Here is a 71,709-nt window from a genome sequence, read left to right as displayed (position 1 = left end):
GTGTCTACGTCGATGATCTGGTGATAACTGGGGGCAGCAACATCGACATCCACCAGTTCAAGGCCGAGATGCGGGAAGTCTTCCGCATGAGCGATCTTGGTCTTCTCTCCTACTATCTTGGCATCGAGGTCCACCAGAGCGACAGCGGCATCACGCTCCGTCAAGCCGCCTACGCCGACAAGCTCCTGGAGCGCGGCGGGATGCAGAACTGCAACCCTGCCTTGGCGCCCATGGAGTCCCGCCTCAAGCTGAGCAAGGAGAGTATCACCCCAGTCGTCAACGCCACGGAGTATAGGCGGATCATTGGTGGACTCCGGTATCTGGTGCACACCCGGCCGGACCTCGCCTACGCGGTGGGGTACCTGAGCCGTTTCATGGAGTCGCCACATGAGGAGCATCTGGCTGCGGTAAAGCGAGTACTACGGTATCTCGCTGGAACGCGCGGCTATGGGCTGCACTATGGGAGAAAGAAGGGCGATGCACTGAAGCTGATCGGCTACAGCGACGCCGACATGGCCGGGGACATCGATTCCCGGAAGAGCACAAGCGGCGTCATCTTCTTCCTCGGAGACAGTCCGATCACTTGGCAATCAGCCAAGCAAAAGGTCGTTGCTCTGTCCTCATGTGAGGCGGAGTACATCGCGGCGGCCGTCGCCGCATGCCAGGGCGTCTGGCTTGCTCGTCTCCTCAGCGACCTCGTCGGGCTGGAGCTTGCAGTGCCGGAGATCATGGTGGACAACATGTCTGCCATCGCCCTCACCAAGAACCCGGTGTTCCATGACCGTTCGAAGCACATTGACGTGCGCTACCACTACATCAGGGAGTGCATCGAGCGGGGCAGGATCGTCATCGACTACATCGAGACAAAGATGCAGCTCGCGGACGTCCTCACCAAGGCGCTCGGGCGCGTCCGTTTTCAGGAGCTGCGCGTCAGGATCGGCGTCAAGGATCTTCCAGGTGATCTGATCAAGGCTTAGGGGGGAAAAATGTTGAAATTAACCCTCAATCGATCACCATCATGTACATAGCTTTAGTTAGTTGGCTCCTTTCCTAATTTTAGCTATCAGCTGCGCGTTCTGGTGCATGCTACGTGAGCCTGACGCACGCTGCGTTCGTGCGGGGCGCGTCCGAGTCCTAGGGACGTCGTGCGGTGGTGCGGAGGCTGCGGGATGGCGCGGCCAGTTAGCGACGTGCTCACCGCACGTTCCGGGAGATTAGCTCCCACGTTTGCTTCGTTGTTCCTTTAAATTCCTAGGCAATACAACAGAAAACGCTGCCGCATTTTGCAGCACCAAAACACCCGTGTCCACTGTGTTCTTGCGTGCGTTCTTTGGAGCTCACCGGCGATCGGAATTCCGGTGATCTCCGACAGGATGAGCTCCGCGGCGCGCCCTAGGGGCCCGGCCACCAGCTCCCGCGCGGCGGCGGCCGGGTGCGCCCACAGCACAACGTTGCCGGTGTACCCCTGCGGCACCCGCGGGCACCTCATCCGCGCCCGTCCGTTCACGGCCATGTGCAGCGTCGTCGTGGCCTCACCGCCGTCGAGCCCCCGCGCCCTGGTCACGCACCGCCAGAGGTGCGCCACCAGGCACTGCATGGTGGTGTACGGGCGGAGCGGGGTCGCCGACGCGGATGCGAGCGACTTGAGGCCGGAGATGAACTCCCGGCTGAAGCGCACCTTGTGCGTCACCACTACCTCGCCGTCGGCAGTGGGCGGCGGGCTCTTCTCCGCCTTGTCGTCGTCCTTGCCGTTTGGGACCTTGAACTCGATGCCGCGGTGGTCGAACTCGACCCGGGGCGGGTGGCGGGGAAGGAAGAAGGACTCCCGGTCGTGCACCGGGACGGGGTCGACGGCGGCGCTGCGGGTGCACTGGCCCCAGGCGAGCAGGCACTGTCACATGGCGAAGCCGTCGCCGACGGCGTGGTGCATGGTGTGACCGACGACGACGGAGCCGCACGCGAACCTCGTGACCTGGACCAGCATGAGCTCCTCCGCGCCCTCACCGCTGGGGTGCAGGCGCCGCGCCGCCGCCGGCTGCAGCAGCAGCGGCACGGCGGCCTCCAGCGCGATGCCGGCCGTCGCCTCGACGAACCGCGCGCCGGCGTCGTTCAGCAGGAGCGCGCGCCGGCCGGCCGTGGTCCGGCCGTCCGCGGCGTCCAGCAGCCTGCCGGCCCACTCGCGGTACTCGGCCAGGGCCCTCGCGAGCCCGGCCTCGAGGGCGGCGGGGGTCGGGGACGGCGGGTGGAAGGCGTGGAAGCTGGACATGTACTCGTCGTGGACCTCATCGAAGACGGTGAGGGGGACCACGACGCCCACGGCCGGAGTCCTGCCCTCGCCATAGGCGGGTTTGACGACCTTGGATGACCGCACGACGATCTCCATAGCACGAGGGCTGTTGGTGTCGCTGAGAACGCTAGAACTATACTTGTTCGTGTCCTAGCTACGACGCTCTCATGAGTCGCGAGCTGTGTTATATAACCGTCAGGAGATGCTAAAAGCATATTCTATTGCTGAACCTCCAACCATGCATGCATGGCTGACAGTGCCATTGCAGCCTGGTGGCATCGTGAGAGGGATTGAACGTGAGGCATGTACGAGAGAGAAAGGTAGCATGCAGCACGTGAATCACGCTACCTAGTATGCACTATGCAGTGCGAATGCATGTGACCCGTGTCAGGGCGCTACAAATCATCCAGGGGTAATTAAGAGATTTAAAATTTAGCCTAGATAATTTAAGACGTGAATCACGCTACCTAAGTATATGCACTATGCAGTGCGAATGCATGTGACCATGTCAGGGCGCTACAAATCATCCAGAGGTAATAAAGAGACTTAAATTTAGTTTAGATAATTTAAGAGCTGAATTTTAATTTTGTATAACTAGCTTTGTGCCCGTGCATTGCTACGGAAAAATCACCAACAAGCGGCTTCGGGATGGAATCATCGGAGGCGTGGGAGTGGGATTGTGGGAAGCAGCGCAGGCAGGAGAGGGCGGTCGAGATTGATCGGACATCGATCGAGTGGCTGAGAACCGAAGTTGGCAGACACATATAGACCAAGTCAAACGTTGCACCAAGTCAAACTACAGATGAATAACAACCCTAGAACAAGATGAACTACTCAACAAGGGCCTAAACCAAATCTAGCAAAAACATCAGACAAAGAAAGGTTGTGTGAAACATTTCACCAAACACCTTCCGGGCGAGATAATGCTGATGAAGAACAAGTTCGATTGGAGCTGGGATGTCCCACACACACACACGCTCGGTGGAGACCTGCAAAACAAATCAAAAGCCAAGCATTCACGAGCCCAAAAATCCCAAGGTCAAGATGTTAATTTGTTAGTGCTTGCTGTCCTTCCCTTCGTGTGCTGTTCTTGACTCTGCTCTTGTTGCAGCTGCTGGTGGCCGGCCGTGTGAGCCTCCAGGCCGGTGGATCAGGTGCCGCTAGCACCTTGCCTGCCGCTGCAGGACTTGAGCTGGACCTGCAGCACGCACGCCCAGGCCTGGGCGCCAGGAGCCAAGGCGCCAAGCCATCCACCTGCTGGGGAAGGCGTGCGTCGGAGAGCGAATCGGGAACGGCGAGGCGCTCCCCTCCCGGTTCGAGCAGGATGTTGGAGGACGGCGTCGCGAGGAGGAGCGCGAGTCGGCGGGGATGGCGACGACGCCACGAGGAGGAGGGCGACGCGGGGCAGCGTCGGAGAGCGAATCGGGAACGGCGAGGCGCTCCCCTCCCGGTTCGAGCAGGATGTTGTCCGGGACGGGGAGGCGGGGAACTTCCGGCTCGAGGATGTCGGCGAAAAAGCAGATGAAAGACACTATACATAGGCCTTGTTTGGTGATGCTAGATTTCTAGCACGCACAAATTTCGAAAAAAAATCTCGCATGTATGAAGTATTAAATGAAGTCAATTTGCAAAAAAAATTTTAGAAATGGGTGTAATTTTTCACGACGAATCTAATGACAGTAATTAATCGATAATTAGCTACAGTTATGTTACAGTAACCATCCTCTAATCGCGCGGTCAAAGGCCTCATTAGATTCTTCAGGGTCACTAGCGCGGGGTTCCGAAATTGGTTTTGTAAACTGACTTTGTTTGATACTATAATTAATGGTCAAAGTTTGTACTATTCATATGGTGCTAGAATTCTAGCAGGAACCAAAGAGGCCCATACCTATAGAATGAGAAATTTAGAATAAAGCTAGGTGACGTTACGGCATTTGAGAACCAATTGCTTCTTTTGCCCTAGCAGTGTTTTTCATTTTTTCTTAGAGAGAATGCTGTCCTTCTGAACTCGTCATGAATTGGGTTCGAACCAATATCTTACTGCGACTTCTCCATTTTTTCGATCATGACGGGTGACCCCTCACCACGGGATCCCGGCACCCCTCCAACGCCGAGCGCGAGGAGGAGCACGACGACGGAAGCAGGACGGCGGCGGGAGTCGCAGGGCGTCTGGGGGAGGGCGACGCGGACGCCGCGAGGTGGAGCGTGAGTCGGCGGGGATGGCGACGCGGGGATGGCGACGCCGCCGCGAGGAGGAGGGTGACGCGGGGAGGGCGCTGACGCCGATGCGGAGCAGCCCGCCCGAGCGGGGAACTGCCAATGCGCGACGGTTTTTTGGCGCGAGCGGTGGGGAGAACCACGGCGTTCTGTTTAGGTAGTAGTAGATTTCAAATATGAGATAAGTTGAATTGTAAAGATATCACTAGGACATAATCCGGTACCACTCCTGCATGCAATGCACACCATAAATGGTGCAGACTACTTCCTCCGTCCCATAATATAAGTATTTCTAGGTTTAGTCAAAGTCAAATTTGTTCAATTTTGACTATAAATAATAATTAATTTATAAAGATTTATAAGATAAAAATAATATTACTAGATTCGTTATGAAAACAATTATCATAATATATAAATATTTATATAAAGAAAAATAATATTACTAGATTCGTTATAAAATATTAATAATAATATATAATATTACTAGACAAGTTGGATTGTTCATTAGGACATAATCCCTGCATGCAATGCGCACCATGAATGGTGGGGAAATATATCTTTTGGAGGCAAATGAATGGAGAACCGTGGAGAACCCTCTCCACTGTAGAGCAATGCATCACGCTCCCGTGAGGGAATCTGTACGTGCCTTCAGCCTTATAACGAGTCAGGAATCACATGCCAACAGGAGGCTGTGCGCTGACTGCGTAGCGCCAATGGAAAGAAGCCACTGCACACTGGCACACGGCGGCCCCATAATCCGTCGAGGCCTCATCAAAGCATATTCTACCCATTGCTAAACCTTATATCCCCATCAAACCATGCCTTGCGACCGCGGCGGGTCGGGAACGCTAAGCTCGCACCACGGTGTGATGTGAACGTGTGATACGCGTTCCCCTAAAGATTACTGATCACATACGTGGTCCCGGCCGTGCCTGCCCCGACACGTACAGTGGGCATGTGGTCATTGGTCCTGGGCTCCCAGACGTCAGCCAGCCCGCCTGACACGTACACTCAACGATGGGTCGCTCCTCTGCCTTGGCCGGAAAACCATTACCAAGATCATTAATTATCCAGCATTCTCTTCACTGATCAGAATGGCTATTACGCAAATGATGTGCGTTCAGGTAGGGGAAATGGGAAGGGTTTTTTTTTTATTGACACCATTACAATTTTGGAACATTGGAAGAATACTATTACTATTTGCCTAATTGGAAGTGTACTATTAAAACTTCAAATTTGCCACTAGAACACCATGGAGTACGGATCCGATGGACTTGGGACCAGCCGCAGGCGTATACCCCCATCCGTATTTCCGTATGGCCAATTTTGCCCCCGGCTCAAGAGAAAAAGGGCGTCAGCCTCCTCTGTCTTCCACGCCCAACCGTTATCGTCTTCCTTCTCGCCTCACTCTTGGGTTAGGTGCCTCCTCCGCCGTCGACACGGACTCCGCCTCCGGCCGCCGTCGACGCCGCATCCGCCCGCCGTGGACGTCGGCTCCAGCTCCGCCTCGGCCATGGACGCCAACTCCTGCTGCAACGTGGACGCTGCGTCCAGGTCCGCCTCCGCCGTCGACGCCGCCTCCAGGTCCGCATCCACCATCGACGCCGCCTTCTCCTCGGTCATGGCAGGCACGGGTTCAAGCTGTTCACATCAGAGGAAGGCTCTCCCTCTCATCCAATGCCCCAAGTGCCAGGTGCCGGTTGCTAAGTACAGGAGCAAGAACGACAACATCTACTATAGAGGAAGGCTCTCCCTCTCATCGAATGCCAAGCTGTTCGCATCAGAGGAAGGGCCTGAATCAAATGGCTCCTGATGGAATCATCGACATCTATTAGAGAGCTCTGTCGGTTCTGGGCACATTCAAGTGGTCGAGCAGTCTCCTGCGCCTGGTATTCAAGGACAACAGCAGGTGGTTAGTGGGGAGTTGAGGATTGTAGCACTTGACTTGAAGATGCAACTTGGTGACATCAAATTGGAGATTTCCAACCTGAGGAATGAAATGAAAGAACTGATAGATGAGGTCAGGAAGGGTGATAGTCCAATTGTGGTGGGCAATGCAGCTGTTTTTGTTGTGTTTTTGGCAATGTTAGGTGCTCTCCTAGTGGCAATGTTCTGGAAGTAATGAGGAATGGTCATGTAATCTAGCTGTTTTAGCTTAGAGTTTGAACTTCATGCCATTTGGTTGTAATTGGAGCTTGATTTATGTGCAATATATGAGCAAGTTTCAGCATCTTGTTTGGAAATAATCTGAGATGTGTCAATTGTGGCAGCATGTATCTTATGAGCAATAACATGAGCAGTAATATGAGCATGTAATAGATTTCACCGAAATTGCACAGATTGTAACATTTGACAGCAATACATGAGCATTTCTGACATTACAAGTTCACCGAAATTGGACAGAAGTTCAGGTTGCACATAGTTCACCGAAATTGGTAACTACAAGCAGTACATGAGCATTTCTGACATTACAAGTTCATAATTAACTAAGCGTAACTAGTACCCAGATTACATTACAGCAAAAGAACCTAAATTGAACGTAGTTCACATTTCAAGTCTCTTCCCAAAAGCACCAAGACAACATAGAACATCACACTGTCAAGTAGACACTCCTTGGAATAAAAGTTTCCTGATGCTGGACACAACAGTGGGAGTTGGGTTTGCCTCTGCCCTCTTCTGTTTCCTCTTCGCAGGGGTCTTCTTCTTTTTGGGGGTGGCCTTCTTTTTCTTCTGTTTTTTCTGTTTCTTCACTTCTGAGGGGCCAGCATCATCATCTGTGGCCTTCTTTCTACAAGTATGGTTGCAACAATTACAACTAGTGCATATGAAAGGTTCTTATGTTTCAATGAAATGCATTAGTTGCCAAAAAAAATCTTACCTTTTGTTCCTGTTTAACCCTTTTTCACCATCTTCACCAACCTCAGCATCTTTGCAAGTTTTGGCAAAGTGGCCTAGTGCACCACATCTCTTGCATTTAACATTTTTCTTGGTGGCCCTTTTTTCTAGGCACCCTCTAATCCTTTGCACCTTTGGCCTGCCTGGTCCTCTACCCAATAATGGTGGGTACACTTTGTAACCCAAATTCACTTCAGGCCACTGGGACCTATCTGGTATTCCTTCAACTCTGGCTTCATAAGCTTTTTTGAATCTGGCCACTGAGTAGTACTCATGAACATAATCTTCAATTTTTATCCCCCTATTGGACAGTATCCATGCCAAGGCATATCTACATGGCTTCCCAGTAACTTGCCACTCCCTGCTTGAACTATTGTGATTCTACAGGTCTACTATTTGCCTTTTCTGGTTGTTCGATTGGTCCAAAAGTGTGACCTCAGCTATGTAATCATCACTCACTGACACTTTTATGACCTTGAGTTGGTTGATAATCAGATTCAACTCTTTCATGACATTAGGTAAAATTCCTTCTGGCCACTGCCTAGCCAATTTCTTTCTCAAGTACCTCTTCTCCATTATGAGCTCCCTCAGCTTGTCCACTAGTTCATGCATCAGCAAACCCTTGAACTTCTTTATTTGAGCATTGAAACTCTCTGACACATTATTAGTCAAGTAATCACACTTGCTGTTTTCAGAGAACCCACATCTGTGCCATATCCTATTGTGGTGTGTCTCAAGATACTCAACTGTGTCAGGTGCAAACTCATATATTTTCCTCATGTGCCACTAGAACATGCCATTTGTGTAGCTTCTAGCAGCTGGATACAGGTGATCACTGAACACATCACCTGAAAAGTGCTTCATAAAGTTCTGGTGCAGGTGTCTCATGCACTCCCTATTTTTAGCATGTGGGGATACAGCACCTACTGTCGTCTCTAAACCTTTACAAGCATCTGTACAAATAACCAGGTTTGGAACATCTCCAATGGCTCTGTGTAGCTGTTCCATGAACCAAACCCAGTTGTCCTCATTCTCTTTATCAAAAATAGCATATGCAATGTGATACAACCAATTGTGCCCATCTACACCAGTTGCAGATGCCAACTGTCCTCTGAACTTGCCATACAAATTGGATGCATCAACACCTATAAATGGTTTGCACCCCTCTAGGAATCCATCAATACAAGGTCTAAGAGTTATAGAAATTCTCCCGAACCTTTACTTCTTCTGAACCCTGTCACACTCTATCTGCACTATGCTACCAGGTGATGACTGCTCAATCTGAGCTTTCCAGTTGAAAAGAAGCTGAAAACTCTCCTCATACTTTCCATGGATCTGCTCTAGTGCTACCTTCATGCCTGACCATGCTTTGGGGTACTTGAGCTTGATACCATAATCCCCCTCTATTTTTTCCTTACAATCCTTTGGACCTTTAGTTGGATTTCTCTTCAGCCAATCCCCTAACCTATTTGCACACCAGCCTTGTGTTGCCATTTTCCCTTCTCTTAGTTTAGTAGTAGGACAATTGTGCTTTGCAGGCAATACTTTGATCTGTAAATAAGAAAAAACATTATCAGTAATTTATGGTATGACAGTGCAAAACAGGAATACAAAATACAAGGACAATTCACCTCTATTGCCTTGCCATGAGAGATTCTTGAAGCATGTATGCGCCAAGGACATCCATCAGCTTTACACTTGGCAATGAACCTAGTCTGGTCTGTGATGACTTTGGCAAACTCAAACCCTGTCAGAACTGCATAATGCCTAACTGCCTTCCTAAATGCAACAATATCAGGAAACATTTCTATCACTTCTATCTTGGGGTTTTTTGGATCATGGATAACCTGAACCTCCTCTGGATCTGCATCATTTACCTCTGCCTCAGGAGGAATTCCTCCTTCAGCAGCGGGAACCCCATCAAATTCATCAGCACCATGAAAAGAAGGATATTCAGCATTGTTAGATGGTTCTGGGGCTGGATTGTTAGCTGCCTGAGGAGATGGTACATGCATGAACTGAACCTCATCATCAACTCGAACATACTCCTCAGCATTGTCAAAGATATCAGGCTCCCTGTCAGGCTCAAGCTCAGGCTCTGGATCTATTGGTAAAAATTCTACCTCCCTAGAATTATGGTCAGTAGGATCGGCAGCATCATTACCAAGTCCAGCTGGCATGTCTTTGCTATTGGGTGGGATCTGATCAGGGTTATCATCAACAAAAGAAACAGGTGGGATCACACAAAGTGGCTCTAAAGCATCAAACTCATCAGCCTGTCTATGACAACTGTCAAAAACACCAACAATAAAGTCGCATTGCATCTGATCCTTATACATTTTGAAAATGTCATGCATCTGCAAATCATTCTCTAGCTTGAAATCTTCCCCCATCCTTTTGTCATAGAACCATACACTAGCAAACTGACTACTGGACCACTGGAACTCATTGCGCAGGCTATTCATCAGCAAAACAAAAGAAAAAGAAACTACTTCAACATCCCACTTAATCACGTGTCCCTTCGTGTATGCTTTTCTACCACTACTGTCTGTGGAACAGAATCCTTCAACTTTAAGAGCTAGTGAGAACAATGAAACCCTAGCAACAAGAGAAAAATCCCGAAATTGAATCAATCACTATCGATAGACTAAATCCAAAGCAAATCTACTGATACCGTTCTCACAATCATTCACTAAGCAACTAAAGGAGGAGGAAGATCCATACCCGCCGTCGTCGTCCACCATCTCCACCAGACAGAGCAATGGAAGGCGCGGCTGCGGATCACCCATTGCGGTCTACAGGGTCCATCCCAATGGGCTTTAGATTGGTTCTTCTCGCCGCCAGCGCCGAAGCTGGAATCGCCGCCATCAGCTAGGGTTTGGAGAGCACAGCGGCGAGGGAAAGGGGAAGGACGAAGGAGGAAGACGATAGCGGTCGGGCGCGGAAGACAAAGGAGGCCGACGCCCTTTTCCTCTTGAGCCGGGGGCAAAATGGGCCATACGGAAATACGGACGGGGGTATACGCCTGCGGCTGGGCCCGAGTCCATCGGATACGTACTCCATGGTGTTCCAATGACAAATTTGAAGTTTTAATGGTACGCTTCCAATTGGGCAAATAGTAATGGTATTCATCCAAAGTTCCAAAATTGTAATGGTGTCAATCCAAAAAACCCAGAAAGGCAGGAGGAAGATGACCAACTCCAGGCACAATAACACAGCTCTCGTCGTGTTTCACTGTATTGGCACAGATTGGTGAACACACGAAAGCGCTAGAACGCGTGTGATCGTCTCTTGCAGCCTCTCTGCGCCGACCAGTCTGACCGGTGTTTCAGAGAAACCGCATGAAACCTAAAACCTTAAGCTGGGGAGAGATCCTGTCGAAGCTCATGGATCTAGGGTTGTTCTAAATTCGGATGACCACTCAGAACGTCCTCGAACGCTATAGAGATGCAAGAAGAACAACCGATAGGGTTGGAAAAGTTAGGATTTGAGAGACAAAAGTTAAAGCACAAATGATTTGATACGATTGTGGTTAACCCTCAATTGGCCTTGGCCTTTATATATATAGTCCGAGAAAGACGTATCCCTTCACGAGTCAATTTACAAAAGGAAACTCATAATAGATCTAAATCTACTCAAATTACACAGGCCAGACCGGTCTGACCGTTCAGCTCGACCGATCAAACTGGTCAGCCTCGGTATTTGTTAATTTTAGCTATCAACATATGCCCCCTGCCTTTATGGTGAGCTTTACAAGCCAAAAAAGCAAGTACCAGAACCTAGCCTAAAAATCATACATTTATAAAGAATACATTGGCCTAAAAATAATGACAAGCATACATCGACCGTCTTCATCTTGAATCATCTTGCCACACGCTGGAGTAATATTTCCTCAATTCCCGAAGATAACCTTGATAATCTTGAATGAACCTTCCCAACTTGACGACTACTTGCCGAACTTATTACTTTTCATCCCAATAGGTAGAATTGTCTTTCAAACCTGCTCACCAACCTGAAAAAAAATTACCTCTTTCATTCTTGTTATAAGTTGTAGGCACCCGAAGCTTATCCTTCTCAATCTCCTTCAAAGCTCTCAATCACTTGTCGGTCACCTCATCAATGTTATCCATCATCAAATCATGGTAATCAACAGTAGAAAGGTCATTTTGCTTAGCCAAGCTATAAGTGTCTAGATTTACCTCAACAAGCAAAATGGCCTCTTGACCATACACAAGCTCAGAAGGAGTAACCACTACTACAATAATCTTTACCGAGTCGAGCAAATTTCATTCTCTATGGCAGGCAGCAAAAATGCCTCAGAGCCAAGGTCACAATAAATTGAGTATTTTTTCGAGACGGTTTGGTACACGCCTCAGTTAATCAAATAAAAAAAGAAAATCCATGGATGAGCCTGCCGAGCCTATCCACAGGCTCGCAAGGATCCGGGCTCTCCTCGCCCGCGCCGCCACGTCGGAGCAAGAAGAGGATGCGGCAACGTCGCCCTGGCATGGATCCGGGCTCCGCACCATTGGATCCTCGGCCGCCTCGACTGCGCCGGAGGGAGGGAGACGTGCCGCCTCGACCGCATCAGAGGGAGGGAGGGGCACCACCTCGGCTGCGCCAGAGGGAGGGGAGAAGCTCCACTGGGATGAGGAGGGAGAGAGTGGAGGGAGGGGGCAGCGCAGGATGGGGAGTGAGAGAGGATGAGAATGGAGCGCCACCGCCGCCTCGACCGTGCCCCACGCTGAGGAAAGGAACCGCCGTCGTGAGGGAGGGAGAGAGGCGCTGTCAGGAAGTAGGAGACGAAAGGGAGGGTCAGGTGGAGGGAGCAAACCTATGTATATATATATGTATATATATATATATATATATATATATATATATATATATGTATATATATATATATGAAACCCTGGTAATGGACCATCTGGGCTTCTTTGGGCATCAGTATTTTAGGAGGCGAGCATTATATTGCGACTGCCTCCGTAAATCAATTTAAAGAGGCAGACAACTTAAGACGACCGCCTCCGAAAATAGGCTATTTTGATAGGTGCTCATCTTATAGTGCCTGCCTCCGTAAATCGATTTTGCAAGGTGGTTTTATGTAACCGCCAAAGTTAATAAAAAGTGACTGTCTCGGTTAATGCCTCGGATTAATCGAGGTGATTGTAATTGCTGCCCACCTCCGAACTCATTTTTAAAGGTTGCGGTTAATGCTTTTTTTAGAAGCGAACTTTAGTAGCACCATGTCTAAATATACGATGGGTCCATAAAGCTTCAGATAAGACTTCATGCCACATCCTAGAATTTTCTTCTATCTTCTTTTTTTGATAAGCCTTATCAAGATCTTGTTAGTAGACTCGGCCTAACCATTGGTCTGAGCATTATATGGAGATGAATTGAGCAATTTAATCTAGTAAGATTCGGCAAATTCACGTACCTCATCCGATATAAATGAAGAACCTTGATCTGTCATCAAAGTTTGAGGAATACCGAATTTATCAATAATATGCTCAGTAATAAACTCAATCACATCTCTATGTGTTATATTTTTCAAAGGAACTGCTTCGGTCCACTTAGTAAAATAATAAATAGCAACCAACACGAAGCAATGTCCTTTTGAAGAAGGAGGACTAATTTGCCTAATAAAATCCAACCCTCATCCTTGGAACGACCATGGCTTAATAATAGAATGCATCAATGTAGTAGGTACCAATTGCAAATCACCAAGCCGCTGATATTCTTCACACCCCTTGTAATACTTGAAACAATCACTCATCAAGCTAGACCAATAAAAACCAGCCCTTCTAAGTAACCACTTCATCTTAGGAACCAATTGATGTGTACCGAAATTCCCTCATGATCTTCTCCCATAGGAACTCTAGCTTGATCCGAATCCAAACACTTAAGAAGCAAATCTTCGGCGGTCCGGCGCTCATTGTCAATCAAAATATATTTAAATACCAAACGCCGAATATTTCTTTCTGAATGACTACTAGGATCCTCGACTTCGGCTTTCATAATTTTATCAACTTTCATGGCCGAATCATCACCTTTAGCAGATACATCGGTCAGACCGGTCTGGGCGGTCAGACCGGTATCACCGATCGATTGGATCGGATCGTCCAGAACCTACAGCTCGGCATTCACGTGCATTGTCTTGTGAATGTGAAAATACTTCTTCACAACTGTATAACCAGACGCTTGCTGTGCCAAAGCATTAGCTCGCACATTCTCTTCCCGTGCTATATGTCATAACAAATTTATTAATGGAAGAAACAATCTCGAGACATTTATTAAGATATGCATTTAGAGATCTATTAAAACATTGGCATATCTTGGATACTTGCTGCACCACCAGAAGATTGACTTCAACATATTTTACACCCAAATATTGCAAATTTTGCAACCCAAACAATAGTGCCTCATACTCAATTTGATAATTAGTGCAATCTTCATCTATCCAGTTTGACATATCAAAAGTAGCACCACTCGGAGAAATAAGAACAACATCAATCCCTTGACCATCATCACAAACTAATCCATTGAAATACAATTTTCAAGGTGTACAAGTAATATAGCCGACTTCAAAATCACATTCATCATTAATCTGATGTTCAACAATAAAATCCGCTACAATATGGCCTTTCATAGATTTTAATGGTTCACAAGCTAAATCATATTCCACGAGTACATAATCCCACTTGCTGATTCTCCCACTCAAAATCGGCTTATGTAGTATATGCTTAATTACATCGGCTTGACAAACTACTCTGTATGTACTAGATAATAGGTAATGCCTCAACTTAGTACAAGCATATTATAGAGATAAGCATAACTTTTCAATAAAAGTATACCTCGCTTCTGCATTAATAAGTCATCGGCTTATATAAGTAATAATATGCTTCTTTCCTTCGGTTTCTTAAGACAAAACAACGCCAATAACTCTATTTTCAGCAGCCACATAAAGCCTAAAAGGAACCTTCTCCTAGGTGCCTTAAGCACTGGCGGTGAAGACAGATAATGCTTGATCTTCTCAAATGCTTCTTGCTATTTTGCCTCCCAAGTAAATTTGGCTTCATCTTTTAACCCAAGAATAGGAGTAAAAGCATCTATCTTTCTAGACAAGTTAGATATGAACCTTTTCAAGAAATTTACCTTGGCAAAAACTTCTATAAATCCTTCTTGCATGTAGGAGCTTCAACTTTCTTTGTGGCTTCAATTCGCTTTGGATCAATCTCTATACCGTTCTCATGAAAAATGAAATCCAAGAATTTTCCAACCGATATCCCAAAAGCATATTTGAGTGGATTCATCTTCGTACCATACCGACACATCCTTTTAAGAGCAAGTCTTAAATTAGCCAAGTGATGATCCAATCCGACCCATTTAATCACAATATCATCAATATAAACTTCCAAAATAATACCAAGCAAATTATGGAAGATCAATTTGGTAGCTCTTTTGAGAAGTTGCACCGGTATTTTTCAATCCAAAACTCATAACCACCCACTCGAGCAAACCAACAAACCCATACATCTAAATACCATTTTAGACGTATCTTCTTCGACCACAAATATTTGATTGTAACCCGTGTTACCATCAAGAAAGCTAATAACTCGATGTCTAGAAGCTTCATTGATCAACATATCAGCTAGCCATAAGATATCCATCTTTAAGAGTAGCTTTATTAAGATCTCTAAAGTACATACTCTAATCTTACCTGAATCTTTTTTTCAACAGGCACAATATTAGAGATCTAATTAGCATAACGACAAGACCGAATAAACTCAGCATTTAATAAATGATTAATCTCTTCCTTTGTTTGTCATACATAATAGAATTAAATCGCATAGCAGGTTATTTATAAGGTTTAAAACCAGCTTTAATTTCTAACCGATGCTCAACCAAATCACAACTCAAACCAGACATCTCATGATAATCCCACGCAAAATAATCAATATATTATTTTGATAAATCAATCAAATCAGCTTTATATTCAGCCAATAATTTTGCATTAACAAATGTCGGCCTAAGAATAGAAACATCACCAAGATTTGCCGTTTCTAAAGGATCAGCCGACTTAAACCCTTGGCCCAACTTATCTATATCATCAAAATCTTCAATGGCCTCACACATCATTCGTTCGCTCTCGATAATGCTCAATCCTCCATTGCAACCCATCTATGTTGGACCGATCTGACATACTGGTCTGACCAGTCGGACCTGCGCAGTTGGGCTGACTCATGATGATCACATTAAATGCAAGCCATTTTCTGTTGGCTTTAGTACAGCAGGAACAAAACCACCCGTGGTGCAACTGATCAACTCATAATCGGACAAATCCAAGCCCAATAAACATTTGATATTGTCATGCACACTAATTTGAATTGGCCATAGTAATAAAAGATGAAGTGTTGCTATGGACCACTTCTATTTCATCGCTGATCCACTGGATAAGAACTGGTGCAAGGTAGAAGGTACACACTGATTGGCATGAATCTAGTCACACCAAGGATTAAATTGAAGTTACCTTGCACGTCAGAGATGAAGAAAGGCTGTGGCAAGTGTCTTGATCCCTATGGTCAACTCCATGTAAGCAACCCCTTTGGCACTAATAGGATCACCTCCACCAACGCTGCTGACCATCATGTTCGTCTTGATCAGCTCCTCATCCATCCCACTAAGCTTCTTAAACAATGAGTAGGGCATTAAATTAATAATGGCCCCACCATCAACAAGCATGCAAGAAATTGGCTGTGTATTGATGTGCCCCCTCATATATAGAGCTTTCAAATGGTTATTTGATTCCTTGGGTTTTTGGAACATAGCATCATGTGGCCCAAAGTGTAAGTGCGCAGCGTCTTCTTTCCGAAACAATGTAGTAATCGTTAGAGAATTGCACAACATTGATCTCCATGTTGTTGTGCTCGGGAGATGCCTCATAATCCACTAACCCCTCACCATCTCATACTGGAGGAGCCAATGGTGCTTCTATTTCACAAGGAGCCAAAAATGGGCATTACCAATTCGGCTTTCTACTCTGCTGCATGCTCAACCAGTCTGAATGGTTGCTCCTAGCGGCCACGATCCTTTGCACCAGTCAGATCGGAAAGCTAGGGCAGTCTGACCGGTCTTGATTGATGGTCAGCTGGCATGACTCGCCATAATTTGCTCTGACAGATCATTGGCCTGTATTGGTTGAACCATTCATCCCTCATCGTCTCAGCCTCGTGCTCCTTCTGTTCTTGGCAACGCAAACGCTGCAACCTCATCTTCTCCATATGAGTCAACCCCGGTGGACACCACCTATGTTGAGAGTATTTGTCGGCGGAGCTGTTGCTGCCACTGTTCGTCTAAACAGTCGTTTAGCCCGTTTACACATCGTTTAAACACTATAGTGGTTAATTGGTTCTGTTTAATCGGTTGTTTTGACTGTTTAAATGACCATTTTTCCCATTTAAACACCCATTTTACCCGAATAATTGGCCAAAATGGCAGGTGACCCACTGTTTACCTTTTAGCATTTATGATAACAATGGCTGCTGCTGCTGGCCTCATGGTCATTTGCCACAATAGGTTTCTAGACAGAAGGATTGACCGACTTACAAAAAACCGTCGGTTCTCCCCCAGCATTCTTGATGAGCACATTAACATCGCCAAGCTAAATGACATCATTAGCCTCAATCTTCCCAGAATCAACCTGCATGGGCTGCACCTCTTCCATCTTCTCCTTGACTGGATATTCTTTCCTTGAAGAATGAAGACGGTCCCTTTGACCTGATTGGTGAGGCCCCAATCGGTCTTGTACCAGTTGTGTCAACCTGTCAAACAAAGGTGCTCTGCAATCTCCTCCTCTCTGATGAGGTGGTAGATGCGGCATCGGATAACACTGCATCCAAATCCATTTAGGCATCCATGTCGGGCATGAGGAATCCGATGCCGATGGTGACTATGGCATTGTAGCATACACTTTCTGAGGAGGAAATAATGTGGTAACATCACCCCTGCGGTAGCTGGATTCTCCTCTAGGAGATGAAGGCCTTGACACTGAGGTGACCTTGATCTCTTTTTTTAATGGCTGGTCCTTTTGAACGTCCTTTGTGTACTTGTTCAGCAACTGACCAATAGTGGGTTTCTGCTTTGCAAAATTCCTTAGTCTCTTTGATTTAATACCTTCCAATTACGCATTTTCAAGCGCTAGGGCTTGAATGTCCTAGGTTGGCCCTAGGGCCGACCGATTTGACTGGTCAGGGAGGTCGGTCTAACCGGTCGTGCCTGGACGGTAGGCCAACTCACCGTTTTGACGAACTTTCTTGCCTCCCCGAACGTAGAATCATTTTTACCAACTCCCTGCCATCAGGAGTTTTCTCCAACACCACTTTTCTTGCTAGAATCTTGTCATTGACATTCTTCGGCCTTTCTTTACCAATGATCATATTTTTTGCCTTTTGCTCCTTCAGTTGGTTCCGACCAAATGAGTACCTTGGTGTTGTCCAGATCAATGGTGTGCACAGGGATTGACGCCTTATCAATCTTCATTTCAGACGAAATCAATAGTCCTTCAGTTACGGCCGATTGGACCTACCGACAGAAAACATTACAATTATTAGTCGCATGAGATGAATTATGCCACTTACAATATGCATGTCGCTTTAGCTCCTCAAGTGGTGGTATAGTATGAGATAACCTGATGTTTCCATTTTTAAGCAACTCATCAAATATACGATCACATTTAGAAACATCAAAAGTAAACTGCACTTCATCTTGCCGATTCTTTTGAGTCGGCTTGGGTGACAGGTAAGTACATGGTTTGGCCATTGGTGGCCCAACTAACTCAGCAGCACATACCTCTTTTTCCTCATCATCCGATTTGTCAGATCATATTCAACAATATGTGTGTTGGACCAATGAGTTTGCTAATTTTCTTTGCCATTCTTGAATTTGTACTCCTGGCTTAAATCTCTAATTTGCAATTGATTAATTAAAAAATAATCATAACCTTCAAGCTTCTCTTTAAAATGCGAACACAAAACACCAAGAGCCAAATCTTTTTCAGACATCGACAAATTAAAGTATCAGTTTTTAATATATTTGAATCTTTTAAAATAATTAGAAATAGACTCATCTCTACCTTGCCATGTTAAATCTGTCAATTTTGCTTCATTATCCCCACTATAGAAGTGATCATGAAATTTTTGTTCTAATTCGTTCCAAAAATGGACCCAATTTGGAGGTAGTGAAGAAAACCAAGAAAAATCAGTTTCAGTCAAAGATAAAAAGAATAAGTGGATGCGCAAAGCATTGCTAGAACTAGCTGTCAGACCCGGGGCAGCGGGACTTCTCACAGGCATTGAATATTTTAGAGTAGGGAGTAGTACATGGATATTCCCTACCTCTAATGTATCTACCCGAATAGGAGTAGAACTAGTCGGTGTACTCGGGAACTAGCCGAACTCCTCGGACTAGGATCCTAGCAGAACTCGACTAGGATTTTCCATGTAACCCTGTTCCCCCAGAATATATAAGGGCGAACAGGGACCCCTCCAGAGGGGGACGAGACACATCGAATAACAACTAAGGGAATACAAACCACCACACAGGACGTAGGGTATTATGCTCTGGCGGCCTGAACCTGTCTAAATCCTTGTGTTCCTTGCACCATCGCGTTCTGATCTCAGCAAGTCCCTTCTTACAACCACTCTCCTCGGGATACTCCTCGGAGAACCCGACGGTAAAACACTGACAACTGGCACCCCACCGTGGGGCCTCTCGCCAACGATCGTCAGAAGAACTCGATGGCTCCTCTCGACGACAACTCGGTGCCTTCTGAAGGCACCTCCTTCTGCGTGGGCTCCTGGATCTTCGTCGCTGACGGATCAGGCGGTTTCAAAAGCCGCACAATCGACCAAAGTGCTCCAAAAATTCCAAAAGCTACAAGTCACCACGAAATCGACGACTTCATCAATCAACTCGAAGAAGTCGGACTTCCAGCCTCCAACAGCGAAACCCGAATTCAGCCCGAATTCGGAGCGATTAAAACCAAAACACTCTTCGAACTAGAAGAGGATTTGGATAGATTGCTAGAAGATACCAAGCATGAAACTTCCATGGATGGAAAGATTCTATCTTCCGGCTGTATCCACTTCGCTGAACCAAGTCTTCAGAAGAAAAAGTCAAATACTAGCCTCAAGGAAACTACTCGCAAAAAGAAGCCTTCGGAGGACATTTTTTCAAACATCGATAACATTGATGAAAAGATTGAACACTGCCTTCAGCTAGCAGAAGACACCTTCAATAGCAAGAGTTCCTACGATCACAAATATGAAGAATTCACCAACCCATGGGCACTCAGCTCCGCAGAGCTGGAACAGGATCAAGCATTCATCAGATACCTTGAAGAACTTGACGAACCAATCTCCGAAGATGAACTAGCTGAGTGGTCAAACAACATTGATTTGTTTATGCAAGGACTGTTAAATCCCAGTAAACTGGAAGCACTCTGGGAACAATCCAAAGTGAAAAAACTATGGGACGAATCGCTAGACAAATCATCAGCTCGATTAGACCGGTACTTGTCTGAAATTCATCCCGCAGAAGACTCTGTTCCAATCGAAGACTACATGAATCGGTGGTGCAACGTCATTCAAACTCCAAATTCGCCCACTCCACAAGAAAATCACCGCATGCCGCAGCTGTTTTCTCCGGAAGAACGCGTCAATTTGGATAATTACAACAAATTCATAAATGAACTCTCAGTCCGAATCGAAGGCGGATGGTCTCCAGCGGACACCATCCCATATGACGAGGATCTTTTGCGACACACTCTCGGATTATCTCCTCGAGTCAAGTCAAACAAAGAATTCTACCCGGACTCGGATCGAATCACGAAACAATCTGTTTTGGATAGGAAGATGGAATCCGACAAGGAGTCGACTTTTGCTGCCACTACAAAAAGAGAACAACATCCCTCAAATCGGAGGGAGAAGAGACAGTTTTCAGAATACGAAGAACTACTGTTCCAGTAAGGCCTTCCGCTCAAGGAAGACAACAACAAGTCGAAAATTCCCGATCACGATCGCAAAATTTTCATGGCCATACTTTCGGATCCCACAAATTGAAAGGTCAATCCTACAGCGCTAGAAGACCTCGATTACGATGATTTCCTTTCTGAAGCAGAGGCGAGCAAAACAGTAGCAGTTAGCTACAAAATCCCTCCACCGCCTCCAGGTATCACGGTCACCGTTCACCTGGACAACAAATTGAAGAAGATTCAATACCAAAAAAGAGATATCAATCTCAAGACAGAATACCATCAACAACTTGGCGACTCATTTTACTATTCCAACAGCGACTTACACAATGTCATCAACATTGGTCGCAATGCGAAAACGGTCATCATCAACAAAGGAGATCAGGAAGAAGTCGAAGCTTACAGCCCGACATCCAACTATCAACTACCTGAGAACTACGAGTACAACTCACGAAAACAACGCAGTGACAGAACAGTACCTCCTCCTCAACCAACAAAGCAGTCGAAGATCGATTCCACTCATCAAGAAACTTCATTCAAGATGTTTTCTACACCCCAAAGGGAAGCACTAGAGTTTCCAATGCATTATCCTTCGCAAAGCACTCGGAGCACCTCCACCCTCTACCGATAAGGACAACAAGGAAAAGAATCAACATGAGCAAAGCTTCTTTTGAAAATCAAAGAAGAAGGGCCAACCCCCAGTCTTATACCCAATAAAGGCTAGGATGGGTCAGCCCGAGCTCAGATTCTACCCCCGAACTACTCGAACTCAAAGAAGAAGAAGTACTCCATACAAAGTAGTCGGCTGGGTTCAACCACCTCAGGGCCAACCCCCGGTCTTATACCCAATAAAGGCTAGGATGGGTCCGCCCGAGCTTAGATTCTACCCCCGAACTACTCAAACTCAAAGAAGAAGAAGTACTCCATACAAAGTAGTCGTCTGGGTCCAACCACCTCAGGGCCAACCTCCGGTCTTACACCCAATAAAGGCTAGGATGGGTCCGCCCAAGGGAGGTTCCACCCCCGAACTATCAACAAAATCAATATCGGAGTATAACGGCTAGAATCGCCTTAGGGCCAACCCCCGGTCTTACACCCAATAAAGGCGAGGATGGGTCAGCCCGAGTTTTGATTCAGTATCCAAACTACTCGTATCGGCAGAGGACAAATACTCAAGTCGAATCCACTCAGGGCCAGCCCCCCCCCCAATAAAGGCTAGGTTGGGTCCGCCCGAGCAAGATTCAAATACAAAGAACAAATCGAGTGCTTCAGAATCTGATGGAGGAGTGTACAAAGAAAAATTCGTTGTCAAAGAACCTAGAGACAAGTTCGCTACCTTCTTTAGGAGTTGTTACTCCATCAACTACATCGACTACCAACCTTTCTTTGCTAAGTTAAAGTAAAAGGCACGGCGTATCGAGTAGTTGGGGCTAAGAGACACGAGCTCCGTGACCCTAGAGACAAGTTCTCTACCTTCTTCAGGAGCTATTACTCCATCAACTACATCGACTACCAACCTTTCTTTGTTAAGTTAAAGTAAAAGGAACGGCGTATCGAGTAGTTGGGGCTAAGAGACACAAGCTCCGCGGCCCTAGAGACAATTTCTCTACCTTCTTCAGGAGTTGTTACTCCATCAGCTACTTCGACTACCAACCTTTCTTTGTTAAGTTAAAGTAAAAGGCATGGCGTATCGACTAGCTGGGGCTAAGAGACATGAGCTCCGCGGCCCTAAGGGACAAGATCCCTATCTCCCAAGAGAATTTATTCATCCACGAGATGACCTACCTGTCGACTACTACGGTACTCGACTTATGAAGGGACAAGATCCCTATCTCCCAAGAGGATTTATTCATCCATGAGATGACCACCCGTCGACTACTACGGTACTCGACTTATGAAGGGACAATATTCTTATCTCCCAAGAGGATTTATTCATCCACGAGATGACCACCCGTCAACTACTACAGTACTCGACTTATGAAGGGACAAGATCCCTATCTCCCAAGAGGATTTATTCATCCACGAGATGGCCACCCGTTGACTACCATGGTACTCGACCTATAAAGAGACAAGATCTCTATTTCCCAAGAGGAGTTATTCATCCACGAAGATGAAGACCTGTCGACTACTACGATACTCGACTGATCATGATACAAGACCTCCAAGAAGGAATTATTCATCCACGAGATGACAAGCACTCGATTACTACGGTACTCGAACAAGACAAAAAGCAACAAACGACAAGCTTCGTAAAAAGGCAACTATTCGATCAGTCATCAACTCAAAGAAAAAAGTACTATACATCTGATTGTTAAAATGTACTGCAGTGGACACACATCCACACAAGATCCAAAAGAATATTACAACAAATGTTCAAGCCTCTCCTTCAGGCGCTGGCTCCAAACCACTGATAACCTTATCAGCGATGGGATTCATCTCCGTGACATATTCAGAGAATTTCTCCTCTGAACAGCCGTCGGCAACCCCATCGCCAATAAGAGCCAAGTTCGCAGAAGGAAGAAAGGATTTAACTAATCCTAAGGCATGGCCAAGTACTCCCTAGATGTGTCGGAGAAGAAGCTACTAAGTCGCTGGGGGCTTCACAAAGACGCTCCAACAGACTCTTGTCACCAGCATCTTCCTCCTCAACCATCCCGATGACTACCTGTGCTGGCGCCTCAAGATCAGCCAGCTGCTGAGCCTTCTGATCACGATCAGCCGCCAAGTCTTTGATCTGCTTCATATCCCTGACCATTTGCTTGTCAGCATCAGCTTTAATCTTGGTCAGCTTCTCCACAACATCTGTGTGACGATACATAATATTGGTCAAATTAGTCACCAATTCATCCTTTTTCAACAATAAACTCTTAAGCTCTGTCAAAGCAAACTGAACATGAGCACAAGAGACAAAAGCTTCATGAAAACTACAAAGGAAGAAAAAAATACCTTTCTTCTCCTTGGCAAGGGTCTTTGCCTTCTCCTGCAACTTGGAGGCCTTCTCTTGAACAGCAGAATTATCCTGCTCTAGAGTCTCCACCCGGGCCTCTAGAAGATTGATCTTCTCCAACCGCTCCTGAGAAGACTTCTCAAGAACAGCCATCTTCTGCAATTACTGCTCCTGGTCAGAAGACAACTGAAGACCCTCTCCAGTCTGCTGAAGGAACTCGGTCTGCTCAGCGACTTGTTTAGCCAGCTCCTGTCAAACAAGACACAGTCAAAACAAGTACTCGACAACACAAGAAAAAGGAGAGAGGTACTCAAGCACCTACAGCAAGCACGGAGTGACAGCCCAGGATCCCGCGGACCACAGCAGCCGACTCCTCGGTCGGCTTCCCCACCTCTTGTCGTGGCGTCTCCTGCGGAATCAAATCAACATTGGAAGCAGCCGTAGGACTCTTCGGCTGATCCTCGGTGTAACACCCGGTTTATAAAAGGACATAAACCGAGCAATCATATATGTGCCAGGATCAAGTCACACGTATATACAACAGAATGAACAGTATATCATAGCACATATCACGAATAAGACATAATAAAACGAATACGAATGTTATTTATTACAATAATGACAAAAATGTCTGATACAGCGGAAGCGAAGTACAAAATACGATAAAGCTCTCCGAAGCTGAAGCAGGGCGCCACAGGGACGTCGACTGGGAGACGAAGCACCTAGAAGTCCTCGTAGTCCTGGTAGCGCTGGACGAACTCCCTCGTGTCGGCAGGAACTGAGCAGCAGTAGCGTAGCCAAGAGGGAAAAGTAGAGAAGAGGCAAGAGTGAGTACACAACTTGTACTCAACAAGTATAGCACAAACTATGAGGCTCTAGGCTGGCTGACTCAACTGCATTAGCTTTTAAGTGTTAGCAAAATTTTATTAAAGCTATTTACTACGAGTTGATGAATTACCATTGACCCAGTTACATAGTAATTAATCAGAATTAATTATGGTACTACTGAGAACCAAACCAAGACCAAGCCACCAAGGTAACCCCGAGAAGCACCTCCCTCGTCGGAAGGAGATAACTTCACTAATCAAAAGGAGGATCTGGGCCGCTCATAACCGTGAGCACGGCTAGTATACCAGTTTTACACTCTGCAGAGGTTGCACATCTTTACCCACAAGTCGTGAGCTACGCCAGTTGTTCATCACACTTCCTTCGGTGAGATGGCCAGCGACTCACTACGAGGCCTTTAAAAAGAATCTCGTTGGTAAGGCGTAACCGCGAGAGTTAGGTCGGCGACGATGGGGCCCACCTCCAGGGGTACAAGCACGTAGCACAGACCAAGCCGGAGGAGCAGGGACCATTGAAGCTTACTACTCTTGCCCCGCAGGTAAGTTACTCCAAACCAAAAAGATCTAATTATTACGCCAAGTCTATCCCATTCTAGCCTTGTGGTAGCGCTGTTGTCCCAGGTTGTCGCTCTATGAACCGGTCCTTATGGAGAGTGGCCAACCAAGCACTAAGCACCGTGCTGGCCCCCTAAACCATGTTTCTAACAAAAGCCAAATTTTAACGAGACGTGAGCCACTCAAGCCACACAGAGTGCCACTCTCAGAATTAAATTCAAGTAAACCATTAATCAATTTAATTAAAAAGGACCAGAGTGTGTTATAGCGCAGCAACCTAGCACAACTAACCAAAATGCAACCCAAAGGTATATATAAAGGATATAAAGTGGCTAGGAAAGTCCTTAAAGGCATACAGTATTAAAATGCAGTATGAAATTGTATTTAAAGTGATAGGTTGTTCATGTTATACTTGCCTTCCTCGTACTGCTCTGGCTGCTGCCCAAACTGCTCGGAAGACGGATCTTGGCACTGGTACTGATGCTCCTCCGGTAGCTCAACATCTACTCACGAGCACGTGGCCAAAAACAAGTCTAGCACAAAACATACAAGCAAACAAAGGCAAACACTAAGAAACAGTACAACAATACAATAAAACAGCAAGAAAAACTAAGTCTAAACTATTCTACTCGTTACAACGATCGCGTGGATATAAAGAACGCTAAAAACAGAGCTAAAACGCGTATTCTAGGCCAAAAACAAGGTTCAGGGGCTTATTTGTAAGAAAACTGAAGTTCCAGGGGGTTTTCTGCAAAAACCGAGGGCCTAGACGTAAATAAACTAAATCTTCAGGGTCTAACTTACAAAAAGACCTAACCTGGATGGCGGGTTCTATTTTGAGAAAAGCCAGGGGGTATCTGTTAAAAAAAACTGGGCACAGCTGCAATTATTTTTGAACTGCCTAGGACCGCGGGTCGATTTCGGGAAAATGTAGGGTCTCTTTTGCAAAGAGGCTAGGCGAAGGGGTATGTTTAGATCTGATCCGCTGATTCTCGATCCGGCGGCTCAGATCTGAGGGCTTCGGGTTCTAATCATGGACGTCGATCTCGGATCGGGCGGCTGGGTGATTCGCGGGCGACGGCGACGGCGGCGGCGGAACGCGCCGGCGACTCTGTTTCGCGGCGGCGCGGGTCGCTGCTCGCCGGAGTTTGGTGTTTCTGGTGTTCTGGGCTTCAATCTCGAGTGAGGTTTGGCCGGTAAGGGAGTACGCACGACAGCGAACCCTTCTGGGCACTCGAGGGAGCGGGTCAGAGCCCGCGTGTGGCATGCCGCAGTGAAGGGCGGCCCTAGGTCGCCGGTGAGCCGTGCTAACGCGGTTCCAGCCCTATTTGGGTCAGGCTTTGCTACTGGGAGCAACAATGTAGCACGGGGGAACTACCTTGGTGTCTAACACGGCCTATGGCACTGTAGGGCGGCGGTTCAACCACGGCGTGGCGGCCCTGCCCAACAACGGCGAGGTAATCCTCACACGCGCAGAGGGAGGGAGGAAGGGAAACAAGCTCGGGAAGGTGCCTCAGTGGTATCAGAGCCGTATCGACTGTAGGACGAAGCCTAGATAGAACTGGTCGAGTTTTAGGACTTTTTCTCACCAATCCTTGCCTGCTGAAATTATTTTACTATTATACCCCTTGACTTCTTTGACTTTTTACCCTTCTTGCCTTGATTTCGCCCTCTGAAGAATAGTTCTCGTAGATTTGGCCTGAATCAGTCATCTGACCACCATGAGTAAGCTAGGTGACCCTTTTATAATAAAACGATAGCGCGTTCTGCGACGCATTGTGTTAGTCGAGTCTTTTGCTAAACTCGGCTAAATCGTGAAATTGTCTGCTTGTTATTATGCTACATGGTTGATTTGGATTTTTGAATGATTGCATAGCTTAGTAGTTTAATTTTGTGAAAAGAAAATCACTCTGATGTAAAGTTAACTAATTAATAAAATGAGTTAGATCGTTGGGGGGTAAAACAATCCACTCTAACCTCTCTACCTTATCATGCCTTGAGTTTCCCCGGTCTTGTTTGTTGAGAAGAAGGATAATACGAAGAAGGTATGATATCCATGGATTCACTGGAAAGGACGTCACCGACGGGGACGTCGGTTTCTGTAAGGGGGTAGGGATGTGACACCCCGGCCTACAGATAGTACTGGAGAATTTGAGAATCTCTCAGATAAGGCAGAAGAGTTATTCTATAGTTCTCTTTTGCGGGTTTATGTGACATCTATCTGGAGTTAGCAGCAGTGATGCCTGCGCAATGTTGTCTAAATGAGATAGAACCTTAAATAATGGAGTTTTCTCTCTTCCTTGACCTTACCAATATGTATTTTCCTTTTATCCCAGCTCAGATGTCGGCAGAACAAAAAGACCTTGGAGTCAGTGCAATGGATGATGGTGAGAAAGCTTGCCCGTGTTGTCAATTCTATGGCGTTCCTTGTCGTCAAGCGCGTGCGACTGAAGATGAAGCCACAACTAGGAGGAACCAGAGATTGTTCTCTAGTACAAAGAGAAAGAGATCTCATCAAGAGCAGCTAGCAGAAGATTCCCTTTTCCTTGACTGTCCATCGGTCGATGAGCTACAGATCATCCAGAGGAGAAATGATCCTGAGTGCTCTAGAGATACACAGGTCAAGAACCAAGCACTCTATGATTATGTTGATGGGTTGACTATCACTATGAATGTGATCCAGCCACGCGGTCGCAAGGAGTCCAAAGAGCAAGCAGCAGAAATAATGCAAGATGTGAAGATAAGTTCACAGGGAGGTCAACGAAATAGCGCCATTCACCGCCACCGCATGTGCTACAAATGCGGGCAGAAAGGTCATTATGCTAAAAGTTGTCCAGCACCTCAGGCTCCACGGCAGGCAGGACAGCAGGGGCGCCCAGCCCAACCCAGGGCGCCACGACAGGGGAAGGTGAACCACGTGACGGTCGAGTCAGCGGCCGAGGCTCCTAATGTGATTATTGGTACATTCATGGTCAACTCTTATCCAGCTACGGTGCTCTTCGATACCGGTGCTACTCATTCTTTCATTTCCAAGTCATTTGCCGAGCAGCATCGTATTCCAGTTTCGTGTCTGAGGTCAGCTATGGTAGTTACCTCACCTGGGGGCCAGATACACACATGCTCTATATGCTCCAGAGTTAGTATTGTCATAAGGGGGGCAGAATTCTGCACTGGTTTGATCGTCATTGATTCCTTGGGGGTAGATGTGATTTTGAGCATGGAGACCCTTACCAGATGGGGAGTCCGTATTGATTGTGCTCAGCGGACAATTCACTTGTCAGCATCTGATGACCAAGAGGTGACAGTAAGTGCTACGGAGTCTTCTGGTTTTCTTCATCAGATGGAGGCTAGACCCACGGATGGTATTCGCGTGGTGTCTGAATGCCCGGATGTCTTTTCGGAGGACTTGCCAGAAGAAGGAAGAGTAGTTGATGAAGACCTATCCTGATCTCTTTGCTAGCCAGCCCAGAATCTCGGGACGAGATTCCTGTAAGGGGGTAGGATTTGTAACACCCTAATTCAAATTTTCAGCTTTAATAATAAATTTAATTGGTTTATTCGATTTTCTAAGGATTTTTGTGTTTAGACTCGCATTTAATCTAGTTTTTGGGTCACAAGTAATTAAAATTTATTTTAGCACTAACTTGTTTGTGCATTCATGCTGATGCATGGTTTTTAATTGAGTGATTGTGGTTTGAATTCAAATTCGCATTTGAATTCCAACATGTGTGTTTGTTTTAGACTCAAAATGGAAAAGAGGAAAGAAAATAGTAAATAGGAAAGGAAATCCAAAACCAAAACCCAAACCCTCTAGCAACCCGGCCCACTTCTTCCCTCACCCCGCCTTGGCCCAGCCCGCTCCCACTCCCTCCCTTTCCCGCTCTCAGTCCGCTCGCTCAGCCTAGCCTCGCGCACGGTCCGCCTCACCCTCTCCTCGTCACGCGCTCGCGCTAGCGCCCTCCAACAGACCCAGCGGCCCCACACTCCAGTGGCACCCCGGCCCACGCGTCGGCGCCCCATCTCCCGAGTGGGCACGCTCCCCTCACCACCCGGCCCGTTTCTTCTCCCCGCTGCCAGCCCAGCAAGCCGCACGGGCCTGCTCCACCACTCCCTCAGCACCCGGCCTGCCCCGCACGCTGCTTCCACGCCGCGCCGGCCCGCTTTCCGCCCCTGACACCCCGGGCCCCAGCGTCAGATCTCCTTCCCCTTCCTTTCCCCCTCCGCGCAACTGCAGCGCCCGGGATGACCGGCGAGATCGCCGGGATCCCCTTCTCACTGCTCCGCGCCGCAATCCCCGCCCTGCTCCCTTTAATTTGTGCCCGCGGACCCTCCTGCGCACCTACCTTTCCACGCCATCGCGGCCACCGCACTCTGACCACCCCGCCGCCTTGCTCCGCCGTGTGAAGCACCTCTGCGCTGCCGTGTACCGGTGTTCCGCAGCACCTCCTCCACTGCGAGCCGACTCCGCCGCTCTGCCTCGGGTCCAGGACCTCCATCGCGCTCTCCTTCCACGACATCAGCCCCGCGCGCACGAGAACCCCAAGTGCAAGCCCCGTCGAGCCGCGCCTGCACCGCCGGATTTCCGCCGCTGCACCGCCGATCTCCGACATCAGTTTTTTTTTTTTTTTTAGCACCACGCGTTGGTGAGGCACCTTCCCGAGCTTGTTTCCCTTCCTCCCTCCCTCTGCGCGTGTGAGGATTACCTCGCCGTTGTTGGGCAGGGCCGCCACGCCGTGGTTGAACCGCCGCCCTACAGTGCCATAGGCCGTGTTAGACACCAAGGTAGTTCCCCCGTGCTACATTGTTGCTCCCAGTAGCAAAGCCTGACCCAAATAGGGCTGGAACCGCGTTAGCACGGCTCACCGGCGACCTAGGGCCGCCCTTCACTGCGCCATGCCACACGCGGGCTCTGACCCGCTCCCTCGAGTGCCCAGAAGGGTTCGCTGTCGTGCGTACTCCCTTACCGGCCAAACCTCACTCGAGATTGAAGCCCAGAACACCAGAAACACCAAACTCCGGCGAGCAGCGACCCGCGCCGCCGCGAAACAGAGTCGCCGGCGCGTTCCGCCGCCGCCGTCGCCGTCGCCCGCGAATCACCCAGCCGCCCGATCCGAGATCGACGTCCATGATTAGAACCCGAAGCCCTCAGATCTGAGCCGCCGGATCGAGAATCAGCGGATCAGATCTAAACATACCCCTTCGCCTGGCCTCTTTGCAAAAGAGACCCTACATTTTCCCGAAATCGACCCGCGGTCCTAGGCAGTTCAAAAATAATTGCAGCTGTGCCCAGTTTTTTTTAACAGATACCCCCTGGCTTTTCTCAAAATAGAACCCGCCATCCAGGTTAGGTCTTTTTGTAAGTTAGACCCTGAAGATTTAGTTTATTTACGTCTAGGCCCTCGGTTTTTGCAGAAAACCCCCTGGAACTTCAGTTTTCTTACAAATAAGCCCCTGAACCTTGTTTTTGGCCTAGAATACGCGTTTTAGCTCTGTTTTTAGCGTTCTTTATATCCACGCGATCGTTGTAACGAGTAGAATAGTTTAGACTTAGTTTTTCTTGCTGTTTTATTGTATTGTTGTACTGTTTCTTAGTGTTTGCCTTTGTTTGCTTGTATGTTTTGTGCTAGACTTGTTTTTGGCCACGTGCTCATGAGTAGATGTTGAGCTACCGGAGGAGCATCAGTACCAGTGCCAAGATCCGTCTTCCGAGCAGTTTGGGCAGCAGCCAGAGCAGTACGAGGAAGGCAAGTATAACATGAACAACCTATCACTTTAAATACAATTTCATACTGCATTTTAATACTGTATGCCTTTAAGGACTTTCCTAGCCACTTTATATCCTTTATATATACCTTTGGGTTGCATTTTGGTTAGTTGTGCTAGGTTGCTGCGCTATAACACACTCTGGTCCTTTTTAATTAAATTGATTAATGGTTTACTTGAATTTAATTCTGAGAGTGGCACTCTGTGTGGCTTGAGTGGCTCACGTCTCGTTAAAATTTGGCTTTTGTTAGAAACATGGTTTAGGGGGCCAGCACGGTGCTTAGTGCTTGGTTGGCCACTCTCCATAAGGACCGGTTCATAGAGCGACAACCTGGGACAACAGCGCTACCACAAGGCTAGAATGGGATAGACTTGGCGTAATAATTAGATCTTTTTGGTTTGGAGTAACTTACCTGCGGGGCAAGAGTAGTAAGCTTCAATGGTCCCTGCTCCTCCGGCTTGGTCTGTGCTACGTGCTTGTACCCCTGGAGGTGGGCCCCATCGTCGCCGACCTAACTCTCGCGGTTACGCCTTACCAACGAGATTCTTTTTAAAGGCCTCGTAGTGAGTCACTGGCCATCTCACCGAAGGAAGTGTGATGAACAACTGGCGTAGCTCACGACTTGTGGGTAAAGATGTGCAACCTCTGCAGAGTGTAAAACTGGTATACTAGCCGTGCTCACGGTTATGAGCGGCCCAGATCCTCCTTTTGATTAGTGAAGTTATCTCCTTCCGACGAGGGAGGTGCTTCTCGGGGTTACCTTGGTGGCTTGGTCTTGGTTTGGTTCTCAGTAGTACCATAATTAATTCTGATTAATTACTATGTAACTGGGTCAATGGTAATTCATCAACTCGTAGTAAATAGCTTTAATAAAATTTTGCTAACACTTAAAAGCTAATGCAGTTGAGTCAGCCAGCCTAGAGCCTCATAGTTTGTGCTATACTTGTTGAGTACAAGTTGTGTACTCACTCTTGCCTCTTCTCTACTTTTCCCTCTTGGCTACGCTACTGCTGCTCAGTTCCTGCCGACACGAGGGAGTTCGTCCAGCGCTACCAGGACTACGAGGACTTCTAGGTGCTTCGTCTCCCAGTCGACGTCCCTGTGGCGCCCTGCTTCAGCTTCGGAGAGCTTTATCGTATTTTGTACTTCGCTTCCGCTGTATCAGACATTTTTGTCATTATTGTAATAAATAACATTCGTATTCGTTTTATTATGTCTTATTCGTGATATGTGCTATGATATACTGTTCATTCTGTTGTATATACGTGTGACTTGATCCTGGCACGTATATGATTGCTCGGTTTATGTCCTTTTATAAACCGGGTGTTACACTCGGCCTGCTTATCTGAAAAAGGTACAAGAGAGTCAACAAAGCTCAACATACAACCAGTCGACTAATGTGGAAAACTACTCACATGTATCAGCAACAGGAGATTTCTTGCCCTCCCCCCCCTCAATTGTAGGACTTTCCGCTGTGAGAACAGCAGAATCATCCAGCCGATTGTCATTCTTCGACGGGCTGGGGGGCAATTGAGTAATGCTATTAAGGGAAGCGAAGATAGGGTCCTTGACCGTATCATCGATTCCAAGAGCACCAGGGTTGCTATAAAGCAAAAAAGTACCCGACACATCAGTACAAAAGCAAAGAAAGCAAATACAAGTAGCCTATCAACAGCTACACTTACTGAGAAGATTGGTTCAACACGAATTTCTTCGGCTTGACAAACTTTGGGACACCACTTAGTCCCGAAGCACTCTGCCCCCTGGCAGAACCACTCTCCCCAAACTCGCTCGGCACAGCAGGAGTCGAGGCGGCCGGGCTCACAACAAAACTCGCTGCCTGCTTCTTGGAAGGATAAGGGGGTCTATCAAGAAAAGAAGTGTCAAAACAAATTCAAGCCGTCAGAAAGTGACAGTTCGTACTCACCTATCACTGCTACCAGCGGAGGTGGCCCTCCGCTTCCGCGTCCTTGCCGATTCGACGGATTGTTCGTCCGCCGCCCCTTCTCGGACATCTGATGTCGTCTGACTAGCCGACGGACCTGCACAAGAACCAACGTTGATTAGTCAAGAATCCAATAGTTCAATTGGACGAAGATGCAAGACAAAAGAAGTCAAATGTACACTTGAGTCAGTATGCGCCTCGGGTACAACGTCGGGTAGCGGAGGCCTACTTTGATAGTTTTCGGGATTAATCTACACGAAAGACACCAGATCAACTCAACTACTCGACAAAAGTACTCGATACCTACTACAATCGACTACTCGAGGAAGTACCTCCCGAGGACGCCTTCCAGATCTGAACGTCCCAGAAATACTAGGCTTCCAGACTACATTCTTTAGTAGTCTGTCAACCCGACCCTTCAGATCAGCCTCGAAAATTCTAGCACGAGTATATCGGGTGGGATCCTCTTCTCCCGTATACTGGAAACCAAGATGAACTCGTCGTTGCAGAGGTTGAATCCTCCGAAGAGTCCAATGCACTATCACAGAAGCACCAGTAATCCGATGATCCGCCTTCAACCTCTCAATCTCTCCGAGGAGAAAATTGACCAGATGCGCGCCATCGCCCCTGGAGTTCCAACTCGGCTTCTTCACAGGGGGCCAGGAGTCCGAAGAGGAAGAGAAGAAGAAAGATTCCTAACATAGAACCACATCTCCTTCCAGTCGATGACCTTGTCACTCAACTTGTATGAATGTATCTCAGTTTTTTCCCCTAGCAAAACTACAACCCAGCACCCCCAACTACCTCTACTTCAGAATCATTGGGATGGGGTTTTAGATGGAAGAAATATTGGAAAAGATCGAAGTGAGGCTCGATCCCCAAGAAAGCCTCGCAAAGATGAACAAATATGAAAAATATGAAGGATAGAGTTAGGGGTCAAGTGATGCACTTGAACCCCCCAATGGTGAAGAAGGCCCCGGAAGAAATCAGAAATGGGAAAACCAAGATCACGAAGAACACGGGGATGAAAAACAACAGATTCATCCACCCCTTCATGAGAAAAAGACTCTCCCTTAGATCTCCGCCAATGGATCTCGGTTCGGGGTTGAAGAAGATGCTCCTCTACAAGACCGAGCAATAGGAATCGGAACACTTACTCGACTTCCACCCATGGGTTTCCGCATCATCTCCAGCAGCTTCGCCCGCCTTCCCCTTCCCAGCTGATCTCTTGGGAGCCAGGGAGCGAAAAGAAAACGATTCTCTCTTGTCTCACGCTCGGGGGCTAGCAGTGGCTAGTTTCTCACGGCACTCGGAGGCAAGAACAGATGAGTTAGCGGCAGCGGAGCAAACTAAGCCTGGAAACGTGCTAAACCTAGGTATACTCGAGCAGTTAAATAAGCAGAGCCAGTGGCAGTTACGGCAAATAACAAGAAGCTCAAAGGCCGTGCGCCAGTTTCAGAGTTATTTCAGCCAACAATTCCGGAATTCAATCCAAAGGAAACAAAGTCAACACAAAGAGAGAAATCTGCATTCAAAGATTACATTCCAATAGAGGAAAATACAAAGATCTGAATGATCATACTACTCAAAAACCACTCAATCTCTACTACAAAACAGAGGTGACAGCCCTAGGGCTGATACAAAGATATAAATCTTGTTATTCCCAAGAGAGAATAATTCAGAAACACTCAGGGAAGAAAGGCTTGTTAGCAAGAAGAGATGCATGATTAGGAACATCACAAATCCTCTTCTTGCATCTGCTCTTCTCCTTGATATGTTTTGCAACAAAAACAATGCCATCTCTGCAGAAGCCATCGAGGGGGGAACCACCGAAACTTCCACCCGAAGAATGGCTCCAACAGACCGCAAAGGCTTCTGACATGGCTTCCACCATCAGCCCACCAGGTACAAGACGACTAGGATGGATCAGCCTAGAGAAGCAAGGCCGACGGCCACGAAGATAGCAAGTGTTTTTGCTGCTCGCAAATACTCTTCTAGCACCTACAAAGATGAACCGACTACTCCCATCAGGAGGTCGAGTACTCTCCAGCGAAGAACTCCACTTGGAACTCATAGCTACAACTAGAAGATTGAAGAAACAAGTGCCATAGACCCTGCTTAAATAGAAGAAGTAAAGGAGCCGCAGCACCCCCCGTGACACCGAAGGACAAGGAAGGTCACAGGCGAAACAGAAAAGATTCCATTGTAGTACTCGCCATGTGAAACCCACGAGTACACAGTACACCACAGAGCCACCTTTTCAGAAGATTCACCGCAGTACTGCTGAGTTCAGAAAGATTGCAAAAGACATGACACGGTTTTTCATATACTTAACCCCAAATCACGAGATTTGAATTCAAGGCTCGGGGGCTGCAGGATACGTGTCATAAAATGACAACTTTTTTCGAAAATGATTCAAGCCTCAAATGGAAATTGGAAAGACCCAGAAGACTGAGTTGACCCTCAGCCCAATTCGTCAAATCAAACTAAGGCTCGAGGGCTACTCCATATGGAGCGCGAGTTCGTCGCGCACCATATATCAAGAAAGAATTCAAGACTTAAGCACCTCACAGTCTCGCGCGCAGCCGAAAAAGCACTCGGAAGACTACTCGAAGCACTCGATGGACTCCAAGAATAGACAACCGGCTCCAGAAGCACTCAAGACTCTCGTTGCCCAAGCAATGAAGTCCAGAAGCTCTCGAAGCACCCGACGAATGTTTTCAGAAGCACTCGACGCCTGCAGGACTCGACTACGAAGAGCTCGGGGGCTTGTCAGACCCGGGGCAGCGGGACTGCTCACAGGTGTGGAATATTCTAGAGTAGTGAGTAGTACATGGATATGCCCTACCTCTAATGTATCTACCCGAATAGGAGTAGAACTAATCGGTGTACTCAGGAACTAGTCGAACTCCTCGGACTAGGATCCGAGCAGAACTCGACTAAGACTTTCCATGTAACACTGTTCCCCCAGAATATATAAGGGCGAATAGGGACCCCTCCAGAGGGGAACTAGACACATCGAACAACACCTAAGGGAATACAAACCACCACACAGGACGTAGGGTATTACGCTCCCGCGGCCTGAACCTGTCTAAATCCTTGTGTTCCTTGCACTATCGCGTTTTGATCTCGGCAAGTCCCTACTTACAACCACTCTCCTCGAGATACCCCTCGGAGAACCCGACAGTAAAACACCGACACTAGCTTCTCCAAATTGAGCAACATATTGGCTAATGTGTTCCCAAGTCATTCTATTATCATCACCACTAATGTTTATGAACTCGGGAACATGCTAACTAGCAGGGTAAGGAACCAAATCAAAATCATCAGAGTATGACCTTTGATACAAACAGGTCCTACCCACGTCTAAACCAAATTTAGTTTTGAACATATTAGCCAGATCTTCCATCATCCTGGCAAGATCGGCTTCATAATTTCTACTTGTGGATGTCTGCGTGCTAGAAGCTAGACGACTAGATGACGTGTGATATGTGTGATAGGATCGGTAGATGCCATCGTCTGTACCGAGCTAATGGGTGCACGCTTTGACAAATCATTAAGCACATCCACTGACAGCGGTGGAGAAAAAGGGTGCTCGTCGTATGCCTTTGTGGTATAGGGTGGGTCGAAATTCGCTAACTCGCTTGTTCGTCGTGTCGCCGGGCATGACGGTTGATCCAAAAATGAATCCACCAAGTATGCATAGGATGATGAGTTGATGACCTAATATCTGACAAAATAAAATCAGCAACACCAGTGCCATCATGACGGTTGAGTGCATCCTTAGGGTGGGAATTGTTTGATCAAACCAATTCTCTTTTTAAGATCGGTTATGTCTAATCATGAAGCAAAGCAAGCCTAATCATGGCGACCGAATGGATCTTGCAAATCCACCATACACGGTTACACACATCATTAAATTTGAAATTAATAATGATCAACCATCACAAGCCACAAGAACCCAATTGCAGTAATCAAGACAAGCATCAACCATGATGAGAAGACGGATCCCGATGCTGAATCCACAACTAAACATAAGTTGAACTTACGGTCGACACCCCACTCCTGGGTCCCACAGCCCCCACCCTCTTTTCCCTTCCCTTCACCTTTCTCCTTCCTCCTTTTCCCCCTCGGATCCATTCTGGGGCCCCTTCCCCTTCTCCTTCCCTCTTCTCATGGCGAGCTCGAGGCGACAATGTTTATTCGGAGGTGGCTCAGTGTGGCTGCGCACGGGGAGCTCCACACGTGGCGCAGCGGTGGGGGAGCTTTGCTTGTCGCACGGCAACACTCCCCAGGCGCTCCCCCCGGCTTTTTTTATTTTTGGATGCAAAAGTTTTTATAATAAAATTCCCTATTTTTTTATTTTGAATGCAAAAGTTTTTCTTCATAACTTTTTCAATTTCTTTTCTCAAAATTTTGTCTTTCCAATTTTTTTCTCATGGTAATTTTTTCCATCTCTCCAATAAAAAAGTTGAAATGTTTTTCCAATAAATTTTGTCAAAAAAAGACAAAAAAATACTAAAAACGAAAAAAAGATGATGCCCCAAGATCAACAGTAGAGAAGGTCTCCACATCTCGTAAATTAGCACACCCCGAGACGGATCCACATCTAGCCTTAACATTAAAATTGGGATCGGCTTGTTAATCCTCAAAGACTTTGCGGCCAGCAAATTAAGTCATAACATGCAAATCCAAAGCGCTGCGAGGAGTAGAGCAAGCATCTCATCTACTTTTATTATAGCCACCACATATGTTATCTCCACGTAATTCGATCTCCAATACAGCTTCCTTATTATCATTTCCTTTTCTTCCTCACAAGTCACCACTTTACCATAGGATAATGCAAATAAGAGCGCCGTGAAGCTAAACTAATAAAAGTGTGGTATGGGTTTTTTGTACTGAATTAGTATTAATATAAATTTTTGTCAAATTGGACCTTTGACACGAAATAGAAATTGAAAAAAAAAGCGATTTCCGGTTCACTGCTAATTAGTTCGGTTTGGCTATTGGCTTCCGGTTCAACCCCGAGTCCCCGACCCGACGCGTCCGCTGCGGCGCGGTCATCCCATCCCATCCCATCATGGCATCATCTTCCTTCCTCTCAGGGAAAAAAAGAATCTATTTCTTTCCTTTCCCCTCTCTCTCTCTCTCTCTCTCCCGGCGGCGACGACTGGGCGAGCCGCTGCGCCCTTCGGCACGTACTCGCCGGGCCATTCGCCGGCGGCGAGCGCCCACCCGGTATGGCCGCCCCTTCTCTTCCCTTCCTGCCGTGCGAAACGGAGCAGCCCAAACCCTAACCTGAGCTATTTGTATTCGGATCTGGCCCAGCTACAAGTATACGCATGTATTATTATACCTACCAGAACTTCGATTCTTTTGCAATAATTATCGGGTGTACGCCCATGTCCTATACTGGGTTCGGTCCTGGGCACCATCTGGGTTAGTAAACAATCTCCAATGCTAAAGTAAAAAAAAAATGAAGGGGGGGCTCCTACTGCCCAGAAACTCCATTGCATTGCAAGCAAAGGAGGAAGATGAGGAGTAGAGAAAAAAAAAGAAGCCCCCCCCCCCCCCCCCCCCCCCTCCAAATTTCAATCCTGCCTCTGCCTCTGAATGCACAATGTTCTATTCATCGTTCCCAAGCTTGCACAAAACCAAAAAAGTAATCTTACTTGCGTAAACTAGAATACAGTGTTCTTATGGCGTCGCCTAGGCGACAAGGCACTCCCCTGTTTTGGCCCGCCTAGGCGTTTTAGCCCACCTAGGCGTCGCCTTAGCCCGCCTAGGTGGCTAGGCGGTGGTGACTCGCCACAACTCGCCTTAACGCCGTAAGAACATTGCTAGAATATGAGTCATCTCCTGTCCCCCATCTTTCACCATTGCTGTAACTGGTACTGTGAAAAATAATGATCAGTGATTGGAAAGATATTAAGGATGACTAGCCAAGCCAGCCAGTTGATGGAAATGATGGTGCTATATGCTGGCTTGGACAGAGCCATTCCGGATGAAGAGCTTGAGGTGATGACTAATAGTGCAGTAATTTTGTTGCTCTAGCTGCTATTTGCTCTCTGAAACTAGCCATAAGATGCTACCAGTTATTCCTTGTACTGCAAACATGGCTTGGTTTCATGGCTGCCCACAGTTGGAGCACCAGGCCAATCACTTCATGATTGCTAAAAATAAGCCATATGTTGATGAGAACATAGGGGAGAAAGGATCCTTCATAGATCCTTATTTTTTAAGTGCAAAGAAACCATGTGTTGCCATGAGACAGGCACAAATCTAGGACCCTGGTTTATGTTGGATTTGGATGGGAAAAGTTTCTACCACTGAAAATTATAGATTTTTACTAACTCTAGTAATTCTGTCTTTCTAATTTCTGAATACAACAAGAGAAAATCGAGTAGCCCTGTATTGTTCAAGTTAGTTAGAACCGATGCTATACAACTTATTCTTAGAAGATTATTTCTTACCTTCATTTTAAAATTCTGTTACAATAGCACGCATCACATCCATTATACATAGTGATTTATGTATTTTTGGTGCATCTTTCTTTTGACAGTCGAGGTGGAGAATTAGTAAACATAGTACATGCAATCTTCTTCTATATTCAATTTAGTCATGTTTCACTCTCTTGCAGACAAAATATGTGTCGTGCGATGTTTACTAATCTATTGAAAATTTAAGATGAATATACTAGTTTGTTGAAATCTTGCAACTAGTTGTGGTAGCTAACAATCTTCAGTTTCTGTCTCTTAGTGTGTTCATAAGCACCCATTGTGATACAGTTACCATAGCATACATCGGAGTGACTAGACAACCATTCTATTGCATATGGTACAGGTCGCCGTTTGTTTCAAATGTACAAGTGCATGTCACATTATGTATACATTTTCTTCAGAAAATCAAAAACTTAATTACACGATCTGACTCACCATGTGTTTTGATTATACCAAGAATGAAAGGATACAGATTATTTACTGATTTAATAACATATTATGGCATTCTCATCAATTGGGCTAGTTGTGCGTCAACTGTCATTCAGATATTTTTTGGCTGAGTTATCTTTGTACCTTATCAGACATTGCTTAGATTAGTGGGCTTAATATGAATAATGTATTCCCTTGAAGTATATTTACAGATTGCTGTTTCAATTGTAACTGTCATCCAATGAGTAAAATATGGATTATCCACTTAGGATGATAGTTGATATGAAACATGATAGATATAAGGGATATGGTAGCACATGCTTTCCTTGTTCGCATAAATGCCATTGTTAGCTCATATGTTTATACCTTGCCTGCAACTATATCATGCTCTTTGACATTATTTGTATGCATTTTTTTTATTTCATCAATGAAAAATTTAAGAATCTGTATAATGATTTATCTAACTTCAGCATATTTTCTGTGTAAAGGTTGCACAAGCATCAATACTTTTCATCAGTTGGAGTTAGAAACTTCAAGCATGAGGTCAGGACTCCTAGTTTATCTCTGAGTTTCAAGTAACAGACAGTTTTTGGTGTCTCATGCTTATTAACAAATTTATAGATAATTCAATTCACGTTTTCCATATTCGTTCTCGTTAACCTTGGGTTTTAATCTTACCATTTTGTAAATAGTATCAGCAAAATTGTCTGCCAAGTTCTTACTATATATTGTCATCTGCATGTGAAATATGACATGCTAAATCTCTCTTCTTTCTCTCGCATGATCTATTTAAGACACAGCGCTTTTGTTTACCTATGAACACTTGACTCTTACTATTAGACTGTGCCATTGTTCACAACTTACATCAGGCATACAACTTGCATGGTTACTGAACTTGCGCGTCTATGACCATATCATGTTAAAATGTTTATCCATTTTGGAATGAAGTGTATACTTATTGTGATGGTTTCTCTCTACCCCAACTCAAAAGAGTGTTTAATAGTGTGCTGTTTGTTATCACCATTTTTTCCTCTTATGTTTAGTGCTTCCCTTGCCAGTGTGCATGGTGAGCTTGATAGTATTGTAAATTTTAGAGAATTATGCGTTAGAACTTCGATTGCGGCCTGGTTGTCATGTCCAATTAAGATTTGTTATGCTGCCAGTGTTTTTTAATCGATTAAATGCGCAGTTTATTATCACTATTTTTCTTATGTTCGGTGCTTCCCTTCCCAGTGTGCATGGTGAGCTTGATAAATATTGTTAAATTTAGAGAATTATGTGTTGGAACTTTGGTAGAGGCCTGGTTGGCCTGGTTGTTATGTTCAATTACGATTCATTATGCTGTCAGTGTCGATGTTTTTTTAATTGATGAAATCAGTTACATTGCTTGCTTTTTTTTTTGTATTATACACTTGAATGCAGAACTTGTTTTAATTTGAAAGGACTTGCTCATTTGGTTTCTCCTTTGTGAATGGTTTGAGTTCAGAATTGAGATGATGGAAACGAGACTACTTTTCAGCCTTGTAGGGTAACAATACTTTATTGATTCACACTGCTTTTGCTAGTTTTTACAACCTTATGCTCAAAACTGGAATGATCAGTACAACTGAGACACGTAAAATAGCTTGTTGAAATTTGAAAATAAAAATGCTTGATGGACTTTATTGTTTGTTGTAATCTTGTGATGGCACTCCAGGATTGAGCATAACTCTTATTACATACACATAGCACAAGCATGATACAGCCCAGCTGCTGGTTTGCGGATGTTTTCTTGAAATAGTCTTTGTTGATTGTCAACGTTTCTCTGTAGCTCTCGCCATGTGAAGTGGAATGAGGACAATTTGTATGAGATTGAATCAAACAAACCAGTGAGGCAGAAGATAACAGAGCCAAAGACACCGTATCATCCTATGATAGATGATGATGGTACATATATCGCTACTTGTGTTGCATAATATATTACCAATTTAAACACTCAAAGTGTGCATACAATGATTACTAGGGTCACTGTTTGCTTTCTAGGTTCCCTATCCCCAACACGTCCTTTTGACAAATGTCTCGATGAGACTGTCCAGGCTGAAGCTATATTGACGGCCTTAAATGGTGTGGCTTCTTCAAGCAATAACAATTCAAAGGATGATGGTTGGGCATCCTCAGATGATGAGACTGATGCTATGGAACAAGAGGATGGTTAGTTTCTTGCACAACACGTTGCTCAAATTTTCTGTTGATTCTTGACAGTGTAGTTAAATGGAAAAGTAATTGAGGTTACTAGTGGAAAGAATATATTTGTTTTGTCTATGTGAACTGCGCGAAAATAGTTGGTCTTGAAAGATTTATGTATATATTAGTTAAAGATGGCACATGTTCAGTTGGTAGATAGAGTAATTTGCACTTCAATTTATTTCAACAAGTAGAACAGTGAAATTCCATTCTGCTCTAGCTTAAGTGACTTACATAATTGATCCAGCTAATGACTGCTAATGACTACTCAAGACAGCTATTCTCAGCTTTCAAGCTTTTGGGCAAACTTCTCATAGTTCTTGCTATTCCTTAGATAAGACAAATGTCATCTTAGAAACCAACACATTTGTAGGGCACGCACAAGTATTAAATACTGTCATTATCTTTATGATGGTCGATTTATTATTACTTGCTCTATACATGGAATTAGGATGCAAGTGTGTAGTTCGGCCACACATTAGTTCATGTTTATCCCATCTCAGTTCAATCAAATGAGTTTCGGGTTGGCCAGCCAAGAGAAAAGAAATCTTGCACCTCTACTTGGTAATTGGAATACATAATTATCCTTATGTAGTCCCAGATGTCTCTACTGGGAGTCTGGGACCTTTTTTTAAACTTATTGGAACATACAGTGATATCTTGTGTTTCATGTAGATCCAGAAGCTGACACAGCAAGGTTGAGTTTCAAGGAGCATCGTCGTGCACACTACGATGAGTATCGCAAAGTTAAGGAACTGATGCGCACTGGGTCCCTTGTTGAGGATGAGGCTGATGAGAATAACAGGGTTGATAATAGCAGTGAAGGCAAGGGTATGGGGAAAGGTGCCGCAGTTGAGGACAGAAAACCCTCAGCGCAAACATGAGAGTTGAGATGGTCCTGTTCTCTCTGTTGTTCACTAAGATAGGCAAAGCCATCACGGCAGCTGAAGCTTGCTGTTTGGCGTATGTTGGATCCATGGTTTCGGGTTGGGTGGTTTTCTGTAAGCAAAGCAGCTGTTACCTCCTATTTTGTTTTGAGGTGCCGGTGTCCCTAAAATGGCAGTGCTGACTGAAAATTACAGTGGAGTTGCCTCCTTGCTCGTTATTATGCCATTTAGTGGCTCTTTTACATTTCCAATCAACGAATATGTTGTGGCTAGAGTGAACTGCTTGATGCTGAACTCAGTAATGTGATCGTCGTGAATAATTGTTTCTATAAGAGAACTCATTAACGTGATAATCGTGAATAATTGTACACTGAGACCATGGCCTAGTCCTTTGATATAATCTGTGATGATTTGGAGTGCTTTTTACTCCCTGTTTCCCAAATTATTAGTTGTTTTATCTTTCTAGATTCATAGATTTTACTATGCAACTAGATATAATATATACGTAGGTGCATAGCAAAAATTATATATATATATTTAGAAAAGTCAAAACCACTAATAATTTAGGACGGAGGGAGTAGCAGTTATTGCTTCAGCAATCTGACTTTTTTGGCGGTGTGTAGCACGTACAGTTTGGCAAGTGCCAAATAGGCATCTGATTGGACTGATTTGCCCCTGTTGAGTGTTGAAAGTCGTAGCACTAATTTTTTTAAAAAAAAATTATGCAAAAATATCTTCAGATTCGAATAATTGGAATCCCAGATTGGACTCTTTACCTCTAGGCTCTAGCCCCACAAGGATAGCAGTAGGGTGCGTTTTTATTGAGATGGAAAGAAAACTTCCATTAATCACTCTGACGGCGCAAATCGCTGGACACTAATACAGCCACAGATTCAGGTATCGTCCTGCCACAGAAAGGACTAGATTTGCATCTTAAACCCAAGGCACCTAGTGTATGAGCAACAGCATTAAAAACCCGAGGTCAGTGAGAGACGGCGCTAACAGTAAAGTCATACAACCTCGCCCTGATCCTCCCTAAGCATTTTGCCAAGACGTGATCTATCAGAACATGATTCCCTGATGGCTTCGGCCACAATTACAGCATCAGTCGAGAGCTTCCGAGAAAATCAACTGTAAACCATAACAACTGCAATAGCACATGGTAATTACAACATGGTATCTTCACATAATAATTACTATAACCTCCGATTCATTTTATTTGTCATTTCCGACAAGCAAACTGGACTGATTGCAAGCCAAAATTCATGTCCGTAACTTCAGATATAATTAATGAACCGGACATAGTACTTCTTTTATTGTGCTAACAGCCAGGTGAAAACAACAAGTGTTTTTGGTTCCTGAGTTTCTGCATACATTTTCATTCTGCATATATATGTAATGCATATTAATCCAGTCAAGTCAGACGTTCAGAATACCCAAGATAATATCCACGATGAATCAACCTTAGGATGATGGAAACTCATGCAGCCTGAACCTATGCAATAGCCAGAATTCAGGAACAAGGAAAAACACAAAAGGAAACATAGGTAGTACCGTAGTAATAAGATAGGCCTCCTTCAGATGTCCTGCCAAATATAGAGAAAGGTGCATGTAGAAAGCAGTTCACACGACAAAAAAAAATACTGTTGCAGTAATAACAAGCACACCAAAGATAGCCAAAAAAAAAGGCTGCATGAAGGACAGATAATATTATATTGTACCATACTCCATGTTGACTACAAATCTGTGATGTTAACTGGAATGATCATTGCATTCCACACGACCAGTAGCAAAATTTAAGGGACAGGACAAGGTGACCAACCCAATATTATGCCTCTTGTTTTCGTGACAATATCAAAATTTTCAACAAACAGATTAACAGAACAATACATTGCAACAAGATCATGCGAGTATAATTCAAACAAACTCAGCATAAAAGAGGATAAATGATACCGATCACTACGATTGTGACTCTGAATCTGTACATGCATTTAAAAAGATCACACACCAACAGCCGCGCAGGCAATATACTCCATTCTGAGTTGGAACCAGTAACAAAATTAAACCACTGAGACAAAATAAGAGGAAGGTGACTTGAGAATATCTTGCTCGGGACAATTCACCAATTTGCCACCATTCCAAAATTGTTGCTAAACCATTATACCTTATCTGTTTCAGTATAATATCAAAATTTCCAGGAAATGGAACAAATCAGGATAATTGGTGCATTATCATGCAAGGATCGATCAGGAAAAAAGAAACTGCATAAGGATGGTAGGAAGGAGCCAGTCAGTATGATTTGAATCTGTACCGCTTGTTGGCGGTGACAAGTGACATGGTGAGAAACAAACAGCAGCCATAAAAGGCTTGCACAATATCCACTAGTACTTAATCTGATCAGAACAATACGCATAATATCCACTAAGAATCAATCATCATAGTATGAATGAAACGGCACAAGTCATCTGCTCATATATGAGACGAGGAATGGGATGAGTTCAGGACCAAGGCAAGAACTGGTACGATGGCCTAGGAGGGCGTATGGCAACAACAGCAAGCTATCAAGCGAAATCAGAAATTCAGAATCAATGGACCTTGATCAGTGGATGCTGCCGGCCTGCCGCCGTCTAAAGCAGATACACGCCGTGGGCAAGCGAGATGGTCTCCTGCTCAAGCTTCTGCGCGGCGTCGAGCTCCCGACGGGCGGAGGCGCGCATGACGTGGAGGCCGGCGTGGATGCCGGGAAGATGCTGGTGGTCAAGCAGCAGCCTGATCGCACACAGGTGGGCCCGGGACTCCTCCACGGAGTCGCACGCCTTCTCGGCGCAAGCCCTGGCGTCCTGGAGCCCCCTGAGGCCAGAGCGCTGGTGCTCGTCGCCGCCGAGGAGCCCGGAAGCGCCGCCGTCAATGGAGCGCGGAGGGGCGGCCGCCGCAGGCGCCGGGCTGGCCGCGGCGGCGCGGGCCGCGATGAGCCCGGCCGCCGCCATGAGGGACGCGGCGACGGCGAGGTCGCGGGACACGTCCGCGAGCGCGACCTCAGCGCGCGGCACCCAGGCGAGCCAGGCCGGCACGTCGGCCACGAGATCCGGCGTCCCGAGGTTGCCGAGCACCTCGGCGATCGGCCCGTGGGCGCGGGCGCAGCGGCGGGCCGCCTCCTTCGCCCGCTGCTGGACGAGCACCTTCCATGCCTCCTGCGCCATCTCTCTCCCCCCCTCTCTCGCTCGCGGCGGCGCTATCTCCCTCTCTCTCTCTCTCTCTCTCTCTCTCTCTCTCTGGCCGGCGGCGGCGGGTTCTGTTTCTGGAAGGCTTCGCCCGCCGCAGTTGGCGGCGTGGCGTGCTCGGGAATAGCCAGGCTGGCAGAGTGGACCCCACGCCCGTAACGAATTATCTACCCAAGTGCCCAGGTGAAAATGGGATTCTGCTCTGAAGAAAAAAATGAAAATAGAACGGAGCGGCGGTTAAAACAATGGGACCCATCATGTCAGTGTCGGCAATTGGCGGTGAATTCTAGCAGATTCTCGCGGTAAAAACCCTCCTACAAATTTGCTCTCCTCCTCCTACACGAGCGCAATTGGACTGGAGAGAGGAGGAAGACAGAGAGAGGGAGAGGAATGTCAAAGAGAAAGCATGCTCCCGGTGCGGGAGAAGGAGCCATGGAGCGGAGGAGGGAGCTGGCGGCGATGGCGCCAGGAACCCTCCTGACGGTCGCCGTCCACACCACCTGGCTCCTCCGCACGGCCGACTCCGCCCACAGGACGCTCGGCACGGTCGCCGAGACGCTGCGCGCGCTCCGGGAGAGAGCGAAGCCCGGCGGCGGCGCCGACGGGCTGTTCGGCGGCGCGTTCGCCTCCGCGCTCTTTGACGGCGCCCTCTCCGACCTCGCCGGGATCCACGCGATCCACCACAGGGCCGCGGTCACCTACAGACGCTACGCCGTGGCCGGAGGACGCCTCATCCCCGCGGACGGCGACGGCCGCCGGGCTCCGGACCCGGCGTTGGTGGCGGGGCCGCCACAGCCGCGACGCCTTCTCCCACGCCAGGGACGCCAAGCGGAAGCTGCGATCCGCCGCGTCGATCGCCCGCGCCGTCGAGGACGCGGTCCAGCTGTTCCGGTCCTCCCCAACCGGGTCCCCCGAGTGGACCACCTGGACGTCGGCAGCCCTGCGGCTCGCGCTCCACGCCGCCGTCAGCGCCGCCCTGGCCCTGCGCGAGCTGCGCCGGATGCGCGACGCGGTCGCTCTGGAGTTCCACGGCGCCTGGAGGGTTCTCTATGGCTAGGCGCGGCGCGCGCGTGGGCACCGATCCATCTCCGCAGGCCAGGACGTGACTTCTCCTCTAGGCTCTCTACCCAGATATTCTCTAACCAACCGGGTGCTGCGTGCCAAAAATTGCTGCTGCTCGCTTGACACTATTTTCACCGTTTGTGTTTGTGGAGGAATTGGATTACAGTCATGTGAATGCTGAATGCCATCGTTGCATTGATCTGTCATGGTCGTCAAACTTGAAAGAACTCTTGATCGATTTGGTTGGAGCATGTTTGCTCGTTTTGCTAATTGCTGATGTTGTGTGCTTACACCAACGTTCAGTTATCAGTTTGTGATGCACAACTTCAGATGATTTTACCAGTAACAACAGGCATTTGTGTGGTTAATTGCTTTCTGCTCAATGGACGTGCCAAATGTTGGTTCTATGTGTTTTACTGATGAGTGCCATGCGTCCGATCTGCCCGATCGTTCTTGTCTTCTGAACGTGAACTTTTTGCACATATATATTGAGACTACCTAAAACGGCCACCATTTTGCTTAGAACATAGTTACTGAGTTCGTTTAGGCCTGTTCCATGCAATGCTGGCTTAATCTGAGTCATAATTCGCTTGGAAATGCAACAACCTCTCGGCTGCTCTCTGCAGTCCAGTAGCATGCACGCTAATTGATAATTGATACATTTCTAAGTTCTAAGTTCTAACACTCATCGATAATTCCTGCAAACAAGAACACTAGTCGTACTGTAGTACTGATCTCCATTTGTACCACACTGACACAGTGTCCTAGTTCTGGAATAAATCATAGGATGAGGGAAGTCATGCAGCAGCCTGACCCTGATGTACTCCTCAGGAACAAGGATAAAAACGCAAATGGTATCAGAGGTAGCTCTAAATTGATCACTTTCAGATGTCCTGCCAACAATCCATGTTGAGTATAAAATCAGTGAAGGAATAGTACGTGGAATGATCAATCCCTGCAACCAGTGGCAAAATGAAGAGACAGGATACAGGGAAGATGCATGACCGGCCAACCCATACACCATCATATTTATACCTCATGTTTTCCTGACAACATCAAAAATTTTGACAAATGGAACTAAAAAGGACAGTCGCAACAAGATCACGCGAGTATAATTCAAACAATAAAAGGGAACAAAGGAGGTGCCGATCACTATGTTTATGATTGTAGACTCTGAACTTGCACTTAACATGATCATCACACACCAGAAGGCAGACATGCGCAGCCAATATACTTCATATAGCTCATGGCAATCCAGGCAACCAGCAATAGCACCAATCTAACACCATTCCAAGATTGTTGTTAGACCATCATGACTCCCCTGTTTCAGCATAATATCAAAATTTCCAGGAAACGGAACAAATTAGAAGTTCAGAACAACTGCCACATTATCAAAATTCTGCATACAGAGGGTAGAAACCAATTCAATCGGTATGATCTGAATCTTTACCGACGACGATGGACATTGGAGAGGAACCAACGGCCCTGCAGTATTTGCATAATATCCACTAATAAGGAGTCATTGCATACTACAGCGGAAACAGCAAAGACATCTGCTCCTTTCGATCACACAAGATTCAGGGCTCATCATCGAGATGAGGAGTGGGATGAATTCACGAACAACACTAGAACACAAGCAACGGAACAAATCAGATGAACCTTGATCAGTGGGCATGGGCTCCGCCGCGCGCCTAAAGCAGCAGCTCGGCGCCCCTCTCCTGAAACCTCCGCGCGAGTCGGAGTTCGTCGCGGGCGGAGACGAGCTTGACGTGGACGTGGCCCTTCACGCCGGGGAGAGGCGGGTGGTCGATCTCGAGCAGCCGCAAGGCACCAGCCAGGAAGCCCCGGCACATGTCGACCTGGTCGCACGCGCTCTCGGCGTCGTCCCTGGCGTCCTCGAGCCCGGCCAGAGCGCCCCAAAGGTCCTCGCCGGGGACGTCGCCGACGGAGCGCAGAGGGGACGCCGGGCTGTCCGCGGCGCCGCGGAGCGCGATGAGCCGCGCCGCCCGCACGAGGGACGCGGCGGCGGCGAGGTCGCGGGACGCGTCCGCGAGCATCCCGTCCGCGCGCTGCGCCCAGGCACGCCAGGCCTGTGGTACGTCCAGGAGCGCCTGCGTCGCGAGGTCCCCCAGCGCCTCGTCGAGCTGCCAGAGCGCGCCGGCGAGCAGCCCACGGGCGCGGTCGCTGTGGACGACCGCCTCCCCAACCTGCTGCCGGACAACCACCTTCCATGCCTCCTCCGCCATCTCTCTCTCTCGCCGACCGGCGGGTTCTGTTTCTGGTAGGCTTCGCCCTTCGCCTCGCCGCAGTTCGCAGCGCGGCGCGCTCTGAAATAGCCAGGCTGGCGAGGTGGACCCCACTATCGTAACGGATTGTTTACCTCCTGCCCACGTGGAAATGGGATTCCGCTAAAAAAAGGTAAAAAATAGGAATGGCGGTGTGTCACTGAGGTAAGAAATACTGGGGCCCAAGTGTCATTGAGAGTACTGGCGGTGAATTTGACGCTGTAGTATTCAAAAAAGAACTGACGCTGTAAAAAGCTCTCCTCCCTCCCCACTACAAATTATTTGTCCTCCTCGTCTCCTCCCTTCCGGCCTCCGCATCCACGCCGTCACAAACACGACACGAGCGCGCACCACCACCAGCGGTAATGGAGAGGTGGAGGGAGCTGGCGGAGGCGGTGCCCGGAACCCTCCTGTCCGTCGCCCTCGACACCCACGGCGGGCTCCTCGGCACGGTCGGCTCCGCCCGCACGACGCTCGACGCGGTCGCTCGGACGCTGCGCGAGCTCCAGGAGGCGGGCGCGGCGCAGCCCGGCGCCATCCGCGACGCCACCGCCGGGCTGTTCGTCGGCGCGCCCCCCTCATCGGCTCTCGAGGGCGCCCTCCGCGAGCTCGCCCGCCTCGACGTGCTCCACGCCGGCGCCGGTGAAGCCTACAACCTCTACGCCAGGCGGTACGCCCCCGTGCGCGCCACCGGCGGCGCCCGCGAGGCCCTGGAGCTGCTGTACCAGAGGTGGCAGGACCGCCTCGCCAGGGCCGTCCTCCACGCCAGGGACGCGAGGCGGAAGCTGCGCGCCGCCGCAGCGGAGGCCCGCGCGGCCGAGGACGCCTGCCGCTTGCTCCTCCGGTCCTTCCCCCACGGCGCCCCCGACGACGGCTGGACGTCCGCGGCCTGGCGGCTCGCCCTCCACGCCGCCGTCAGCGCCGCCTTGGCGCTCTCCGCACAGCGGCGGATGCGTTTCGCGGTTGCTCTCGAGATCCACGACGTCTGGGCTCTGGAGCGAGGACGTTCGATGCACATCAATCAACCGCGCTCGCCTGGGGGAAACGTAGGTATTCTCTTCTCCGAGCACGCTGCTACTGCTTCTGCACGGATCGATTGATCTCTGCATGCAGGCCAGGATTATGCATGTGAGTTCTGAGTTCTGCAGTTGCGGCCAGACTTTGCCGATCAAGCGGACGGGATGTTGATATGCTTTAATTTGCTGCTCGCGCGAGACTATTTTGATCGTTCGTGTTTGTGGAAGAATTTTACAGTCACGTGAATATCTCTGCTGATTGCATTCGTACATTGATCTGTGTCATGCACTCATGCTCGTCAAACTTCAGATTCCTGTTGATTGATTTGAAGAACATTGCCCATATCTTCAATGTCGTTTCCCACCACTTGGTTGGCCTACTCCTAGTTCATCTGATCGAATTCTGGGCAGTCTGCTATGCAAGCTAATTAGTACTAGTAGTAGTTCGTTGGTGAACAGTTTTTTTTTTGGCACAACTGAAAAATCTTTTTCCAATATCAAAAAGCGTGTGATTACTGATCGTTCGCGGTGCCAATTTTTGGTTCTCCGATGCGCCATCATTCTGGTTTTCAGATTTCTGATGTTGGGCTTTACACATTTCGGGACAAGCTAAAACGGTCGTCACAGACACAGATCATTCCGTCCATCCGTTGAGCACATTGTTTCTGAAGAATTCCTTCAAGTATTGTTGCATGCAAAGCTATAGCTTAATCCAAGTAGTTATTCACTTACTAAAGCAACAAGCGTTCGGCTGTGTGCTCACTGCAATTCATTCAGTAGAATGTTACTAATTGACAACTGGCACATTTCTTACTGCAATCCAGTAGCATGTTAATTGATAATGCCGTGAACAAGAACAGTAGTACTGCTGACTGATTTGTGATTTCCACATGTACCACTGACAAAAAAATTCATGCAGAATAATTATTTGATCCAGTATAGTTCTGAACATCATCCCAAGGTACACAATCCTACTGATTTTTTTTTATCTCAGCGATCAATTCCGATATGCTACCAATCAGTACCGTACCCAAAGATCGTGAAAATAACCGTAATAATTTTGCGTTTTGCAGATACTCACTTTTGATGTAAGAACATTAATTACGTGAGAGACCACAGTTGAACATCATCCACATGAACATCGGCAGAGTTCGAGCCCGAGAAGAAGACCACAGTTGAGGAGTTAGAGGTCCACCCAAACACGTCGGCGGTAAAGAACGCGATCGGACGAGGTGGCTTAATTATAACAAACCGGAGACACGTCTGTCGGAACGGAAGAACCCTCATATGCCGCGGCCCGCGAGCGTGTTCTGTATTCCGATCTCCTGAGAGCTGACCTAGGATCTTGACACCGATCCATGGCGACCACCACGGCCCAGACGGCGGCGGCTGGCGTCTTCACCTTCCTCAAGCACGGCGTCGTCCTCCCGGCGCGCAGATGCGGGCCCTTCCTGCGGGTCTTCGCCCTCGACGTCCTCCTCTCCACGGCACTCTACCTCTTCGGTAGGCTCGCCGTGGCGCCCCTCGACGCCGCCGTGAACCCCGAGGACCACAACGCCGCCGTCTCTGCTAGCTCGGCCGCCGATGACGCCGCCAAGTTTAGCATGTCCAGAGCGTGGCTCCTGCTGGGCGCCGGCACCGCGTACCTCGCCCTCTACCAGGCCGCCGTGCTGGCGATGAGGGTCGCCACCGCGTGCGCCGCCGTCGCGGCGTGGTCCGGCGAGCGCCCCACGTTCGGCTCGCTCCTCCGCGAGGTGCGGGGCAGCCTCCTGGGAGTCTCCGCGACCATCGTCCTGGGCCGCGTCCTCAGGGCGGCCTGCGCCGCGGCCGCCGCCGCCGCCCTCCTTGCGCTGCCCCTGATCATCTACCTGGGCTGGTCGCCGCGGCTGCTCCTACTCGACGCGGTGCTCGCGGCCCTCGCGTTCCTGCTCTGCCTCTACCTCGACGCCGTGTGCGCGATGGCCGTCGTCGTGGCGGCGGCGGAGCCCGGGCGGCGCCGCGGCGGCGGCGCGGTGGCGCGCGCGTGGCGGCTCATGCGGGGCACGGGCAAGCGCGCGCTGCTCTACCTCGCGGCGACGTGGGCGCTGGAGGGGGCCGCCGGGTCCGTGCGCGCTGTCGCCGTGCGGTGGCTGCCGCGCGGTGCGGATAGGGTCGTGGTGTTCTTGGTCGGCGCTGGCCTCAACTACGTGCTGCGCTTCGCCGTCGACGTGATCTCCATGGCCACCATCACCGCTTACTACTTCGAGTGCCGGAGGAACGAGGAGGTGGAGAAGGAGAAGGCCGGCCATATCGATTAGACAAGCGTAAATGCTTATGCGGGGGGAAATCAATTGCTCATGTGGTTAGGTTAATTCAGCTAGATTTAAAACATCATACGAATAAGCAAATATCAGTGATTCAAGCAAATATCTGACGGCGGAACACTTTTTTCTTATTTTGTTGCTACAAACCTTTTTGAGGCAAGCCTCTGTCTACCTAGTTTTCACTTCTGCGTACACACTATAAAGTATGTTCACGGCATGTTTCTTATTAATTGTTATTAATTTCTAATAAAAGGAATATTTCTTTTTCGAATACACATGCATTCCATATGGGTTCTAACTATTTTTTTCTCCAAGTGGCTGGAGAGAAACTAATTTTCAGCAAACGACTATCCAGCTCATGAACAAGAAAAGGATATTAACAATCTTTAAACTAAATTCAATTGTTGTACAGGTTGACTGAAAATTAATAAAGTTATACGTCCAGTCACCTGAAATTTATTTGCAATGACGCGCTTGGTACTCTCGGAGCAAGTGCAGAAAGTTTTTGAATTATTCTTTCTTTTGAGGGATTTTTTGATTTGTTCTGATATAAACCAAAGTGTTTCATGTATTTATTTGAATTCGTTATTGGATGTTGTTTGCTAGTATTTTTTTTTAGAAAATCACAGTTCGTGATCAAGTTTTGAGTCTGTTGGGAGCATTGAGCCATTGACCCAACAGTTTGGCCCATGCATTGCATTAATCCGCAAAACTTCCATTCTAAAAATACTTCCCTATATATTCTAGTCTGTTTAATATCCTTCGATTGATCTGGGCAGTATCTCGAGTGATGTTTATTCAAAACGTTTTGGAAACGCAACAGGATTCAGCCTGCAAAGGGGCCGGAGCGGAGCGCTCCTGATGCTGAACCGCTGCCCCGTTTACTCAACTACAGGGTCGAGAGTCGACCCGCCACTCCTTTCATTTAGCCAGACATTATCCCCGAAGCACCACGGGTCGAACCTCCCAGATATACAGTCCATTTGGCGCATTTGCCTTTTCTCAACTTCTGCTCTAACAGATGGATCAATTCCAATCTCAGCTTGGTGCATCGCCATGTCTACTTTCAAGCAAATACGTACTGATTATTGAAATGGGTACAACATGAAAAACAAATAAACTTATTAAGGTACCTACATATCTGACTTTGTATTCTAATTTATGTGTGAACTGGAAACACTACTTGAGTAGCATGAATATATAACATTAACATTTACAGAACAATGTTAGACTCCAAACCAACACATCGACATAATATTTTTGGACTCGTAGGTAGAAAACGCCAAAAGCCTTGAGATCCCAATTTGAGTTTGCTTCTTTAGTATTACTTGCTTCTTGCTCCACTTTGCCGATTGCTCCAGGTTTCCTAGTTGCTTATAGTTCACTCTGGAATCTTATCGATCTTCATGGAACTGTACCTCTATTCTACAGAAAATAGTTCAAGTCAGCTTTGCGCAATTCATAAACTCACAAATGTCATCAGATAAATACATTGGCTGATTAATTACAAAAAATATATTGGCTGGCCACGGCAATATGATTCAAAGAAGTCATGCACAGATCAATCTTCATGGAAAGCAGTACCTACTCTGCACCATACCTTGTTCAGTAATATCGTCAAAGTTTTGTGTACAGCATGATGTCACACGAATATCATCCAATCAATTTAGCAATAAAGCATGGTTAGTTGCATGGCCTTTTTCTTAATCAAGCATAACTTCTATTATATAGGAAAGTTGGGACCTATTGGGTACAGTTTGCAATAAGGAAAACCAAAGTTACCAGTAACTCCAGTTATGCGTCCCGAGCTCAAGTGCTAAGCGGCCGGACTCCTCCTTCAAATCCACAACTCCAGTCATGTTATATTAGCCAGTTTCAGCAACAAAAAGAAATTTGGAAACTCTGCCATCAACAGCCATCCCCAATGGAAGCATAACCAAAATACAATTGCAGGTTGCCTTTATTTTGATCTACAGAACATATCCTAACATTAATTTTCCAGTGCCTTTATTGAAAGTAATTTTCCTTGGGCCCATATCAAGTGCTACATCTACCTTTACTAGACATCCCAGATAAACAAAAACATCAGCTTAATTTTCTTTTACCAGAAGCCCAAACCAGTAGCTACAGATTTTGCTATGAAACAGATATGCTGAACTGCTGGTTTCTTGCAGGTAATCTTAATGCACAGGAGACAGAAAATAACAGAAGTATCAATTAGACAACTGATTCCAGGTAAAACAAGCATGATCAGCACAAAGCACAAACCAGTAGCTGATTCTACGAGTTCAGAAGTTTGAACATATTAGGAGGTTGCTGATGACTTTTTTTACACCAAACTGTTTGTAATGTCAAATGGGCACACACTTCGGATAATCAACTTTTTGAAAATTAATTTATCCAAAGCCACATCTTGAACCAACTATTTAATAAGCTATATACCCGTAACTAATCCTTCTTTTCTAGCATCAAGTGATCATGTGTTTTCTTTTTTGTGCAATATAAACACCCATCCACCTACTTCAAGATACAACTAAAAGCATTCTAGCACCCAAAATCCAGGCATTTAGTTGTTCATTAGTGCATCAAAACCTACTCTGTAACACCCAGATGAAGCATGACTCTTTTCAAAGAGGCAGCAAAATTAACTTATAAAGTTCTGATTCAGACTACCAATTTTCAACTCGCAATCAACATTCCATAAAACACAAGGCGCTAGGTAGAAGCAGTGTGCCATCCTGGGTACCGCCTAGGCAGCCGACTGTGAGACCTTATGCTAGTGCACTTGTGTGACTTATATATGGCTCCATCTGTAATCCCGTTCATTAATCAGGTATTACAGCTTGTGAAGTTCTTCTACGCCCAATCTTATAGCAAACAAAAACTAAGCAGAAAATCTGCATATGTACGAAGCTTGGAGGAAGAAGGACACAGTTGGCTACCTGACCAACTTAATCCATACAAAGAGAAAGAAAAGTGTGGGACACTTTGGGGTTTTTTTTGTTCGGGTAATGCTTGGGGGAAGGCTGACGATGGGGTGTGCTCGTGAGGTGGAGATTAGCAAGACAAAATCCCCCAAAACGTTGCTCCCCGCGTGTAGCGAAAATGGCCTCTCATGCCATATTTCAATATAATGTTTTGGCGATTGATGACACACGCAACACTTGAACTAATGTGTTTGCTTAGATGATATACTCAGGCTTTTAGGTTCAAGTGATGACAAAGAGAAGAGAGGCGAAGCTAGGCCCGAAGGGCCGCCCCTACGGGGGTTCCGCTACCCGGTTAGCGGACGGGGGTCGAGGGGGAGCCGCCCCTCGCGGGTCTCAGGGCAGCGCCCTGAAACCTAAAAGAAATCAAGTCACCGGTTGAACCGACGCCAAGCAAATTACACACGTCGGTGCATTGACTTGAGCACGTCTGGGAGTTTTAGTATCACCGGATGAACCGACGTGAGGCAAAATGTACTCATCGGTGCAATGACAGAGATGGCCTGCGGGCTAGGGTTTGGCACCGGATGAACCGACGATAGGAAGTTTGAATACGTCGGTGCAATGGCAGAAGCAGACCAAGGAAAATGCATACATCGGATGAACCGATGATGCACCGGTTAATGGCGTCGGTGCAGTTGTCCAGAGAGTTTGTTTTTCAAGGATCAGAGGACAGTTGCACTCACCGGTTAAACCGACGCTAACATTACATACACCGGTCGATTGCGTCGGTTGATTGCCCGTACACGTAACGGCTAGTTTTCAGTGGGCAGTTTAGTATCACCGGTTAAACCGACGATGGCGATTTGGGGAGCATCGGATTAACCGGCGTTAAGCGTTTTTCTGGCAGCTTTTCTTCAACGGCTATATTTGCTTGTGCTGCCTATATATACCCCCAAGGCCGGGTCATTTGAGAGGGCTGGAGTTCAAAGAAGTATACTAGAGCTAAAGATCATCTCCAACCACCATAGAGCTTCATTGTACATCATATAGGCTTAAGCACACTTGTGAGAGTGCTTAGTGCTTGTTTAGGCTTAGTTCTTGAGAGAACTAGCTTGAGAGAAAGCCTTGCTGCGGCAAGCACCTTGTGTACTCGTCGTGTGACCCTCCGACTTGGTGTGGAGTGGCAACGACACTTTGTGCGGGGAAGGAGGCCCCTACTTGGTGTTAAAGCTCCAAGATAGTGAAGACGGTGCCGTGGTGACGCTTCGAGATAGACGGTGGCGGTGACCTCGTCTTTGTGACTTGGCGTCACTTAGCCTTTGCTTGTCGGGAGCCTTGGAGGCGTGGCAAGACGGTGATCAAGCGAAGAGACTCGGCATCACACTTGTTCTTTGTGAGCAAGTGGCCGTGGACGTAGGGAGGGACTTTGGTGTCCTAACCGAACCACGTTAAATTGTGTGTCTTGGTGTCTTCACGGGAGTTTGCATATCCTCTCCCTTACCGCTTTACTTACCGCATTACGTTTCCGCACTTACTCTTTCTTGCTTACCTTTACTTTCCTAGTTAGTTTGATTAGGATTGGCTATAGGTGGCAAGTCTTTTAGGGTAAGTAGAGGGTAGCATAGATAAACTTTAGTCATAACTAGCATGTGTAGGACGTGTTAGGTTTATCTTATGCAATTAGATTGAGCCCTAGGATAGAAAAGCGATTAGCGACCCTATTCACCCCCTCCCCCTCTAGGGTCGGACACCCCGGTGATCCTTACACCGCGGATGGATTGAAATCTTAGCAGAAGTAGCCGCAAACCAAATCGAAACAACAGGCAAAAAAGAAACTGCAAAGAGGAACAAGATTTCTCACCAAAGATCAGCATAAGGAGGGAGAGGGGTGTGATTCGGGCCTCGATGGTGCTCGTCGTGGTGGCGAAGTGTGGTATTTGGGGGGTGAATGGGATGAAGGCAGGACCACCCTGTCCGAGGTCGACCTCCTTCGCTGCTCCACCTGCGCCTCCAGCGGGAGCTCCGCCGACTCCTCCCCGACCGCCGCCGGCTCCGGCAACAATCTCACCTCCATCCGCGCCACCAAGGCTGACCAGATCCTTTCCGGCCAATAGAAAGGGCGCCGCTGCCAGGCCCTCCTCACCGGCTCCGCCGCCGCCGCCGCCGCCGCCGCCGCTGCGCGGTGATAGCGTCACGGCCGAGGAGGTCCGACCCTAGGGGCACCACAGATCGATAGGTTCGTGATCCTTTTGACCCTTTTCCTTTTAGGATCGACCCGCTTCGATCCATGCGCCAAATTGAGGAGCGGGCCGACTTCACTAAAGGGTCGACCCGACGTGCAGGGCGAAACAGGATACCCAGTCCTCGACATCTCCAACTAGTACAACAGTGCACGTTTGCACAGTTCGACTATAAAAACACGCCCTACAGGAGTATACTAGCACTGTATCGGGATCCAAGTCGGTGCTTGGCCATGTTTGGTTGAGGGCTGTAAAAAATTTCGTGAAAACTTTTTGCATCTTTGACCACAAATTTAGAGTACCAAATAAAGTCTAATTACAAAACCACCTCCACAACCCTCGTGTAAATTGCGAGATGAATCTAATGAGGCCTTTAACCGCGTGATTAGAGGATGGTTACTGTAGCATCACTGTAGCAAATCATCGATTAATTACCATCATTAGATTCGTCTCGAAAAATTACATCCGTCCCTGAAAAGGTTTTGCAAATAGACTACATTTAGTACTCCATGCGGAAATTCGTTTTTTTTAAAAAGTTTACCAAACCGGCCAAGACCAAGAAACACGATTGGAGACGTACGATATGCAGGGCTACAAATAATTCCAGCAGCATCTCGATCGGCGCGACGGAACGCATCTGCCGAAGAGTTGAGCTCGAAATCTTAGCAGCCATGCCGGGCGCCACCGCAAAACCAGCTGCTGCACCCGGCACCTTCACCTTCCTGAAGCAGGGCGTCGTGCTCCCGCCTCCCGGCGCGCAGATGGCAGCTCTTCGCTGCCAACGCCGTCCTCGGCGCGGCTCTCCTCCTCCTTAAGGTCCTCGCCGTGGCGCCCCTCGTCAAAGCGCTCAACTGCGGCGGGCGCTTACTCCGCCGTCGTACGAGACGACATCCACGGGGCCGCCGCGCGGGCTCTGCTTCGCCGGCGCCGCGTACCTCGCCCTCTACCTGGCCGCCTCGCTAGCGGTCAAGGTCGCCACCGTCTCCGCCGCCGTCGCGGCGTGCTCCGGCGACGAGAGCCACACGTTCCGGCGATCACGTCGCGGGCGCCGACGCGACGTTCGCGTCCTTCTCCGTCCTGAAGGCGGCCTGCCGCGCCGGCGTCGGCCTCCTGGCGCTGCAGGCGGCCTTGTTCTCGCACCAATTGTCGTGTCCTGGGTGGCTGGTCCTGCCCAGCGCGGTGCCCGTGCTCCTCGGGGCCGTCTTCTACCTCTACCTCGACGTGGTCTGCGCCGTGGCCGTCGTCGCGTCGGTGCCGGAGCGACAGTCGGCGCCAGGGAGGACCGGCGGCCCGGGAGCCGTGGCGCGCCGCGGGGTGGTTGCTGCCGCACGGCGTGGATGTGGAGAGCGACGACGTGGCGTTCGTGGTGGACGGTGGCATCGCGTACGTGCTGCACCGCGCCGTGAGGATAGAGTCTCCCCGGTGGCCGTCACGGCGTACTACTTGGAGTGCAGGAAGAGCAAGGAGATCCAAGACAAGGCTGGCTGCACCTGGGATTGCTTCGAAACGGTAGAACAGATAGGGTTACTCACCCACTGTACAACATTTTTGTATGGAAACGTTAATATAGCGTATAAAAAATATTGAATCCAGTACTCAAATATATTCAGAGGTTCAAAATCATAAATATAATGATTCAATCAATAAATCATTATGGATAGAGGGAAAATATGATGAAGAAAAAAAAATAAATTTGCAGAAAAAGTCAAACTGGGCCACGAATTGGGCTTCATGAGTAACCAGGCCTAGTTCAATTATGGTCCGTTGTTGGGTCGCACCCCGGAGGGGCCGGATCTGGTGTCGATGTTTTCTGTTCAGATTTTCTATATATGTCATCCGGTAGATCTTAGCTTACTCACATTTCAGTTGTTTGATATTTGTGCAAGAGTTAAATGCATGATTAGTATATAAATTTGGCAAAAGGGTGTTCTTAGATACATCATCTCACTAATCGCTTATTTAGGAGAAACAACTTGGCAGGTGCGTGTAGATAGATCACCGGGATGACACATGAGCAAAAAAATTGCCAGCAGCCCACGTGTACATTTGGATCTCACATGTACAAAACCTTTGGTTTTGCACTAATGCAAATACCCCCTCAATATTTGCTCCTTGTTTGTTTGGACTCAATTTAGTGGATGTAGAGAACTCCTTGTTTATTTGGACCAATTAGAATATAAGGAATAGAAGTTTGCACAACCATCCTTGATGTAGAGAATTCTGCATAGCCTAACTCCTTGAGAATGTCTGGCAGAAAAAGTAGTGACCATTCCTCAGCATCACAACCATCAAACCAGTTGCGCATGGGGAACTCTAGTTTACGGTGCGTACGGGCGATTTCCAACCTGCTGTCGGAACGCTTTGCATTAGTAGTTTCTTTCCCGGTTCATTAATTTAAAAAAACATTTACAGATAAATGTTATATCCAAAATATTTTAAACACAAAAAACTATGTTGCAAGTTGTTTATACAAATTTATTGAAACAGAAAAAGTTTTGCGTATACAATTTTTTTAAAACACAAAATTTTGTAGAAAAAATAAAAAAGAAACAAAAACAAATCAAGGATAATTTTTTTATGCATTAGGAGAATAAAAAAATTGGGAATAAAAAACTGCCCTAAATAATATTAGGAACAAATGTTGGAGAAATACTCTTCAAATAAAAGGACGAAACAAAAAATCTGGAAGCAAAAATTAGGATCAGACTCAAAAGTAAAAAAAGTTCAGAACCAAAAATTTCAAAGAAAAAATATGAACAACAAAAATATATGAAACAACAAAAGTTTTATGTACAACTTTTACAAAAAATATATAAAAGAGAAGGAAAAAAAAGGTAGCCGCCGCCGCGCTCACTGGCATGGCGGATGAGCAAAGCGTCGCAGCTGCTTTGGGCCGTGCCGCTATCACCCGTCGCGGGAGCTTCGCCTCCTCGCTCTCTATGGGCCCGCGCCTGCTCGCATCGATCTTTGCCTCCTCGCTTCCTGTGGGCTCGAGCCTGCTTGCATCCTTCGTAAGCTTGGGATCCAGCAAAGAAAAGAGAGAGCGAGAGGAAAAAGGAAACAGAGAAGAAAGGAGAAGCTGGCCCCTGGATGCTATGTTACACGGATACCGGTACGAGTATTAATAATTATATATATAATATCACATAATCAACATTAAGCAACAGGTCATCTACATGATTAATTGTCCAAAAAAGATAAAAACGACTTGTTGGGCTGGCAGTATGGGAGTCCTTCCACATGGGCTGGCCCATTTGGCCCAGTAGGGTTCAGCTTAGAGCCACGTCTTTGCCTTTCTCCTCCCAGAAGGAAGCAACGCCGCCGCCAGCTGAGCATGAGCAAGGGCGCCGTCGCCACCGAGCTCCTACCCAGGCTGGGTTGCCCGTCGCCGCTGTGCTTGCCGTCTCCCGCCCAGGCTGAGTTGCCCCCGCTTGCTGGTCGCCCGTCGCCGCCGTGCTTTCCTTCTCCCTCCAGCCCCGCTCTACTCCCTCTACATCATAGCAGGCCGAGGGGTAGCTGTCCAGTGAGGGAAGAACTTACTTGTTTTGAAGGGAGAGCCTCGCCGGCGACCGATTTTTGCCGGGAAGGAGCTCGCCGGCGGCCGGCGGCCACCAGATCCAGAGGGCGACAAGAGGTCGGGCGTGAGGGAGGAACGGGAGCACGAGGAGTCGAGGATTGCGGCGGCTGCTGTTAGGTCATGGTGTCACGGAGGTGGGGGTCTAAAATCAGACCTGGGGTCGGCTAATTGGGCCGACTGATGGTTTGGGCCGTATCCCATCTGGCCCAAACGTGTCGGATACACGTATCCAATACAAAACATATATGTATTTCCAAGATACGTCTGGAAATGTATCCGAGGTGTATCCGTATCCGAAATGTGTCGGATACGGATACACCGCCTCCTAGAAGTATCCGCGTAACAGAGCCTGGATGGATGAGGACAGAGGACGATGGGAGGAGATGACGTGGGTGTGGGACCTACTATGTGAACTGGCTCTGGGCTTGTGCGGATTGTATGGGTTGGGTCAACCGGTAGTTTGCTTCCGAACAGGCTACTGTAGAAACAGTATTGGGGTTGTGCATCATCATTCATACCTTTTTCATTTTTTTTCTTCTTTGGATTAATCACTATATCCTAATTCATCCTAGTGCATCATCATCACTAGGAGAACATCAGAATTGTCGGGTACCACGATTAGGGACACCCTAATCGTGATACTAAAATCACCCTAAAAACGCAAACACATATTAGGCAATTGAGCCCACGAAGGCCCACGGCCTCCTTCCAATCTGGAAGAAAGGAAAGGACTCAAAGGAGCCCAGCACGCGGCCCATCCGCTCCCCCCTCGGACCCACGGGGTGATCTCCGTCTCGTTCGAGGGCTCCCATCGAGACCCTCGACCGCGCCCTGCGTCTCCGCCTCGCTCGAGGGTAGCGAGCCTACCCTCGGGGAGGCGAATCGTCTCCGCCTCGCTCGAGGGTAGCGAACCTACCGTCGAGCAGGGCGAATCATCTCCGTCTCGCTTGAGGCCACCCCTCGACGAAAAGGACAAACGGCCCTTCCGCACACCCGCCCGTCGTACGGAGGCATTAAATGCCAACCACTCCTCCACAGCGCCCAGGTCAGACGACGTCAGGCCGCCATTCCCCACAGTGGCTGTGACCGGAGTCCCATCCGCCAACTCCGGTCACTGCTCCGCCATGCCGGACGCTGTGGTAACACTGTGGGAACCTGCGACGCGGTACGAGACGTGCTCGGCACAGCTCTCGTTACTATTCTGCCAACTCCTGCTGTCCGGACTCCACCTCACCACACGAACATCCCCAGACCCGTCCCCTGCTCGGGAATGGGTCCGGCGTCGCCACGTGTCCCCCAAGGAGGGATGCTCAGCACTAGCAGCCGGAGGACCGGACCTCCCCCCCCTCAAGTGGTCCGGGGCCTCCACGTGACTCCCGGACCCCTTTCGCGCACGTGCTAGCACTCCACCCAGGGGGGGGGGGCCGGGACCGCCACGTGCCCCACTACCGCTGGCGCACATATATATGCAAGACCCTGGCCTGCAGGGCCCACGGAACACTGCTATGCCACATCTGGATGACGGTACACCCTACAGCGACGACCACACCGCTTGCTGGGGCTGTCAGGACGCCGGCGCGATCTCCGCAAGACCGAGGACGATGCCCAGGACGACTGCCACGCCCCACAGTGTACTTTCCATAGTGCTCGACCACTGCACCCCCGCGATTCGGGGGAAAGACGACGACTTCCACGATCCCCTACGCATGTACACCGTCCCTCCTTGTGTCTATAAAAGGAGGAGGCGGGCTTCCTTTAAGGGGGTCGCGGTCGGACCGATACAATAGTATGCAGCACTCAGCACCACTGAGCACCCGATATTGGCACTCGCCTCAATCAACTTCTCCTCTAGCAGAGGCTTGGAAGCTTCCCTCCCTCTCTCGCCTCGCCTGTACCTCCTACTACAGGCACCTCCGGTGCAGGATAATACAGTGCCCTCGCACACCCCCTTGCTGGACGTACGGCCCCGCGGCCGGAACCAGGATAAACCCGTACGTTACTGTGTTGCCTCTTGCATCAATATCTGGGATGAGGAAACACGCAGCATCATCACTAGTTGGGTCCGGACCGCCGGGTCAGGACACCGATAGTTGGCGCGCCAGGTAGGGGCCGCTGCGTGACATTTTCTCTTTTGTTCTCATTTGATCTCTAGGGATGGCGAGCAGATCCAACCCATTCCCCATGGGCACCTCGGATCCGCTCCCAGCGGGATACGTGATTTGGTTCGGGAGTCTCGACTTCGACGCGACCGGCGACGGCCACGTCACGGACATCCTCCCGTCCGGAGCAAACCCCGACACGCCGACACCACCGTCCTGGCGCGGGAGGCGCCCGCGACGACACGCGCGGCGAGTGCGCATGGCACGGCGCGGAGCGGCTCGCCTTGCCACCCCCATATGGGTCGAGGCAAGCGGGTCATAGTCCGGTGCCGCGATGGAGGACGTCGTCACCTCACCATCACCGACTGCGGGAACGGCTCGCCCTGCCTCCCCCACACAGGTCAAGGCTGTTGGGTCGCAGCCCTGTGCCGTGGCGGAGGACGTCACCGCTTCACCGCCACCGTCTGCAGCGACGGTGCCTTCCGAGGAGGGCGCGACCGCGATGTCGCCCCTTCCCTCCGGGACGCACACCCCCGCTATGACCCACACTTCATCCGTCAGCACCAACGTGAGTGCGCACGAGGATCTGCCGGGTTATCGCCTCATCGCGATCCACGACCTCGCGGCACCGCCACTTGACAGCTCATACCCCGACTCCTCGGATGAGGGGTACATCTTCGTGCACGAACGCGTCGCCCCAGACTTCTCCGGAGTTCGCGATCGCGAAGCACTCCTGGTGTTCCAGGCTGCGGCAGACTACTGCTTCGCCTGCTCCGACGACTCCAGCGAGGAGGACTACGATCTCGCCAGGAAGTTCTCCACGGTCGAGCTGGCGGAGCGGGGCAACGACGCGGCAAACGACACGGCGGACTCACCGACGAACCGACCAGTTGAGCCACCGACAAACTCAGCTGCGCCCAGAGCAGCTACTCCGACGAACCACGCCCAAAACTAACGTTTGGAACATTCAGGCTAAGCTACGTCGCTTCTATCCTTGAAATTCCAAACCCTTTTATACACCATTTGTACTCGTATTTCCTGGAATAATAAAGGAGTACAATTTACTTATTTATTTTCTGGGAACCTTCCGAACCCTCGGGGGCTCGGATGCGCACGAACACTGAGGTACGCTCGACTTTACCCTCGGCAAAGCCAAGCCTTCCTCGGGGGCTACTACGGGGGGAACCCCCGAACGTCCCCAAAGCATCGCCACCGTTTTTCGAAAATTTTTTGTATCTAAGATTCTCGTAGACTTAGAAAAATGGATGCGAGGCGTAAGCGACTACGGTACGGGGCCGGCCGAGCGGCGGGACCGCCTACGCCTCCGGGATACGGCATCTCCACTCACCACCCTACGCCTAAGTTGCTTATGAACGCGAAATTCCTCGCAGAAATTTATCTAAGTCACATACGAGAGCACGAAAACTTAGTAACAAAAACGGCGCGCACGAACGCACAAGGCCTCGAGCGGCCAACACTGTCGGTTTACATTAATCTGTCTCGCATAGAAACATGTTCAAGGTAAATTGCTAATCCGACTGCATGGGCTCTACGAGCCACAGACTATCTACAGGTCCCCCTCTCCGCCGCGTGTACCCTCGAGGGCCACCCTCGGGGGCTACACCGTCGAAGGCCACCCTTGGGGGCTACAAGCCGGCGAACGAAAACGGCGAAGTCCTCACCAATGCTTGGGACATACAGCAGCTACGTCACTTCTATCCTTAGAGTTCCGAGCTATTTGTACATCGTTTGTACTCGCATTTTCGATTTTCCGAAACAATAAAGGAGTATGCTTTACTTGTTTATTTTTGGGAACCTTCCGGACCCTTAGGGGCTTGGATGCGCACGAACACTGAGGTACGCCTGGCTTTACCCTCGGCAAAGCCAAGCCTCCCTTGGGGGCTACTACGGGGGGAACCCCTGAACGTCCCCAAAAAACGCCAACGTTTTTTTGAAAAATTTCTGTCTCTAAGTTTCTCGTACACTTGGAAAAAATAGACGCAAGGCATAAGCAACTACGGTACGGGGCCGGCCGTGTCGTGGGGCTGCCTACGCCTCCGGGATACGGCACCCCCCTTACCACCCCACGCCTAAGTCGCTTATGAACGCGAAATTCCTCGCAGAAGTTTACCAAAGTCGCATACGAGAACACGGAAGTAGAGTAAAGAAAACGAGAGCTCGAATGCACAAGGCCTCGATGGGCCATACTGTCGATTTACGATAACGAATTTCTTAATTCACAAGTACAATTACGACAAGTACTAATTCATTACATGGGCTCTGAGGCCCAGTCTCCCTACAGGTTATCATCCCCCCTTTGTGGGTCTTCAGCAGCATTGAATTCGGCTATCGGGGGGATGTCAGCTTCGAGCTTCCCGACCAGAATAGTGGCGAACTCCTCGGCGGCTACATCGGCGTCGTCCATGATGGCCTACGCGGCGTCCGCATCGGCGTCGTTGGGAACGACGTACCCCGACGACACCCTCTGGAGGTCCATGATATAGTGCGTCGAGGCCACGGCAAGGGCTCGCAGGACACCGAGGCGGAAGGTGCTCTTGGCGTGCTCGGCGATCCGGCCATCTAGCGCTCGCAGGTGGCTGATCACCGAGCTACCAGACACGGCGCCCTCCCCATCGAGCTCCTGGCACATGCTCACAGCGGTCCGCTCCAGGTCAGCGTACTCCGCCTGCGCCGCCATGAGCGCGGTGTTGACCGCCTCCTTTGCCGCAGTCTCGTCTGCCACTCTTTGCCTTAGCTCTGATCAAAGGAACCAAGATAAGCTGCGAAAAATTAGAATCCAACAACAGCGAAATTTTGAGCACATACCCGCGATATTCTTCTGCGCCTCCTCCTGCTGGACTCGGGCGGCCTCCTCGAGTGAAGACAAGGAGTTCTCCTTCTCCTTGAGGGCGGCCTCCGCATTCCGGATGGCCACCTCCTTTCCCTCGAGGGCTTTGCTCTTCTCCTCGAGGGTCCCGGTGAGCGTGGCGACGGTCGCCTTCTCGCGCTGGAGCTCGGCCTCCTTGCGCTGGAGCTCGTCTTCCTTCTGCTCGAGCGCCGTCCTAGAGCGTTGCAGCTCGACGGTTTGCGCCTCGGATTCCTGAGCCTTCTGCTCCGCTGCGGCCCTCTAGACGTCACGCTTGCCGGTGGTCCGCGCCAGTTCCTCCTCTAGCGCCTACTGACGTGCCCCCAGATCCGTCATCTTGGTGTTGGCGTTGATGTTCTGGAGCACCAAGCCAGCATTGTGCTGTCCAAGCCAGCGCACCTGAGAGTACAGCCGGGTCATCTCAGCGCTCTTTTTGCGCGAGATGTCCCTCAGCCGCTGCAAGTGGAAAGGAGTGGGTAAAACACATGAAATCAAGGCCAAAATACGAACAAAACCCCGGGAGGGAGCCACTTACCTGATTGATCTGGTAATCCGTCGTCCTATGGAGCTCCAGGGCACGATCGAGGTGGTTCAGAATATGAGAGCCTGCCTCGATCTGCGCCTGCCAGACGGCCTCCTCCTCCTGCTCGTTGTGAAGAAACTCCGGGGGGACCCCGGACTGGATGATTGCCCCGTGATAGGGCCCCTCGGATGTTCCCTCATTGAGCGCCTCCTCGTAGGCCGACGTAAACTCGGCGATCTTGTTGGCGGCGCTTGCCGCAGCAGCGGGGTCGATGTCCCTCGAGTCCCCGAACTGCTCGCTGCTATCCGGCAGCTGCACCACCGGCACCACACTTTCCAGCGCCGCCTGCGCCGTCACTGCCGCAACGACACCCTCGTCCCAGGCCTCTGCAGGCACCAAGACGCGGGTTTCCTCCGCCACCGGCACCCTTGGCGCCGACTCCTCCTCCGCGACGCCCTCTACCCCAGCCATCGGGGGCTCGGGGACGAGGGTCTCCATCTCCGTTTGGCTGGCGGGGCGCTCCTGCGCATCCCCACCAGTTCCTTCCTCTGCGACCGGCCGGGCGGCGCTATCCGCGTCGCTCCGACTAGCCTCGACTTCGACGTCCGGCTGGGTAGCGTCATCTGCGCTGCCCCGGCCGGCCTCCCCCACGGCATCAGCCTGAGCGGCTGCTTCAACGCTGCTCTGGCCGCCATCGCCCCCATTCCCCAGCGCTCGAGCCTGTTGGGACGCTTGGGCCCCTCGAGTCATCGCCTCCCGCAGCTTCGCGGCCTCCGCCACAATATCTACGACGGGCGGGGGCTGCGGCGCCGTGTGCGGCGTGACGCGCACCCCTGTCTTGAGTGCTTTGGCCGGCGCGAGCGGGGCTGCATCCTTGGCAATGGCACCGGAGCTGGAAATATGGGAAGAAAGGCTGAGGATAGCAAGATTGAGGGATCGATTTGATGAACGCAAAGAATAAAACCAAAACCACTTACCCGGACCGGGCGCTCATACTGCATTTGCCCGAGCCACTCCTTCGGGCCCGCGGCACACTGACGCCCCTCGACGACTGATCCGAGGGTGTCGTCCTCGGATCGGCCTGAAACCTCGAGGCCGTCTGCGCGGGTGTCCCCGCGCTCGCCGCAGACCCGTCGCCGCCCGTCGACATCGCTGGCGCGGGGATCCCCTCACCCGTCGCCGGTAGGGGCGACCTCCGCTCTGTCGCGGGCGTAGACGATCTTCCGCCCGCCGCCGGCGTGGGCGACCTTCGTCCCGCCGCTGGTGTGGACGACCTCCGCTCCGCCCCCGCGAGGGGTGGGTCCACCAACAACCCCGGTGTGGGCCTCGCTTCACACAACGTCACTGGCACGTCCTCGTCGCCAGCCTCTTGATAGACCGGCGGAGAATCCGCGCTTGTTGCCACCTCGTCATCACCCGGAAGGTTGACCTCAGCATCCGAGGTGTCCTCCTCCTCATTCGTGGACTCGGGCATAGCGGGCCGCGGCTTCCCCTCCGCGCGTGCGATTTTGCATGCCTTGTCGTGCTTTTGTTTCCTCTTCCTCTTCCTGTCGGCAGCCGCCTCTACTGCTTCTTTCCGCTTCTTCACCGCCTCTGCGTGCAGGCGCTTGACTTCGCGTTCGTCCGGGATCGGAGGCCTCGAAGGGTGGCACCTGCGGCTCACCCCCTGCAAAACGCAATCATATCAGAGTCAGGGAGTGCGGAAAGGAATAGCACAAGTCGGCAACGAGTCAAAATCGAGACTCACCACTGAAAGGTACCCCGGCTCGGGGCGCATCTTGATCTCCCAGAGATTGTTTGCGTTGTCGGGGAACTCCGCCACCGCGTTCCTCGCCCTCCGGGAAGCGATGCCTCGGGGGAGCAGCACCATCGACGTCCTCAAGCCCGAGGCCGGGACCCCAGGGGTGACGCCGAAGATCGGCAAGCTCCTCTCCGTGAGAGGAATCACCCTCTGCCGTTGAAAGTTCGCGATGACGGCAGCCGCCGTCAACCCCTTCCTCGCCACGTGCACCAACGCCTCGGTGAGCACTTCGAGCCTGGCTTGATGCACTGGGGGCGATACCCCCCTGTCCCACTTCGCTGGTCTATCCCAAAGCACCTTATTGGTGAACGCCGGGAGCCTATTGCCGAAGTTGCGCAGGTAGAACCACCCTCGAGTCCACCCGGCGCTGTTCATCGTCATCTTGTTGGGGATGTACAGGTTCTTCCGGCTTGGGCGCAAATGGAGCATCAGGCCGCCGGCGCGCGCGAACCTCTTCGGCTGGCCCCGCACGTTCTCGACGAAGAGCTCGCCGCGGAACAAGTGCATCCATAGATGCCAATGGGCTTCAATCCCCAGGTATCCCTCGCAGACAGCGACGAAGACCGCCGCCTGCGAGATGAAGTTGGGACCGAAGTTGTGTAGCTCCGCTCCGTAGTACTCGCACAACGCCCGTATGAATATACTGACGGGGACGCCGAATCCTCGCTCGTGGAGATGCACGAGGCTCACGACGTAGCCCTCGGGGGGATTCGGCTTGGTCTCCTCCGGCCGCGGGGGAATCCACACCGGCCGTTCCAAGCTGATGTTCATTGGTAGCAGCCGGTCGGCGACCAGCTGCTCCAGAACCGCTTCTGTGGCGGTGGATTTCCCCCACAGCAACGGCTCCCGGACGTCCGACATTGCTTCGAACTACGGGGGGATGTAGGAAGGCAAGCTCTGCGGTGCCTAAGGTGCGCTCTCGCTCTCTCCTTCTTCCTCCTCTTGCTCTCGACTGTGGGCTCAGGATGCAGGAGAGGTGGAGGAGGCAAGGGAGATAAAAGGCAGATGACCAGGTGAGCCCAAACAATCTCCCCTTTTCTCGCTTTTATTCACCACGACGGGCGGATTCGCCACCACGGCACGAATCCCCCGCATTGAATGCGATATATTTTGTGTTGCTAACGGAGGGGCCCCATGACCGCGGAGTCTCCCACGTGCGCACTCGGCAATAACTACGGCGCGGTAACCGATGGGCGTGGCATGACTGTTGCACTGCTCCATCCGCCAGCCACCGCCCACGCCGCTTCGTCTACCCGAGGTAGTCGCCTGAAAAGGCGCGCCCGTATTTCACCACACGAACCGGGCCACGTCGCCCACGACAAGCGGAAGACCGCGCGCACGCGACCAGCGACTCCGCGCCGCTTGCGAACCGTGACGGAATATTCCTTTCGGGGGCTCTTCACCCTCGAGGGAACCTTATTCCGAGGCCTTACTGATCAGGGGTTCGAAGCCTGGCCCGTCAAGGGTTCGACAGGCGCCCCAGATCGCCAGAGTCAGGGACTGCATGGACGTGCCGTACAAGCTGTTGACGCTTCTTAAAGCGCCAATTTACGTACCGCAAGCGCACGGATCGTGGTAGCTTTTCCCTTAGAGTACTCCCCCAAGGTTTATCATCCGTGGATCAGAAGCGAACCGACTAGGGTTTACCATCTAATCTATCAAACCTATCCTAAACATGAAGCGAAGATTGCATATAAATTGAACACTAGATAGATATGAATGAAGCATAAGTGTTCATCACACCCACAACCGTAGATGAGATAACACAACCAAGGAGCTAGGGCCTATCATCTCTAGGTACGGTTCTAGTGAAAAATGTGATCAAAGCATAGATTGCATCTCAACTAAAGGTACACGAAATCATCTCTCAGAAAGGCAGCTCGCAAGCGGCCTACTTTCCCAAGGTCGCCGGTGCGAGGTGCGAGGTGCGTGTCGACGCCTAAGGTTTCCCAAAGCTTTACCCCAGACTCCCATGATACTTGCCATCGATCCTATTCCACATCATGTCATCGCTAGAACTTTTACCTCCGCCATGCTGTCACCACACCAGGGTAATCAACCACTAGCTAAAACATGCTACCTTAACGTATCCGCAAGATGTAGACTAATTACCACGAATAGATCTAATCTTACTATGAACATATGGATGCATTACATATGAGAAAGAAAGCATGCATTGAAGTAGACCAAAGTCGAGACAACTAGAATAAAGAGTAGATTGATATCACCATCGTGTGTGTACATACCCCGACGAATGTTGGGGATGACTCTCGAACCCCACCATGGCACAACCTCGCAGGGAGGCCATGGCGGCTAGGGGTGGCCTAAGCCATCTCCTAGGTACCCTCGAAGACTTGCGGCGGCCGTCGTCTCCCTCCGGTCTTAGCCCTAAGTTTTCGTCGTGTTCTGGATGGATTGGATCCCCTCACTTAGGCGCCTAGGGGGTTGTATTTATGCCCTTGGGGAGCCTTGGGGCGTGTTCCACCTTGCCTTGCACGAGATCTTCCTTGGGAGAGAAGCAAACTTGGTTTCCATAAAATCAGCCTCGTCCAGATTTTCCTGTTTCGCAGCCCTTCCTTGCTGACGCCATATCTCCTGTGTCCGGACTCTAAATAATGCAAATTCGGTATCCAGATTGTGTGCCACGAAATTATCTCCAACTTTGGTATTCATTGCTTTCCTTGGAAACGAAGATAAGATCAACAAAACAGCCTCGGAAGAAAATCTTTCTGATTTCGGACTTGTCTGCGCAGCAGGTATTTCGGGGGCCATATCTCCTAGCTCCTTGACCCGAATTGGGCCTTCCATATGTCCAAATCGAAGCTCTCATCGAGGCCCACAACTTTAGTATTCAACCTTTTTCCATTAGAGGCCGTTTAAGTCTCTGAATCCGCACCGAAAGATCATGCTGTTTGCGCGAATATCTCTCGGGCTGAGTTGATCTCATGGGTAAACCTCCAAATCTCAAGCCCATCTTCCTCCATGTGGCTTTTCTCGACATTTTGACTTTCTTCACCTTTACATGTGGGTTTTAGACATCATTATCTCCGCGATTTAGATAGGAGTGCTTGTCGTCCAAGCTCCAGCATTTTCTGTTTAAATCCCCAAAGTTTTACGGCTTCGTGCTTTGGTCCTTGGGCTCTCTTGGAAGGTGGATGTGCATGAATGGGCTTCGAATCAACATGGGCTTTGGTCCTTCCTTTGGACTTTGGTCTTCGTCTTTCTCCGTGTTAGCACTCGATCACGGGCCTCATCATTT

General features: G+C 49.0%; 2 protein-coding genes, 1 long non-coding RNA gene and 1 pseudogene across 4 annotated transcripts; 1 reads left to right on the top strand and 3 right to left on the bottom strand.

The window, feature by feature from the left end:
- Positions 1 to 1,182: 1,182 nt before the first annotated feature.
- LOC120711954 lies at positions 1,183 to 2,934 on the bottom strand (annotated as a pseudogene).
- Positions 2,935 to 37,545: 34,611 nt separating this feature from the next.
- Positions 37,546 to 42,901, top strand: LOC120711953 (protein phosphatase inhibitor 2-like). 2 transcript variants are annotated; one of them, XM_039997626.1, is made up of 6 exons: positions 37,574 to 37,726; positions 39,906 to 39,960; positions 40,904 to 40,945; positions 41,228 to 41,343; positions 41,440 to 41,607; positions 42,316 to 42,901. In XM_039997626.1, exons 2-6 carry the CDS (start codon positions 39,956 to 39,958, stop codon positions 42,522 to 42,524), a joined length of 540 nt encoding a protein of 179 aa, XP_039853560.1. In that variant the 5' UTR covers positions 37,574 to 37,726; positions 39,906 to 39,955; the 3' UTR covers positions 42,525 to 42,901. The 2 variants fall into 2 exon arrangements, with proteins under 2 accessions (XP_039853561.1, XP_039853560.1); XM_039997627.1 differs by lacking the exon at positions 40,904 to 40,945 and having other exon boundaries at positions 37,546 to 37,726.
- Positions 42,902 to 53,475: 10,574 nt separating this feature from the next.
- Positions 53,476 to 57,666, bottom strand: LOC120711952. The gene is made up of 2 exons (XR_005690560.1): positions 57,206 to 57,666; positions 53,476 to 53,839 (listed from the first exon to the last, which is right to left on the bottom strand). It is a non-coding gene; the product is annotated as an uncharacterized LOC120711952 (long non-coding RNA).
- Positions 57,667 to 66,435: 8,769 nt separating this feature from the next.
- Positions 66,436 to 68,519, bottom strand: LOC120713312 (skin secretory protein xP2-like). Its single transcript, XM_039999300.1, has 5 exons — positions 68,397 to 68,519; positions 67,627 to 68,315; positions 67,205 to 67,541; positions 66,662 to 66,961; positions 66,436 to 66,525 (listed from the first exon to the last, which is right to left on the bottom strand). The coding sequence occupies exons 1-5, from the start codon at positions 68,517 to 68,519 to the stop codon at positions 66,436 to 66,438; spliced, it is 1,539 nt and encodes a 512-aa protein (XP_039855234.1).
- Between the last annotated feature and the right edge of the window lie 3,190 nt (positions 68,520 to 71,709).

This window comes from Panicum virgatum, chromosome 6K, assembly GCF_016808335.1.
Source record: "Panicum virgatum strain AP13 chromosome 6K, P.virgatum_v5, whole genome shotgun sequence".
Lineage (NCBI taxonomy): Eukaryota > Viridiplantae > Streptophyta > Magnoliopsida > Poales > Poaceae > Panicum > Panicum virgatum.
Note: the sequence above shows the minus strand (reverse complement) of the source record. Positions and strands in the feature narration are given on the sequence as shown.

Coding starts and splice junctions, on each gene's coding strand:
- LOC120711953 (XM_039997626.1), top strand. Junction 41,344..41,439: donor TCCTATGATAGATGATGATG/GTACATATATCG, acceptor TTTGCTTTCTAG/GTTCCCTATCCCCAACACGT. Junction 41,608..42,315: donor TGCTATGGAACAAGAGGATG/GTTAGTTTCTTG, acceptor TGTTTCATGTAG/ATCCAGAAGCTGACACAGCA.
- LOC120713312 (XM_039999300.1), bottom strand. CDS start 68,519: ATGGTGCTGCTCCCCCGAGGCATCGCTTCCCGGAGGGCGAGGAACGCG. Junction 67,542..67,626: donor AGTATGAGCGCCCGGTCCGG/GTAAGTGGTTTT, acceptor CCATATTTCCAG/CTCCGGTGCCATTGCCAAGG. Junction 66,526..66,661: donor CGGATTACCAGATCAATCAG/GTAAGTGGCTCC, acceptor CTGTACTCTCAG/GTGCGCTGGCTTGGACAGCA.